This window comes from Coptis chinensis, chromosome 3, assembly GCF_015680905.1.
Source record: "Coptis chinensis isolate HL-2020 chromosome 3, ASM1568090v1, whole genome shotgun sequence".
NCBI classification, from domain to species: domain Eukaryota; kingdom Viridiplantae; phylum Streptophyta; class Magnoliopsida; order Ranunculales; family Ranunculaceae; genus Coptis; species Coptis chinensis.
In genome coordinates this window covers 85,174,515-85,243,272 of record NC_141458.1, presented here as the reverse complement: position 1 = coordinate 85,243,272, position 68,758 = coordinate 85,174,515, and the positions used below count along the sequence as shown (strand labels likewise).

Genomic DNA, 68,758 nt, shown 5'->3' with positions numbered 1-68,758 from the left:
CTGTTGCAAACAGAAATTTCCAATGCTTTTTTATAACTCTCGTACACAAATTTAAAACATTTGCAACGGTTTTTTGATTTCACAAACGCTTTTTAAGTGTTAGTAATTTGTTAAAAATATTACCAATGGTTCTTAACTGTTGCAAATTTGTTAGTTAATTTAAAAAAAAAATTTAAAATCGTTTGTAACGGTTATAAACCGTTGCTGATGGGTTGTTGATAAAAAAAAAAATCTCATATTTTGTAGCGAGACTAGCTAAACCTACAAAAAATGAATGGCATCCACAAACCAAGCATCTCTCTTTCTTCAAGCACAAGCTCAGTCAAAGAGCTGATGCATCGCCATTGCACATCCATCCATACGCATTACATCGCCCTGTGTGCTAAAAGAGCCATGTGTTTTTTGGTGTAAAAGAGCTGATACATTGGCAATCTAGGTGTTGCTTCAACAGTTCAAATTGACTAAAAGTTAAACATCTCTACATTTTCTGCAAGCCATTGTCTGTGTAAGTTTTTCACCTTATGATTAAACCATATATATTGGCAAACAATCACGCAATGTTTGTAAAAAAATTGACTAAAGGTAGAGACAATCCATTTCCTACGTAAAAACAAACAGATAGAGGTTCAAATGCTATCATCAATTGGAATGAGTTTTTAAACTTACATAGTTTAAGGAAAGACAACCCTAAACTCAAAGAGAACAAGTGACTAAAAGCTTGTTAGCCTCAAATACCCATATCGCGGCATCGTCTTTGTGAAGAGATCCGCACAACCTAGTCGATTTAATTTAACGATCAAATGAAATAATTGATATCATTATGTATAATCAACTCAAACAGTGAAGTGGACTAATCTAGATATCGATTTGTTACCTCTACTTGCTACATTTGATAGCTCGCCTTCCTTGCCCCTTCTTGGGTGGTCTTTTCCCACGACGTTTCAACATTTCCAGCTTAGATAAGATAAGCGCCTGACACGTATAACAACATAACAAAATAGTAAAATTACCAAAGAAACATTTGATCAAACAAATAGTAAGCAGACAAAAAAAAAAATAAAATTGAAGGTTAAAAGATAATACGTTCTTTTATTGACCTACATAATCACTTGACACAAAATAATGAATTGTTCTAGGTGCAATCTCTGCTAGTCGTAATTAATTCATTAAAATTGATACATCCTTACTCACCATTCCAAAAAATGACACAACCATCAGCTATTCCAGTATATGGTCCATGACCAAAAAGACGATAATGTCAAAAAGACCCAATAGATAAGCCAACATGATGCCAAGCGTGACAGAGAGCTACAAAACACAAAAAGATCTAATCAACCTAATTGATCCTTAACTTACTAATTAATGACAATCAACACTATCACGATTGAGAGTAAAAACATAAAAGGCAAACTTACTTGGTTAATAGATCCTAGACTTCCTCTCTTTTCTTGTTCGATGTTCTGCCATGTAAAATTTATACATACATAAGAATCAAAACTGTGAAGACTCTAATAAAGTATTAAAGAGTACAAGTTCTTATATTCAAATGAGGAATTAAGCATGCTGGATCAGATAGGGATTCGGCTATCAAGATAATATATCATCTATAAATTACAAAAAAATTGAGCCAAAGAAAAAGCACAATATCTTTTGTTGCATGCTTACTGCTAGGCAGAAAAACCACATGTGTCGCCACATTTCAGGGACACAACAAAGTTTGAAGGGGAAATTTAACAAGAGAATAACATATAAGGTCCATTTGAAGTGGCATGTAACTCCTTTTTAAGTTGTATCATATGTTCTGGAATCTAGTGGGCATGTGACTCATGTTAATAAATAAATATCTGTTTTACTTGCAAACTATTTTTAGGAATTTAGAATTGACCTCTGTTGCTTACAAGTTCTGCCCATATCCCACCAGCTCCCGCATGATTGATCTCCTGCATGAAGCATATCATGAACCAAAGTGTGTAAGGTAGGAATGAGTCAGGGTTAAGAATTTATCAATAAGCCATGAAATAGAGTCTACACTACACCTTTACACCCTTTATGGCACGTTAAATTAAATCAAACTCAAGAAACCCTTGAAGAGATAAGAAATTTCACTCTGCCACAAGTACTCAGCAGATGAAAAATCAGTTCAAAGCACCATTGTGAGAAAACAAATAAAATTTAATGCGATAAAATAAGGCTGAAAAAAAGTCAATCCCCCCGCCCCCAACCGTTTAGAACTATCCATGTTAAGTTCAAGGAATCCTCACTATAAAGCAACTCCTACTAGAAACGAAAGGCCTTTCAACCAACCTGACCATCGTCTTGTACCCTTTCCAGAGCCTTCCCATAAACCTTGTACCTAAAAGGAGTGATGAGGTTGCAGTTAAATTTTAATCCATAATCAACTCCTTGACGCCCAAAATTTAGACAAAAGATATTTCAAGGGAAAGGAATACAATACACTCACTATTTCAGTTGGAAGATAAACTCTTTAAAAACAGCATATCCTGCGACAAAGAAACACAAGCCAAGCCCAGGTATGATAAGATCTGTATGAGGCTCCTTACAGAAATGTCACCGGCTTCTGGGAATATTGTCCGTCAGAGCATCAAAGGGATTATCAACTGTAGAGATGTCTTTTCTTTGTTTCTACAGGATAAACAAGAGAAGAAAATAGGTTTATTAGTTCTAACTATGCAAACACCGTGTCAAATGGAAAGAAAAAGAATAAAATACAATTTTCATAGAATCATCGATCGGACTTCGTTGCAATAGACTTCGAGGAGGACAAAGATTAGAGAACCCAAGTCACATATTACGTAACTCGAACTTTAGATTATTACTTGTATCATTAGGCGGTAATACTTTGCAAATATAATTACAAAAACAATGTATAACGAGAGGTAGCAAGCATTCTAGCTGAATGATTTAAACTGAAAGCAAAGACAAGTACAACCGTGAACAAAAATTAGACCCTATCCATGCGTTAAGTTGAGTTTCATACCTGTTGTTTGGTTCGCCTAGATGATTGGGAATCTGAACTGGATGCGAGAGATTTGGTGAGACAAGGATGTCTGGGGATGCCTCCATAACATTTATTTAATTGATTTGGAGTCAGCAAACTAAGTACACTCACTTTCATGTGCCTTCCTCTAACAACAATATGGGTTCCTGCTGAGCAATTACTATCAATATGAGATAAACAAGATGAGATAATTCCCTTGCTAATTTTGAGCTCTAAAATAGAAAGGTGGAACTCACTCTCTAGCCCTTTGGAACTGCTCATCTAACCCCATAATGTATAGTGTATCAAGAGAGTCTATCAAAGTTGCTCCAAGGCCGCCAAAGCTATTAACACCATTCTTCATCTGTGGCTGCAAACAAGAAGATTGAACGTGATGAATAAGTAGTAGTCTAAGTAATTGGAAATAAAGAAAAACAAACCTAAAGTTCATCCTATCCCCAAGCATAGTTTTCATAACAAGTCCATGCATGAAGCATAGCTTCTTTGACTTTCCCTCTCTGTTGAACATCAACCGGATCATCCTTAAGAACATTCGTAATCATAGTTTCACGAAAGCGATTTAAATTCTTGCGGTGATTCTGCAAGAAGCCGGAAGCAAGTCTTGAGATAATTTGGTCATCTCTGCCTGCCAATCAATAATCATGTTAATTAGTTAAAAGTATAATAATAATAAGGAAGAAGAAGAATAAAGCGTTACCTCGTGTTCTCTGATGAGAGATTGTCGATCCCAAACGAAGAAAGTGAGGAAAACGAATGAAATGAAAAGGAAAGCTAATCGTTTAGGACGTTTCAGATAATAAGATGAGTGAATATATCTCCAACGATTATTGGATGATGAGGAAGAAATTGATGATTTTTTAGCCATTGATTGATTTATTATTATTAGCTTCGAGCTCTGTCAAGATTTTTTTTTTTTTTAAGAAGACAGGATGGATTGGTTTCAACACAATCCATTTGTTGGGAATTAGAAAAGAAAGACGAAGGTTGGAAGTGATTGTTCTGGGGAAGAGGAGGAGGGGTTGAAGGAGAGAAAGATAAGAAAACCCTAACCTAGCGGCTGTGAGAGAGAAAGAGAGGTTTTCTATTTTTACATACCGAGCGCGATTTCTTTTTTTGAAATTTTGATGTTGTTTTGGTTTTTTGAATTTGTAACACTTCCCAAACGATTTTCAAGCGTTAGCAATTAATTCCAGAAATTCAAAAAAATAAAGTAACGCTTTACAACATTGCTAACGCTTATATAGCGTTGGTAACTTACTAACGGGAAATAACCGTTGCAAAGCAAAAAAGGTGCGTGTTGCAAATATCCTATTATGGTGTAGTGACATAGGGCACATACCTTCATAATATGGTAAAACTGTTTATGATAACTTTTTTTTACCAATAAACTGTCCGATATTATGAAGCAGGGATGTAGCTTCAAGATATTCGAGATCCTTTGCACCTAATGAGGGCATACACAAATTTGGGTGATCGGCAACCTCATCATATTTTCTTAAACCTGCAAAAATTTCCTGTTTGGAATCATAATTGGTGAAATGATAATGGAACTCTTCAGTGTTCACCCACTACTAATATACTTGCTTGCAAAACAACTTAATAAAAATTTCTGTAGTTCATATTAAAGATGGATGATATTTCCTTGTTACTACTACTTAGAGTTTTGAACTCTCTAAATTGATGCAAAAGCAATCAATGTTCCTTACTCACGATCTTCGTTTCGTAGAGTTTGAATAAGGATTCGAACTAACCTAAAGCTTAGAACAACTAAAAATTAGATGTTACAATAAAGGGAAATTAAAGAGTAAGGTCATAATATAAATGCTATATTTTTCCTTCCTACTTAAACATTAAGAAAACATTAACGTTGAAAACATTCACTTAATACCGAAATAGAGATTTGAAAAAGAAGGTGGAGAGTTAATCCTCCTCATGTGAAACTATCATTAGCGTTGATTTGAAAAAGGTTTTGATTCTTCCTAGACTCATAGACAAGTCCCTAATGGAAAAATAGATTTGATCCCTAGCATGCATGGCTCACTAAAAGAGCTCATACATGCTAGCAAGTGAAACCAAACAATGACTTATCTCTAAGCTCATTGCTTGATTCCTAACTAAACTCTACACCAACTACCATTTTGGGATAGGATGTAGAGTTAGTTGTTCTTCCTAAACCTACCAAACCAACAACAATTTGTTTACCCTCACATGAGTTGGATTAACTCCCCAAAAGGGAAGTTAGCTCATGATCCTTGGGACAAGGATTTATGAACTAAGAAAAACACAAAAGAGAGAGAGAGAGAGAGAGAGAGAGAGAAAGAAGAAAGATGAACAACCAAACTCACTTCTATTATTTTCTAGAAGAACAAGTGTTCCTCCATTAAAACTATTACAAGCTTTTTAATCAAATCTAAAAACTAACTTCTCATTTTCACTAAGGAACTAAAATAATGTCGTGTGAGGAAAATAAGTCAAGGGAGTAAATGGAGTGTCCCCCACCCTTGTCTAATTTCTTCTCCATTTAAGAGAAATCTCATTTCCTCCCACGTGAATTATCAAACCACATTAATTCATTTTTATCCACCACATTAAAACAAAGTGACACCTTGCCTTTTTTTTTTTTTTATTAACACCTAATCTAATTTATTACATGCAAGGTGTCAACTTTGCACCAATAATTTGTTATCTTTGTCTTGACATGCTCCATGATTGATGACTCATCCAATCTTGTGGCCCCGCATAGTGGGTCCATGTGTAGTCCAATGGCAGTCCGGTATTTTGGGCAGTTTTACAACTTCCGCCTATCGTAGAGTTCATCATACGATTGTCACGAGCAGCTCTCTTGTCGCATTCGAGTCCCCGGTTTGAGAGGTAGGAGCTTTGGAAGTTTGATGCTTCTACGTGGATTTGGGAGAATTCATATATCGCCCGTTCCTCGTGCTTTATTGCGAGGTTTTAACCAATATTTCCATGTTTACTGCAAATACCTGCAAAAGTATGAAAACATATTTATTTCATGATTATTAAACACATAATGAACCAAATTTATATGTCTCAATGGGGTTTCATAATACACTTTTGGGTGCTTATCAATGGATACCTTTGCAATGGCTACAGCCTGTGAAGCAGACTTCATCCACTTATCACTGTTGAACCTCGTGGCAAGCCTTACAACCAATCTCCACCTCGCATTAGCATTGACATCGTAATCCCTACAACACCTAGCCAGTGTTTCCGCAATTACCCCTTCCCCTAAAGCAAATCTAGAAACCTCCATTTCATCAATCTTCAAAATCTCAAATATTTCTGACAACAAAACAGTGTCAGCAAGAATACACTCCGACCGCCGTTTAAAAAACTCATTTCTCCTCACATCGTCCCCTCCTTTCCGATCCGACTCACACAAATTATCAAGAACATTATTCAAATCATTCCTACTAAACTTCCAATTCCTTCTAAACTCACCATGTGAGAAAACACTAGTGATCAAATCCTGTGCATACCCCATCCAAATCGCTCTCTCAATTGCTCTAATCGTCCCCAATGATCCAACAACAACCTCAAAGCCAATATCACCAACTTTCTTAACCAACCCAGACTGAAAAACAACTGATCTAATATACTCCCTCATTTTTCCAACTTCCCCACACTTCCCAAACATCTCAGTCAATGAAACATGTCCTAACTTCAACGAAACCGCAAACACCGCCACTCCTTTCTTCCCAACAACAAACTCAGTAGAACCACCACCAATATCAACAATCAAAAACTAAAGAACCCCAAGAAAGCCTACCCTCTGCTTCCCCAGATAAAAAATCAACTTTAACATTTACTTCTTCACTAACTTTATCCAAAAACTCGCCTTTATTGACTGCTTCTCTAACAGCAGAAGTAGCAACAAACTTAGGATCAATAACAACATGTTGGGCATTATTCAACAAATGAGTAAACTTATGTAAAGTTGTTATTGCTCTTTGTTGGGTTTCAAGTGTGATAGTGGGCTTGTTTTGGTTCATTCCACGTCCAAGTACTACTTTTTCTTTATGACAATTAATGGAAAGGAACTTTCCAGTTGGGTTTGTTCGTATTAGTATCATTTTGAATGAATTTGTTCCCATGTCTATTGTTGCAAAATGGTTTGAAAGTTCAAAGGCCATTAACGGAAAGCTTTTCTTTTTTCTAGTTTTGAGTGAGAATAGAGAAATCTGATTTAATTGAAGAAGATTTGAGAGTTTTTGGGAGGAAGAGTTTTCTTTTAGGGAGTTTGGTTTTTTTCCGATTTTTTTGTCCTGATTTCTCGTAATCCCCCTATCGACGTGGACACCTTTAGAAGGCTTAAAAAGGGACTGCTATATATATATATATATATATATAGCAAGTCCAATGGGGGGTTATATGGACTGCTAAAGGCAAATATAGCACCCCAACCACAAAAACATCATTCCAATGGGGTTGCTAAAAGGGTCTTAAATTTGGAAGGAGCCAAAAACCCAGCCAAAGTTAAAACCTTAGCTAGCAGCTGCTATAATAAGTTTCGGGATACGCACGATATAGTTTCTACCGTCTGTTGGTTATTTATGTACAGACGGCAGAATCTATGCCGTCCGTATCCCATTTTAATTAAATGGACGGATGACAGAAACTCTTCCGTCTGTACCTGGTAGACCTAAGAAACCAAGAAATTTATTTTCCACTAAAATTTATGAACAGATAACCATTAAGTTTCATTGTTTTCTTGCTAATCACTATTAAATTTCCTTGTTTTCTTGCTAATCACCATTAAGTTTTCTTGTTTTCTTGCTAATAATTATTAAATTTCATCGTTTTCTTGCTAATCACCATTAAGTTTCATCATTTGTACAACTTTTTTGTTTATATAAATTGTCACACCCCAAATTTCTAGAAAATTAAAAATAGGGAATTATCCACACCCTATTCCATCTTCTGAAAATCCAGAATGAAACAAAACCCTAATAACCCATTAACAACCACGATATTAAAATATGAGATCAAATTAAAACCAAACGAACAACTCTTAATGTACAAATTCAAGAATTTACTAAACCACTCTATTACATCTGTTTCAAATCAAGACTTTATACTTCATAAAACTTATACCAGTAAGACTCCAAGAACGAATCCCAATCAAGCGTCTTCATCCGCTGCATTCCACCATCTATGTTCCCAAGAACACACCCACGTTGCAAAACAAAGCAAACATGGGTCAGCAAATTGAATTTGCTAGTATGAGTAGACTAACAACAAAATATATATAATAATCTTTCAAATTAATAAATTAACATTACCAACCATTTCAACTTGGAAGACAATATAATTCCATTTTCTAAAACGGCGTGTAGTTTCTTCCCAAGTAAGATTTCAATCCCAATATACATTTCCAAGATTACTCACAACAGAAATACCACTTATTACATACACATATAATAACTTAATTAAACATGAGTTTAGTATACCTTACCTTTAAGCCAACACGTCGTCTTAGGGTAGGATATTTACGTCCCTGTAGAAAAGATTAATAGATCCTACCCTCCTGCAAAACAGATCGAGTTAGACATCACAATAAAATGATTTATCTCAGCCAATCAAATTTCCATTCATAACCAAACCTCATTTAAGACATTTAAGTCTAATTGATATAACCTGGTTCGTCCCGCATATTCGGGGAATGTTACTTATCATACCACCTATATCAAGGATAGTCATTCACATGACATCATTACGTCATAAAGTTTCCAAGTACATAACTATATATCTCCGACTATTACAAGTTATTAATACTTTCATAATAACATATCATTTTAGAGTCATTCCACAATCACAGAAAAGATCATAAGCATTCAATAATATTATTCCCAGTCACACTACACATCCATAACCTCACACAAACCACCTCTATATTTCTTTGTAAGAAAGCATATACATCATAATACATAAATATTCATAGGCAATAACTCACTCATATGTAAAATCAATATTTCACTTTGCTTATTAATTATCTTGTTGACTCATTTATAAACAGACTCAACCCAACCTTTAGTTCCTACTCCACGATTTGCACTCCACACATTTGTCAAATCACACATACATGTGTGCCTCTCTCCCACCGAGTATCATTATATCACAGCCATCTCTGGACTTTCCATACACATAATCACAGCCTCTTTGGCCATAAAATCTCAGGTCATTCATGGCACATTCAATGAATACCTTGGGTCATTCCCGCCACATTCAAGGAATACCCATCATAACACTAACGGGCCATTCATGGCACATTCAATGAATGCCCTTAGTCATTCCCGCCACATTCAAGGAATACCCAAACCTACATTCCCGTACATTCAAGGAATACGACCAACCCGCAAGGCGAATACCTTAGTTCCTCTCTAGGGCAGTCCAAACTATTGGGTCATTCATGGTACATTCAATGAATACCTGGGTCATTCATGACATATTCAATGAATACCCATCTATCACATGACATCACAAGTCATAATATCTCATTACCAAATCCTGAGGCGTGGAGAGTTCTAAAGATGTGGGCGACACATTAAAACATTATTATCATTTATAATTATACTAGCATTACTCATGTCAAAACAGACCATACATGCAGAGAGTCATTTTCGCACGTCAAGGCAAATCAAGCACTTAAATATCATTGAATGTAAACAGATTTATAATCAAACAAATACAATTTACATAACCACACTCATATACACAATATCATAAACAAATAGTTCATTAGCCCAAATTCAAGTCCACACACACTAATGTCCAAAACAGATCCACATATACTAAAGTCTATATTCATATACAACTTCTATCTCACACATATATATTTATGTAGTCTCAAAACAACAGTAATTTCTAACACAATCACATAGTTATCACACAAACTAATATATATATTATAGATATAGTGTAGTGTAGTGTAGTGGCTGCACTTTTGCTCAAAGCTGCCTATGTATCCAAATCTTTCAAAATTGGAATCAAGCATTCGTAGTTCTTACCAGCCACATAGTCAATGCTATAGTTTTTCCTACATTCATCCAAATGACATGTAACTTAAATATTTAGAAACTAGGGTATGTAGACATATTTTTTTATGTAGAACTCGAAGGCCCAACCTCAGCCCATCTAGAAGAAAACTTAGGTTGAAAACGGTAAAAATCCTAATTTTTCATCAAACTAGATTTCTGACGGACTATCTTCCGAATAACACAACTCTTTCCACAGGCGTCTAAATGCATCGAGGCTTTTTGCGTTGAAAATCTCATACACAGAACTTACTTTCTTATGTTTTACAAAAAAAACCCAATTTCATTCTAAATGTGCCAAAACTAGGCTCGAACACAGTGCGAAGAAACTAATTTCTGACGCACTGCTTTCTGCCAGTCAAACGTCCAAACACCAAAATAAATTCCACGGGCCTCAGAATGTGATGAGGCCAATTGGAATAGAAAGCAGACTTCCAAATCTTACTCTTTTATGTTTTATAAGAATTCTAAATCTCACCCTAACTATTTTAAAACTGGACTTGACCACAATGCGAAGAAACTGATTTTTGACGCACTGTTTTCTGTCAACCAAACTTCCAGATATTATATCTATCTCCACATACCTCGGAATACGTCGAGGCCAATTGGGTTGGAAAGAAGACTCAGAAAACTTATTTTTTCATGTTTTGATGAGAGTTTGAATCTGACTCTAACTATGTGAAAACTCGATTTCAAACCAGGTATAGACCGGATTTCTGAAATCAGAAAATTTTGACGTGCCAACTTCCGAAGACCGTAACCATATCGACAAACCTTGGAATGCAACGAGGGTGATTGGGTTGGAAAGTAGACTTCCAGACCTTACTGTTTCATGTTTTAAAATAAAACTAGTTCAAACTCTAACTAAACCAAAATTGAGCTCAAAATCAGACTAGCGCTTAACCTTTCTTAAAATTTCAGCAAATCTATTCTTACCTTCAATAATGTTTTCACATCAGCTATAGCTATACCGAACTTTTATATACTCATAAGAATCAAAGATTCAAATATATATTAAGGGTTTCCAAATAATCAATGCCCTACAGACCACCAACGACAATACAAGCAAACCCATATATACCAGAGTGTAGAGAGAATCCATGTCAGACCATAAGTAAAACTATACTCATATGTAATCAATTCCTTGGATCTATACGGACACACTTTTTCTTGGATTTTATAACTATTTTGTTCTTTTGTAGAATCTATATTATGACAGTCCATTTATGTCAGAGAGCATTTAAACTATAGCCAAAAATAGTAACTCCACGAAGAAGAAATTGAATTGCTTAATAAAACTTTCAAGTCTGTAAACACATAACTTAAATAAACAATTATTGTCAATCAACTGTATATATAAAGTTAGTCTACTCCCTCGTGATACGTTCTTGTTGCCAGCAAATCCCTCAGCAAGAAACCTCCATTTCTTCTTTGAGTAAAACTTTCTCTCTCCACTCTAACACTCTCCCCAGTCAGCACTCCTTCCCTTTTTTCTCTTGTATGTTTCTCTCTGTTTTTCTTTTGTATTTCAAAAGTCCAGAAAAACCCAACAAAAAGAGAGTTCGGTTGTAACCAAACCCCTCTAACTCTCCCACGTTTTTATCTTATCTTATTTTATCTTTATCCTTTTCTTTTCTTTTTAATATTATTATATTTTTTTAAATCCTAATAAATAGGAAAAACAAAGAAAATAAACGAGGTGTTATATAAATCATCCTCAAACTATATGAGATTAACTAAAAAAACAATGTCTCCTCTCACATATTTCTTCATTTCTTTAGTTGCTTTCATGGATATCCCCAAATGGCCTCACTGGTCGAATTGCCCTACCAGTGAATATTTAGACGAAGACGAAGAAGAAGAAGAAGAAGAAGATTATGATGAATGGCTTCGAGACCCATACTATTATGAAAAGGGTAATGATGAAGCAAATGAAGATGAAGATGAAGATGATGATGATGAAGATGATGAGGATGAAGGATGAAGATGAAGATGATGAGGATGAAGATTGATGCTCTGTTTTAATGTTCTATTTTAGTTTCCTAATATTAATATTCTATTTACTTTTAAAAAGTTTGAATAATAAAACAATGTTAATGTCTGTTAATGTTCCTAATGTTATGTTAATGTTAATGCTCTGTTTTAATGTTCTATTTTATTTTCCTAATATATGCTAATGTTAATATTTTGTTCTATTTTATTTTCCTAATGTTATGTTATATTTTATTTTCCTAATATGGTGAGAGATTAAGGAATTGAAGGAGTGATGAATTGAGAAGAGATTCGTACGTTATAGCGTCTGGAGTGTACATACGGCAGAGTTTATGCCGTTTGTTGCAATTTAACGTACAGACAACAGAAACTCCGCCGTCTGTCTCCCGAACTTAACAGCTGTTAAAAAGTGTGATTGGAATGATTTTTTTGTTTTGGGCTGCTAAATATGGCTGGGCCTGCTAAAAAGCCTATGTGGCACCTTTTAGCAGCCCTCCATTGGACTTGCTCTAAAGAGGGGTTGTTACCAAAATATAGCAGCTGGTAAGTTAGATGGGCTTTTTTGTGTGGGCTTTACTAATAAGACAAATATATTTTGCTTTTAACTTGATGGGGTTTGCTAAAAAGGTCCTAGGCTTTCAAGGTCGGGCCTTTTTCTAAAAAAGAGGGTCGAACTGTAAGGTACGACGTTTGGTTGAATGTCCAAATGTACTTCCACACCCTTAGGCTTTACAAAAAATCAAGTAATTGAGCTGAGAGTCCAATTTTCTTTTTTCTTTTTTTCTTGTCTAAGGTCCACCCTGAATTTTAATTATGGATTTAAGGCAAAAACACGGGTTGATGTCAACAATGTAAATTTATATTTACACAAGACAACTATGTAAATATAATTTTACAGACTTCTTCAATTGCGAAAAATATTGTGTAAATTTAAGTTTCCACATGTAAATGTACATACAAATGTGCATATATAAAATAATGTGTAAATTTATATGAAAATTTAAATGTACATAGGTAAAGAAAAATGTATTTACATGTGATGACGTCAGACTGAAATTATTAATGAAGATTGCTAACGTCAACCTAGTTTTGTCTTTGAGCCGAAATTCAATTCAGTCTTAGACTTATTGCGAAACTATTATTGGACTTTATCCTTGGGCTATAATCCTTGTAACAAAATATAATCCATTTCAAAATAAATAGACCAAAATTCTTGTTGCTGTCTTTTTCTTAATCTATCATTATTATCTTTACTATTTGTAAAATTGCATGCCCATCTACAATTATAGAATAGAATAGTGATTTATTATTTGAGTTAATGACATTTTAGTACCCTGTACTTTCCAAAATTTTACTAAATGGTACCTCTATTTTTTTTTTTTTTTTTGGCTTATTAGTACCCCAAACTTTCGATTTGTATAAATTGAGTACCTTTTGCTATTTGGGGTTTTCTGCCGTCTAATTTGTCTAACGACAATGGTACATGATGTACCTATTTTTATTTTTTTATTCCAGATTGCTGATCGTAGCCAACTAAACTTAACCCCATTCAACTAAACTTAACCCCATTTATCATCTCATTACGAGCTTTCTTCCTCAATGCAACTAATATTTCATTAATAAACCAAGCAGAGCAGGAATCCTAAATGCAAAATACTGACATAATCCACTTTCATTAATTCCAAAATAATTTCTTAATGTAACCTACTGACATAATTTCAAAATATTCTAAAGAGTACTTTCACTACAATATTCCAACTCCAATTTCTTAAATATAATCCCTAACCACAAAACAAAATAGAGTACACAACAAAATACCACAAAATTACAAAGCATTCATGTACTACATGATCCTATCTCTGACTTGCATTGCAGGTTCGCCTGACTTCGACCTTCTGCTTATCTTCATTGGAGTTAGCTTCTTTTGAAATGATTTCTTACTTTTTTTTACTAACTTGAGTTGTTGGTGTTGTCCCTTGTGTCTGAGGAGATGGTACTTTGACAGTTTCAGGGGCAACCATTGAAGGCATGTTAGGAACTGGTGCTTCCATAGATGTAGGATTGCTTGTTGATGCTAGATCAAACAAAGCAGCAATCCACCTTCCCCTCTTCTGATCAGGAAGCTAAGTGAAACACCCACAAAACAACATCAAGACAAACACATGCTCAAATAATAAAACCGTCCAATGTAAACTTACACACCATTACCTTTGTGTATATGGCACCGTCTGGCCATACTAATTCAATACACCTTTTGGTACTTTTCGGTACTTTGGCTTTGTCACCTGTGAACACTTACAATATAGAAAAATTTACAACATTTTAAATTGTAATAATACGTAAAACACTTTAAAATTTGCAACACTTATATAATGATGACTTACATGAGGTTTTAGAGGCAACTCATCTTGGGCTTTTTGCATGCCTTTCCTCTGTGAAGCAGTCTCAGGTTGCCTTTAATTTGATCCTTTTTGACATAGATGATGTCACTCATTTGGACCTGAATGGAAGTTACACTCACTTGCTCATCCGTGGAAGTGTCACTCATGTGTGTTTCTTGTATTGTAAAATGAATTAGTTCTAAGTGACAATCAAAAACAAAAAATTAGTTTTATTTGAAAAGAAAAAATAACTCGATCGATAAAATACTTACAGGTGCATGTAGTATCTCTTTACAACATTTCCTGTTATGACCAACTTTCTTGCATCTTTGACAAATAAGTCATCATTCTACCATTTCTACTAACACTTACTTTTTCCTTTTTACTTGGTGATTCTTGAAAACCCTTCCTCCTTAGTTTCTTTGGCCTGCCTAGCCTGACATTCTTCTCTTCTTAGGTGGCAAAAACTTTTCAAACTTTGTTTTGATCCAAAGATTCTCACACCATTCATGGGTTTTAGAAAATGTGAATATGTTTTCTTATTGCTCTCAACAGTATAACAGGATGCAACACACTTCTCAGGTGCATCATTCACTTTAAAAATTGCTGCTATGGCATGACAACATGGGATTCCAGTGAGTTTCCACATCCTACAATAACATATCTTCTGTCTCAGATTCAATGTATAACCTTTCTGTTTATATTGACACTCAAATTCTTGATTCCCAGTGTAATAATGTATGTACCCTCCAATGCCTATATTCAAACTTGTTTTCTTCTAACCTAGCTCTAGCCCGGGGACATATTGCATTGTATCCTCCCATCCTCCCATCCTCTCATCATATCTACTCTCTTAATTATTATTCTTTCCATCAGCTTCAACCTTATCCCCTCAAACATAGAGATAATTGGTTTTCCTCTAGCTAGAACAATTGTGCCATTAAACACTTCAATACACACATATATATTGTTCTCAACAGCTTCACAAGTTGAGAAAGTACTAAAGAAGGCCCTTGACCATGCAATTGGATTTTTATCCAGAAGGTATACATGTGCATCTTTGTTCACAACCTTTATTTCATCCATTACAACATCAAATTCTTGAGGTGTACTAGCTTTGCATGTATTCCAAAACAAAAGTTTGAGTTGCAAACCAGTAAACTTTTTCTTAAAGTTTGCATATATGTGCCTAACATATGCCATATGCTCAGCCAATGGTAGACACAAATGTAGAGCTTCAACAAGTCCTTTCTGCTGATATGAGATGATTGTCCACCCTTGCCCATCTATAATGTCCAAATCAGTGAACAAAATATTTAGAAACCAACACCAAGAGTCTTTGTTCTCACCCTCTACTTGTGCCCATGCAATAGGAAACATTTGGTTATTCCTATCTCATTCTACTATACTGTAGTTAGCAACTCACCCTTCACAAATCCCTTCAAAAAATAGTCATCTAGACCTATTACAGGTCTACATCCTTCCAACCAACCCCTTTTCAAACCACTAAAGCATACATAGATCCTCTAGAAGTAAGGCATCTCTAATTGGTTTGGTACATCCACTTCAAGTTGTATTGGGTTCGGTCTTTCCACTTCTATTTTTATTGTACTACCTGGGTTAGACCTTAAGATTTCATAGGCGTAGTTAGTAACTTTGGCATAATGAACCTCTAAACCCCTTTCAACATCATTCAAAGCTTTCTTTTTGGCTCTATAACATTGTGTAGGTGTTACTTCCAATGCATAAGTCTTTAAAATGACTTCTTGAAAGTCTGTAAGCTTCCAATTTGGATTAACAATTATCTTGTTGTAATACCTCCTAGCAAGCCACTTAGAGTTCCCAAATCTAACACTAAATTCTCTAAGACACTTATGATGATTTTTGTATGACTTGATCTGAAAAGTATTTTCCCCTTGCATATATATAGCTTGCATGCAACTGCATGGACAACAATTTATATCACAAAGAGCTAGCACAATTCTCTCCATATTCTTTTTATACCAAATGGGATAACCATTTGCCACATAATAGCTACTCAAGCAATCTTTCAGTACTGCTGGGGACTAGTGAATTTCATACCAAGTACAGGCTTAAATGTAAATATGTCCTCTTGAGGATTGCAAATTGGATAATCAGTTTTTTTTGTTGTTTACCCTCTCAATTGCAACATCATCATCTGATGATTCTAACTTCGGAGTATCATAGTTATTGCTTGCAACATACTCAAACTCATAACCATCATCAACCCATTCATGCATTAACACCATAAATAGGTACATCACAATGTTCATTTAATGGTTCAAGATGTGGTGCATTACTTATTTCAGCAGGTGTTTCATAAAGTGGTTCACGTACTAGGTGCCTCATGAAGTGGTTCATTACCTGTTTCAGTAGGAGTTTCAGTAGGTGATTCATTAGGTATTTCATCAATTGTTTTAGTAGTTGGTAAAATAGGTGGTTTAATAGCTAGGTTTTCTACTATAACTTAACTTCTTAGCCTTTTTCTATGCATGTAAGACCCTAACCTCTATCAATTCTTCATCATCAGTTACAAAGTCTAGACTTCCAGCCTCATTTATGTCATCCTCAAAATCTTCCTCCTCCTCCAAATTAGGTTCATCAGTTTGAACTCTTTCATGGCCAACATACAAATCAAGGCATCCATTCTCACCAACTTGTTTTAACATGTTAGAGATAGCATTTTCACTACTTATTAACCTAAGACCTTGTGCTAGAGGCAACCCAGGACAAGCATAACACAACTTGAAATAATAATGTTCATTAACCCGAACATTAACCACGTAACCCAACTTAGCAACCTTAGCATGAAGCTCAGACAAAGACATGGTAGTAGGATCAACATCAAAGTGCACATTTTCAAACCCACAAAAATAATGCAGACAAGGTGAATCAAAGAACAGTCCACCATGGTGTCTTATTAAAGTGAAATTGTCCACTACACATAAAATAAAATAAAATAGACATTAAAAAACAAGTACAAATGTAAAGACCTTTACATAATATTTTAATAGTAAAGTAATCAAATTATTATTTTACTCAAACTAATCCAAAACATAATCATAGAATCCACACAAATTCCCAAATTCCTACGACGATAAAACATAATATATTATGAATCCACAATTACCAAATGAAAAAAAAAATTCTAGTCAAGGTGAAGGGGACCAAAATACTTACTTGAAAATCTCAAGTGGAGAAGAATTAATGGGGTTTCCATGAGTTGTTGTCATGAGAGAAGTGAATGGGTCATGCAAACATAATCATAAACCCAAACCCGTCTCTTCTCCCACAAACCCAAATTAAAAAAAAAAAAAAAATGATTTACAAACTAACAATTTCGTTTGCATTAATTTCACTCCTCATTTTCCATTTCCAATCTCCACTCCCAAACTCACAACAAAACCAAACCAAAGCCACAAATTACATAATACGCTTTCTTCAATACAAGAAACCCCAAGATCACAAAACGTATCTCGAGAACAATCTTAAATCAACCAACGGTTGGAAATGGATTGACAGAAACAATCCAGCTACTTTTTACCCAACTGATTTTGGGCTTGTCTCAATTGATGATTTCAGTTCGGGTTTCGTTAGTGATGAGTTTAGGAAACTAGGTCTTGTTAAAGATGTTTGGATTGATTCTACTTATTCTAGAACCTTAAATCAGGAGAGAATTGGGTCTTTTTCTGATGGGAACAAAAGGCCAGGGAAGATTTTTAGTTCCATGTCATTTACTGATGAGATTACTAATTTTACGTTGCGCAAGCTCAATATGGAGGTTACTTTTAGTTTCAATATTAATTACTTGACTAGTTTTTTTATATATATGTTGTCTGATTTTTCATTGTATATATATATGTAGAAATCACAAGTTACATCACTTTTTGGAGCTGAGACATTATGGGCCAAAGGGTATACGGGTGCCAAAGTTAAAATGGCGATATTTGATACTGGCATTCGTAAGGATCATCCTCATTTCCGTAATATTAAGGTATACGTTATTATAAATGGTTTGCTGTATTGTTTTGTGATCGAATGGATTTATGTAAAGAGAGTGTTTTAACAGGAGAGGACAAATTGGACTAATGAGGATACTTTGAATGATAATCTTGGGCATGGGACATTTGTAGCTGGTGTAATTGCGGGTGAAGATGCGGAATGTCTTGGTTTTGCACCGGATACGGAGATATATGCTTATCGTGTGTTTACTGATGCCCAGGTAATGCATATTGTGCCTTAGGAAAGAATTAGTAGAGATCTAAGTTTGTGTAAAATAACTGATGAGCATGTGACTACCAGGTCTCTAGTTTTTAACTTATTTGGGGTTCCAGTCATACTACCTAGGGACCGTAGAAGGAAGAAGTCTCAATTATCACACGCCTATGTAGGGAAAGACTTTAATGTCATAGTCAGTCATCAACACACTGACCACTAACCAGGCTTTGAACACACCAACATGGCTTCTCAATAGGAAGAGCATGAATTTCAAACATGAGTGGCGGAATGAATAAGACCGACTTTGCTGCAGATTTCAAACTCACAATGGTTCTCTCTACTTCACCATCTCGAGTTTGAGGGAGCTATTAGTTATTAGAATTATGTCAATACTCAATACTAATAGTGTAATACTATGGAACCCAAAAGTGCATTTGTGTATTTCTCTCTCTGTGTTATCTTTGGCCTTATAATGTGGAGTTGGCCCCTCATCTGTTATGATCTCATTATGTTGAAGACCCTAGTTCCGTTATCTTGTTATTGTTTTGCCTTTGCAATGACTGTTTCAAAGCATGAGAAGGGTAAAACAAGAAGCAAATTTGCACATGTGATGAATATAGAAAAACTTGTCGCTAGCTGAGATTTTTGATCCCATGATCTAAACCAAATTCTCTAGCAGTAATTTTCCAAAGGAGCGTGACACAAAAAACTTCACCACCGTACTTGTTGGTGGAGGTGCAATGTTTTGAAGTAGTCAAAATACCTTCTTTTAGACAATAATTTTGAATGTGAAGCTTGGGTTTGTTGGATAAAGTTAAGAAGCGCGTGGATTTTCGGAAAAGAATTCAAAGTGTGCTCATAGTTGTACGTCTTTGTTTCAAATCGTCGCCATTTTTTTCTTCAGAAACTTGTACTAAACGAGCACATTTTTTTTTTTATAAAATGAAGTGTGCAGATAAGTTGGATTTAACTCATAAGAAAAAGATTCAATTGTAAATCATAGGGTCTTCATCCCTGTAAAGGTCAGAGATATTCTACTATGAAACAATATTAACACAAATGGATGAAAGAAAGAAAAAATTAAGATGCCACTTTCGACTTTTACCACATTTATTGTCCAGTACAAAGCCTGTGAGGTCAAGTTGGAACTGTCCTGTGATTGGTGACCACACCACTTGATATGCTACTCAGAAGCCATTGTTTGTTGATACTCATTCTTCAACTAATGTAAGTATGTAACTGCTTTATTGTTAGGAGATCACTAGCTATTATGTGTAACTTTATTAGTTTCACTTTCAGGTGCCAAACCTTCATGTATACTAAATATTTTCTCAACTTCTGAACAATATATTCTTAACATTGAGTTTTGTTGTTATTGCATTTGAAAGATTATGAGAATCTTTTATTCAGCCTATTGCAGGTATCTTACACATCATGGTTCCTTGATGCGTTCAATTATGCTATTGCAATGGAAATGGATGTGCTCAATCTGAGTATTGGCGGACCTGATTACTTGGATCTTCCATTTGTAGAAAAGGTAGATAACCTTTTGTCTGCTGAGTTTTACTTAGTTCTTATCCGGAACGAGCAAATTCTTTAACCCATGGAACTGAAGTCGCTTTTGTTACAAAATATCAGGGTTAAAACAGTTTTGTACTTACCCACCTCGATTTCTCTGAGTTGGAGGTAGTCAGAACTAATGATTTATGAGTTACTCAATAATGATTGCCTTGGAAGATTACTGTTTTTGATGATAAACTGAAAATGCCAATCATATTCAAAATCTTATATCATCTCTTCCAAGCGTACTTGTGGCTCCTTTATACTTAATATCATCTCTTGAAAGAGAATTGCTAGCGTCCTGCCCTCATAAGGGGTAGGACTGTTCTACCCCACTTAAAAACAGCAAACCTTAACTGCTAAATTATTTATCCGGTTGAACTCAGAATGATTTAATAGGTCAACAAAAGACAAATAACAAGAGAACTTAGAGAAGTAAACACCATACAAAAGTATTTGAAAGAAGAGAGCAAACCAAGCTTATTCAAACATTATCATCATCAGTTACCAAAAAAAAAAACATCATCATCTTTACATGAAAGTTTCTTTCTAGAAGATGATGGATTTTGAGTGTGAATACGGACGGACGGTAATGAAATCTACAAACTATGGACTTGCCATTTATAGAACAATTTTTTTGCTTTCCTTTATTCTCTTTTATTTTTCAAACTTTGAATCTACAAACCAAAACTAAACATTTTACTTTGGATTGATGATGAAACTTTTGAGTTCGACATTGGGTAGCTCTCTTTCGATCTTAATTTGTAGATTTGTACCAATTAATTAACATGACTGATTTCTAGTCAAACCAAACAACAAAATGTAGAAAATGGAGACTGGTTTATCTTGACTATCAGTTATAAACAAGAAATAACCTAGAGTTTTCAAGAAGATGAGGCCATGAGAGTGAGATGAGGAGAGAGAGAGACAAGAGAATGAAAAAGGAGAAATTTAAAGGTTCAGAGGATTCTAAGGTTGGAGGTGGCTTTTCTTGTCTTTATTGGTGGGAACCGGTGGATGGAGGAGTAATAAAGAACTGGTCGGCAGTGTGGTGGGAGAAGATGAAATAACTTTTTTATTTATTTGTTTTCCCAATAAAAGAGAGACTGGTTGATAAAGTCATTAGGTAGTTTTTCTTGTCTTGAACTGGATTAGGACGGTCCTACCCCTTTAAAGGGGCAGGATGCTAGCAATCCTCCTCTTGAAAACACTTAGTTATTTTATCTAGATTGAAAAACAAAAAAAAGTAATTATTTTATCTACTGGATAAGGAAATGTGTAGTAAAATATAGTATAGAAGTTTTGTGTTTGAGGGAAACAAAAAGTTTGGGAGGAATGCCCTGTGGGTTATTGACATATCAAGAGGTTTTTTTTTACCTTGTTGTTAATTGTTTTCTTGGAAAGCATTTTCTAAAAATTTGTTATGGATGTATCATGTTTTTTTTTCTCCACACAATAGACCAAAAATTATCATTTATCTTAGCAGATTCTACTATATTTTCATCTGATTAAAATTGTTTTTCAGGTTTGGGAGCTGACAGCTAATAATATTATTATGGTTTCTGCAATTGGAAATGATGGACCTCTATATGGGACCCTAAATAATCCAGCAGACCAAAGTGATGTTATTGGTGTTGGTGGCATTGATTATGCAGATCACATAGCTTCATTTTCCTCTCGTGGCATGAGTACATGGGAAATTCCTCATGGGTAACTATCTTCTTCATCTTCTACTATAGACTCCATCCTCTCTCCATACTCTTATTTCTGAATTTTTCTGATGTAGTGGTTCAATGATGCAACAACTTGATTCTTGGGCTATTACCCTATTATGTGTTAATGTAGAGCAACTAGTAAGTTATGCAGATTTTGTACGGATAAACTATCACCTGCTCCAATTTGAAACTTAAAGAATATATGTGTATATACTTCTGTAAACATTGCCTGCTCATTCTAGAATTCACTTTTTATTTTGTTTTGTTTTAGCCTTTAGTTGCTATTTCATTTTCTATATATCTTTCCTGTTTGTTGTTTCCCTTTAAAACTATATTAGTTAAACTATTTGTTGACATCTCTACGAGTACCTAGAGAGTTGGTGAGCAGGCATCAAAGTAGAAACTAAGACACTCCAATTTAGTAGCTCATTTATCAATTTTTATTTCACCTTGTATGACAATAAGAATATGCCTACCAACCACCCATCAAGTGGCACTGTGGCAGTCCATTTTGCAAGTTCGAAATTTTGCAATTTTGTAAAATGATTTTCCTGCAGTGCTGCATTGGCATATTGAGCTTTTGGGGACTACAAAGGGAAAATATGCATGGGAGGCGTATACTTTGTCTGGATTCTGAGGTGGTACAAGGGAATCAATTTTAAAGAGTTTGAGGAAATTGTAAGTAGAGAGCCTGACATCCTTATCATCAATAACCATTTAGGGACAAAAATGATTTTGAAATTTTGTCGTTATGTATGTTGTTAGATGAGGAGTTTGATTGGGATTTTATATAGATCAAGGGGCCTGTTTTATTGGGCTGCAGGAACATCTACTTTGTGGGTATGAAATATGGAAATTGTCTACCAATAGGGAAATCGTGTATTTTTTGTGTGTGCGTGTGAGAGAGAGCCCAGGGGGGTTGGTCTTGTTCTTTGGAAATTATGGGTGAGGGAGAAATTGTGTGGAGACCCCAAATTCCAAGAGGGTCATATGGCATCACTTTGTGGAGGAGATAACTAGCGGGTAGGACAAATTTAGTTTTCAACGGGAGATGGTACTATCATATCATTAAGGTAAGATGTTTGGGTAGGGAATAGGACGCTTTGCGACCAATTCCTAAGTATCTTTGCCTAAGTATCTTTGCTTGAGCATTTAACAAGAGTGCTAGAATAGCGTATTATATGATTTGAGGTGTGGAAGGGGTGGTTTGGGAGGAGGATGGGAGAATTTGGAAATGAGAGGGAAGAATAGCGTAGTATATTTTCTCAGTTAAGTCTCCATATGGGGTGTTCGCCGAGGAGAATCCCGAGAGGAGTTAGAGGTGCACAAAGTGTCTCAGACCGATCCAAACAGGGTATGGATATCGACAGTGTTCCTTCACTTTGTGGGGAGGTGTAGGAGGATGTAAACCATCTACTAGCTCTTTGGCTAAGCGCGTATTTGGAGTTGTTCTTTTCATCTTTCAAACCATGGTTACATCGGAGTGATATTGGGGAGGCTCTTTCTCCAAGAGCCAAGTGGATAGCGGAGCATCTTTCCAAGGCTTTTAGTATGGAGGATATGGAATGAACACTATAGAAGAATATTGGGGAACGAGGAGAGCATTGCATAAGATTTTGGAGAAAATCATGGAGCTCCTGTACGATTGGTTAAGGAGAGCAACTGTTTTCAGGAAGTTGAGATTTCAAGACTTTACTTGTAATTGGGATATGATGGTCTTGTATATCTTGTAATTTTGCTTTGAGGGATTTTCTAAATAGCTATTCTTACCAACTTGCCTAGAGCTGCTCTCTTTGTTTACTTGTAACAAGTTTATTTGGAATGAAACTTATGTTACCGATGAAGAAAAATAAATAAATAAATAAAGGACTCGTTTTCCTTTGGTCAAAGATATGGCAGATTCTCTTTGTGTTTGTGTTAGCGACAGTCAGCAGATATTTACCACCATACTTTTTCCTTTGTTATACCTTGTTTCATTTGTGTTGTAGGATACATCAACTCTCATTCTGATTGGCATAACCTTATTGATAAAAAAAGTGAAATGAATGTAGGGTTCAAAAGAGTTAGATGCAAATATACTTTGGTTAGTTTGGTGTTTATTAATGTAGGCTTGATATATCTGCCCCAAAGAAAAAGAAAACGTTTGTAGTACCAGATGTTTTCCCCTTTCATTGGAGACGAAGTGATGCAGGAGCATCGATGACATCATGATGGCCGCCTCCTATTTCTTATTTACTTATTAGCTTAAGAATTAGTAACTAGTTTCTATTTTTTATTAGTTTCTTATTTGTTTTTGGTAATAGGTTATTTAGGAGGTTTCCTATTTGGATTTCCAAATAGAATTAGGAACAAGGTTTATTATATAAAGCTATGTTACATGGACGCGCCATATTTTAAAAATAATTTGTGTTGGATACATATCCGCGTGTCTGTGGCACATTGTATGAGATACACCTCAGTTTTCAATATTTTGCCATGTCAGACATTTCGTATCCGTGTGCATGCTAGGTTGTCATAGGTGCCACCGCGGTACCAATGAGTTTTCAAGACTTACAGCTATGACATTTGGTTTACGAGGTGCCAAATGCATCACTTAAGAAGCCCTAGTGCCTCCCCTTTCCCCTGACAACATAGAATGTCTGCATGTTTATTTTTGTTTTTATTATTTTTGTTTTCGTTAATTATTGTTCTTTTTTAACATACATTGAACGTCTGGAACTCGACTCAACTGCATCATATATACTGGTCGAAGCGTTTATGCTTACTTATCTTGTTACCAATGCAGTTATGGACGTGTGAAACCAGATATTGTTGCATATGGGCGTGAAATAATGGGATCCAAGATCAGCACAGGTTGCAAAAGTCTCTCAGGAACTAGTGTCGCAAGTCCTGTGGTTGCAGGTGTTGTGTGTCTTCTTGTCAGCATCATCCCTGAAAGAAATCGCAAGAGCATCCTAAATCCAGCAAGCATGAAGCAGGCACTGGTTGAGGGGGCTGCAAAGCTTTCTGGTCCAAATATGTATGAGCAGGGTGCAGGCAGACTGGACCTGTAAGTTCCCTTGGATCCAGGCCCCCTTCCTTTTCTATTTGAAGGATCATCCATCATTTTCTGGTACTTTATGGAGATTGTTAACACTCCCTATTTCTTTCAGCTTAGAGTCATATGAAATACTGAAGAACTACAAATCACGGGCGAGCATTTTCCCTAGCATACTTGATTACACAGACCATCCTTATTCCTGGCCTTTCTCTCGGCAGCCACTCTATGCTGGTGCCATGCCAGTCATCTTTAATGCCACCATTCTCAATGGGATGGCTGTTATTGGTTATGTGGAATCGCCACCAACATGGCACCCTGCAGATGATGTGGGCAATCTGCTCAGTGTTCACTTCACTTACTCCGAAGTGATATGGCCTTGGACTGGGTATCTGGCTCTGCATATGCAGATCAAGGAAGAAGGGGCTCAGTTTTTGGGACTGATTGAAGGTAATGTTACAGTCAAGATATATAGTTTTCGGGACTCAGGAGAGCGAAGGAGTAGTACATGCGTGCTTCAGCTGAAACTAAAAGTGGTTCCAACTCCTTTAAGATCTAAACGGGTTTTGTGGGATCAATATCATAGTATCAAATACCCACCGGGTTATATTCCTAGAGACTCCTTGGATGTTCGCAATGACATCCTTGACTGGCATGGGGATCACCTGCATACGAATTTTCACATCATGTTCAACATGTTGAGAGATGCTGGGTACTATGTAGAGACACTTGGTTCGCCTCTCACATGCTTTGATGCTCGCCAATATGGGACACTCTTGATGGTGGACCTTGAAGATGAGTACCATGAAGAAGAAATTGAAAAGCTGAAGGATGATGTTATTAATAATGGATTAGGCCTAGCGGTGTTTGGTGAGTGGTACAATATGGACACAATGGTAAAAATGAGGTTTTATGATGATAACACGCGAAGCTGGTGGACTCCCGTTACTGGTGGTGCAAATATTCCTGCATTAAATGATCTGTTGGCACCATTTGGAATTGCATTTGGGGGTAAGATTCTAAATGGCGATTTCTTTATAGATGGCGAGCAAAGTCGTTATGCTTCAGGAACAGATATAGTAAAGTTTCCAGGAGGTGGTTATGTGCATAGCTTCCCTTTCCTTGATAGCTCAGAGAGTGGGGCCACTCAGAACGTACTGCAAACTGGTATGACAAAGGTAAGCAAATGAGAATGGATGAACTTTTACTTGACTGGAAAATGCCTGAAAAACCTTTTTCTTATTGGTATCTTAGTAAATTCCAGGTCTGAAGAAGATGAAAACAATTGAGTAACTGAATGTTGTAAAAAAGTTGAGGAAAAAAGAGCATACGCACATTGTCCTCTTCGTTTTATATTGTGTTTTATTTTTACTTTTTTACTTTTATTTTTTACTCTTTTTTAGCCGTAAAAGTTTTAAACATTCCTGATAAATTGTTACAAACAAGATAGCTAGCACTTAGCAAGGTACTAAGAATAGCTAATTACAATTCCACGTGATCCTGAAATAGAAAGAAAATTCAAAATTAGAAAGATGGGGACGGTCCTTGACTAATCATATGATGTGTCTCGTTTAGTTCCTGGAAAACGTAAAACCACAAATTTGTTATTTTTCTGGACCACCTTTTATATGAAATGTTGTCAATCTTTGTTCAGTCTATACAATGTGAATTTCTGATGCATTACTCAGGCGGACTCTTCAATTCTTGGCCTCGTGGAGGCTGGTGGCGGACGTATTGCAGTCTATGGCGATTCCAACTGTCTTGACAGCAGTCATATGGTAACCAACTGCTATTGGCTTCTGAGCAAAATACTGGATTTTACTAGTCAAAATGTCAGAGATTCTTTGCTCTTCTCGGATTCAGTTAAACGAGATGAACCCCTATATGAGGATGACAACCAATTACCAACTCGTCGAACCGATGTGAATTTCTCTATGTATTCTGCAGTTGTAGGCAAGGAATTGCTTTGTGGGAAAGATTCTAGGTTTGAGATATGGGGCACAAAAGGTTATGGTCTACAGTTGATGGGAAGGACCCGCAGATTGCCAGGTTATCCATCTGTTGATATGGGAAAAGGCTTGAATTTAACCTCGGAGAGCTCTGGTCGAAGAAAACCTTATTCTGACATTACTGGAAACAAGTACAAGAATGGAGTCGACTTTTTGGGGTTGCTTAAAAGGGATGAGGTAAGGAACTCAAAATTCAGTAGCATGAATCTCTCTTCTTGGTCTGTTTTGAGCAGTTTGTATTACTCTTCTCCTGATTCTTAAATGCAGATCCATATCTTTATCTTTTGACTGGTGTTCTTTGCAGCTTTATATGACGGAGCTTGTTGCAAGCCAGTGGTTTGTACCCATCATCGTTGCAGTTTTTGGTAAGAACTAATCCTGTTTATGCTCTGAACCGTCAAACACTTATCTACAATTGTGTGACATGAGTTCCCGACTACTATTCTCAGGTCTTCTGCTTTTCTTGAGCTTTTGGCGAATTCGGAAGAAGCGTCGATGGCGAAGGAGAGGGTCCAGTAATCAATTTGCTTCTCCATAGTCTCCTGACTTAGTCCATTCATGTCCACCACTCTTGAAGGCTTTGGGAGCTCCTTTCTCTGCCCAGCCTCGGTGAAAATTTTGTACTCATCATATCTAAGCACCATGTTTTGGGCTTGCGAGGAATCTAACGGCATCCGTTGCATATAAGTATGAGAAGTCAGTCATATAGTTCTGCTTCTGCTCATCTGACGATTGAAAAGTGAGAATTGTCAGTATAAAAAGTTTGGTTAACTAGTATTACCCCCCTCCAAATACACTTTAAAAAAACACACATTCAACTCAATTTGATTTTTTTATTATTGTGTATTTGAGGGGGGCAAGAATTTGAAAAGTGTAGATACTATGACATTGATTCAATCAATATAAGTAGGATTTACTTTCCTTCGCATTTGACTTCTATTAGGTATGAGGAGGGATAGTCACATTCACTGTAGCCATATTATAAATGAATCCAAATAAAATCGTGGATTTAAAAGTTGAATTAAAGGCTGAATTTTTGTAGATATGATCTTCCCACTATGGAGAACGTGTTTACAAAAATTCAGCTCATTCAAAGAAGTTTGACTTTAGAATATACTCACAAAATTTTTAGACTATTAGATGAAAAATTCAAAAATGAACACTAATTTTTGCATGATTAGACATATTCAAATATTATAATTTTTTGTGATAATAATTTTCATAGTAGAGATATCATCTCCATAAAAAACCAAACTTTAATTCATTTGTATGTCGAAAATGTGGATATAATGTGCACATAAGAATGTGGCTATATCCCTCTCCCATTATATATACTCTATATATTGAAAAAAATTAGGGTATACTCTAACATCTAAATCAATTCTATGTGGTAAGACAAAAAAAAGTATATTTATAACGAAGTATAACATAACACTTGACAATTTGATCGTCCGTATCAACTTTTCTCAAATCTGCTACTCTTTAAGAGATGTGTTTGTCAGGATATGTGTTCGTCAGTGTCAACTTTATCAAATCTACTGCAAGATGCAGGATGGAATTCACACTTAATTGCTTATATGCAGAATTAACAGCTTCGTCTGTCTATCCGTACACAAGAGCTTCTAGCTTAATTGGTTGTGTACCCCTCTCTTTATGGGAGAGGTTACAAGTTTGAATCCGGATTTATTTCTTGTGTAATTATATGATGGGCTTTTGGGCAAAGTGAGCTTGCGGGCTAGAGACAAGGTACTGTTATGATAGGTAGCGAGAGCCTTCGGGCTAGGTTCCTTCGAGGTCTGCCTTAACCCTCTAAATATTTCAAAATATTTCAAAAATATAAAGAGCGCATTCACCAAGAAAGTCTCTTTATTTTTGTATGTTTAACCATCGACTACAGTACAGACAACTTGGCTAGTGCTGGCCTTGAGACATTGTTTTCGCTTATGGTCATCAACTTCAACATTTCTAAGATTTCCTGTTAGAAGTTTCTGGGAAAAGAATATTAAAATGAACTGTACAATTCTGCTTTATAACCAAAAAGGAGATGGAGACTACACGTCTTGGTTTGTAGCACCCTCTTGTGCTCTGTGATAAGGATGTCACCATTGTTTGTCTGCACGGTATCCCTGGGCCAGCTGCGTGCCTCAAGCTTCAGAAGAGCATGCCTGGTTTTGGTGATGAAGCGGAAATCCAACTTTTTGCTTCTTATCTATATGAAGATGCCAAACGAAAGAAGCATTAGGTATTCAGTTCTGGTATTGAGTATATACAAGATTTTACTTGGACCTTACTGACGAAAATCATTATACAATTCTTTGTTTATTAAAACCAATCTCAAGGAATGAACCTTGTTACATCGACTTCCTCAGAGGCCCTGACAACAATCTTATAAACGAAGTATTATGACTATTATCTACTGTTACCAGTTTACCTTTATGAACAGCAAAATATCTGTGTACCAAAAGGGACCGTGTTAACAACATCTCTACTAAAAGAAAGATGATTGAAAAAAATTAGAAGAAGAATATGTCAACTCATCAAGCCTCTGGTACACACGACAAATCTTGTTTAAAGCAAAACGTCATCAGAAGATCAGTCATCAGTAGAACGGCATCATCTAGCTATAACTGAACCACAAGCAGACACATTCTCATCAGCATTATAGATTTCTTAGAGCATTGTGGACCTTGGTCCTGGGTAACCGCCCATATCAATCTCGGCATCATTCTGGTAACTCGAAACCCATTCAAAGCCTGAGAATCGGGCTTGGGCTGGCCAGGTGCCAAATGGATATTCTAGTTACTTGTTGTTCTCTTGTTCCCTTCTAGTGAAAGAACACATTATTTTCCAATAATGTTGCAGGTTGCTCAAACGATTGGCAGAAACACATTGCTCATGCCATTGCACCAAGGAGCAACTCGAAATCTGAGGAAGACGGCAGATTACCTGTATCATTAATCTGTTCCGTTATCTTTAAGCATTGTACAGAGAGAGAGAGGTAACATGGGAAAAAATAGGTTACTAAAGACTTGTATCATGCGGTCTTTCAATTCAAAAGACCATAACTGATCTCTTCTAAATAAATAAACTCACAGCCAAAGCAGATTGTGATCAAACTCATCAAAGTATTAAGGCCTTGTGTACCAAACTCGCGAAAGCCACTTCTAGTGTCTGACACTCTGACAATGAGGTCTATCCAGAATCTATTGGGTATATGAAGTGGAGCAAAACTGCAAAGCTGTACATTCTAATTTGCACCATTGTGTTAAGAATATATTAAACATCGCAGGGTAAGACTCAATATATTAAACATCACAGGGTAAGACTCAATAGACATACAACATAATTTCATGAGCAAAGAAAAATAAAATCCTATGGAGTTGCTACAGCAATACCATCGAAACAGCACAATTTCAGAATACTCGTCAAGTAATCCAAGTCTTCAATTCACCATCAAAAAGAAAAAAATTCAAGTCTTCAATCATTTAAATGTGCAACATGTCGTCTTTATCAAATCAGGAAATGTGTTTTCATGTACATTTTCAGAGCATTTTTACATGCTAAACTAGTCATAGAGGGACTTTGACATCACCTTTGGTCAAAGGCAGGAGGTGGAAAAGCTAGAGATTCATTTATGCTTTAAGCCATATATATATATATATATATATATATATATATATATATATATATATATATATATATATATATATATATATATATTATTTTTATGTAGATTCTAGTTATCGTTAACTTCGGCGTCAATTTTCATTTAGGAGACATCCATGACTTTAAAATTGAACGTAAAATATATATATATATATATATATATATATATATATATATATATATATATATATATATATATATTTACCGCGTTCAATTTTAAAGTCATCCATAAAAGGTTAATGTCTCCTAAATGAAAGTTATTGACGTCGAGTTAACGTATAACTAGAATCTACATAAAACAAGAAATCTCAGAGCCACAAAATGATCAAAACGTACTTCTCCAAACTCCCTGCAGTTTCCGATTTAATTGGTCTCGTCAAAACCAAAATGAGGTTTCTCATTGCCTTAGCAATTACAAAAAGCGCCAAGGACGGTTAGGTTTACAGTTGGTGTAAGCAAAAAAGAACAGTCATGAAAGGGCTTCTCATTATCATACTCTGCTAAAAGCTTATCTTGGGTGAATGTACATTAAGCGTTGCTACGATTACGAAAGTGAACAACAAGAAGAATGAATGATGTGGTAAAAAAGGGATCACAATGATAGCTTTGCCAACGAAAGTCCAACTCGTGTCCTAACTGGAGACAAACACTAGGGAAACAAGAAAGAAGGACAATAAGAGGGTTAACGACGGAAGGCAAGAGCTTATTTTCGCACCAAGTACAAGCTCAGGACAATCATGGCATGATTCAAACTACTCACAAAGTCACAAGTAAGAAAGAGTTTATTGATAATAGTGAGAAGATGAGATGCCAAGATACAAGTCCAGGTTGAAACTGAGGACCAGAGCTCGAACAGTTTTCAGTGGTCAGAGAGGCGACCAGTTCGAGCCACATGGCATCTACTAGCATATTGTACAATGAGATTCTCATAGATACTAATGAGGTAGCATAATACTAATGAGGTTTGGACTCTATTAGAAGGACGGTGGCTGTTAAGTATTAACTCATTCTTCATTGATTCCAAGATAGAGGTATGGTCAAACTCAAAAATCTTGGTTCTAAGCTCAATCGATTATGCAATGTAGTAACTGAGAAATCACAGATAAATTGCACAAAAAGGGAGTAAACTCAACTCACTACATTCATATTTTCATAGTAAACTAATACAACAACATTAACTTACATGAAGGAGAAGAAAAAACAAAAAAAAACCAATCTAGAGACTTACATAATTCATATAAAAGCTTCAACTAAAATGGCTTCTTCTTTCCCTTCCTTGTCATCATCTTCATTTATCTTCAACCCTTGTAAACCATCAACACACGCTTTCTTTCCATCCAAACCCACTAACTTATCAAACCCATTCTCCCCATCCTCATTTCCTCCAGCTTTCACACCTAGTAAACCAACTTCTCCTTTCTGATTCCCACATGAACCAGGGTTTCCAGCCGAAGCATTTGTTGTTTGTTCGCGGAGGGAGTTAGCTGCTTTGAAGAAAGCTTGTTTGATGGAGTTGGGTGAGAGTGCAGAGTCCTCTAAACCTGCGTCTTCTAGCCTTGGTGCACGGATGCTTCCTAGAATTGACTTTTCTTCTTTTGCTGCTGCTGCCTCCATACTCTAAATACCAATTTATTAGTGCTGGTGCCTTTGGATCGGGCAGATAATTATGGCTCAAGGACAGATCCCATATCCATGTACATATATACATATGCATAATGATGTTTGTATGTGTGTTATACACATACATATACAGTGTATATCATACATACATAGTGGTGTTTGTATATATATCAGAAAAGGTCATAATTAGTATTAATAAAAAATAACTTGCTGACCTCAACCGAAAAATATAGAAAATATCCTTATAGCAAAATTATTAATGATAGATGCTGATATCAGTCCGTTTTTGTCTTAAAACTGTAATTATTGGTCAATTTACGAAGGAAAAGTTAACTTTTACAACAAAGATAACTTTCAAGGTCCATGATCCTTCATGTAGTTGAAGTCATCCTCAATAATTTAATCAAGGTTTTTCACTTTTCTCTAGTATATGCATCTGAATGACGATGGCAATGCTCCTGAACGCAGTCAATTCCAATTTCTGGGCGCTCCAATTTCCTTCTTGTCGGATATATACTGCTGTTAGTCTTTCGACCGCATTCAGCCTTTCACTACTTGATACACCTCTTTAGCAGAAGTCATCAGCAATATCAAACAATCTTACAAATTTTTAGCAGACAACATGCGTGCTATAAATGCTAATTTTGGATACATGCATCCCATTCATTGTTCAGACGAAATTTATTGGAGATTTGGAGGATACCTCTAATCAATTTGCCATGAGCAAATCCGAAGATTATGATAAACATCCTCAAGTAGTATTGATAACAAACAGTTTCAGAAGTAAATAATGAGCAGCTAAACAAAGGTTCAAATTTTGATATAATTTAGACCAACCCTACATCATACAGAGGGATTCTGACACGACTACAAACACAATACCAACAGAAATGAAATAACAAAAAAAGACCGACAACAAAACACCAATAGGTTTTCAAAAACTGAAAAATGACACATAAGTGTAGAGAGATGGGAATAAATACAACTTCAGTCCCTCTCTAATATACATACATAATCTAAATAAACAATCTCCACGAATGTATCAGGACATAATGAATAGGGAAGGCATATATGCAGTGTTCCTTGCCTTCCTAAAACAAAGTTGGCCTGCCCAATCAATTCAGCATTCACAACCTGTAGATCTCTGTTGCCGGCCTCCACCATCAGCGACGTCAATGGTGTCAGGGAGGTACCTTCATCATCACCAATAAACAGGTTACTTGAGAAAAAAAAAATCATAAAGCTTGCTTACAGATCAACTTTGCATGGTTCCAGCGAGAACTCAAATAGTATTGTCACAAAATACCAGTAATTCACTATGAGATCAATCAATCTAAAGAAAGTTTCAACACAAGTTTCCTGGCTTTTAATGGGTGCCTCTGATAAACATCATCATCTTATCGAGTATCCTAAGCAATTATAACTGAACAACTAAACTGAATTCTAGTCGAGCCATGTTTTCAACATCCTAAGTCTAAAATGTTTGACAACATTCAGCATTAGTTGTCAGCTGGGCAGTCCTCATCTGTCTACTCTCATGGGCCATCATACAAGAAAAAGATTTCGATACGCAGCATATATATTGGTACAAAAAAGTAATGGGACTAAGCTGGTAGGCAGTCATGCAGTAATAGTACGACAAGGCGGTCAAACAAAATGAAGTATCAGACTATAAGAGCAAGAATGTAAAGGGATTTTGGGACTCACATTTCTTCTTCAGGTTCATTCTTTAGCGCATTCTTTGCTATACACTGAAAAGCTGCTTCCACATTGAATCCCTCTTTTGCAGATGTCTCAAAGTAAGGAATGTTCCCCTTGGAAGCACACCATGCTTTGGCCTTCTTCTCAGACACCTATGAGTGAAAAGAAAGACCCAATATTTTAAAGCACATTACATAGCGAAATTTGGTAAGCATAAACACAAGCAGGAAAAGAGTTAACTGGTTTGGTCATATACAGTGTTTCAGTAAAAAGACATGGAGCAAGGCACAAGAAATTAAGAACCACTTGGGCCAAATTTTCCTCCAATCAATCAGAACGAAACGTAATTTGGAATTTGCAAAATATAAAAAAGTTAACAAAACTAGTCGCATTTATCTTTATTTGGTAATTGGCAAGACATTGGCAGGCTCTACTTCAGAGTAAAGGAACCAAGAAACCAAGTGCTTTTAGCTTTTCAAGATTAGCATTGTGACGCTAGTCATCAATAAAATCTTATAACTGTATTAGGATTTTGAAACTTCCTATATTAATAATTCCTCCTTATAAGAAAAATGTTCCCCCTCATGACATTGATTTCAAGTAAAATTTGCACAATTAAGCAAATGATATTCATTAAAATGCCTTTCAGAATTGATTGTATCCATGCTTTGCAGGTTTCACATTTCACTTTCCCATCTATGCATTTTTTTCACGTGGATATTTAAAAATTGTGATACTTGCTACTCTAAAAGCATTAAACGCGTGACTTGATGCACAGTTAAAAACACACTAACATACTAATTTGATGTTGGTTAATGAATACTGGTAAAATGTTATGTAATAATGCATTACTCAGGCCAAAGGTATGGGCACATATATCCATCTTGGCGACTCCGTATATATAAAGGAGTATGTTTTTTTCTGGGCTTTAGTGCCTGGAGTAAGGCATGACTTAAACCTATAACTGTATTTATCATATATCATTTTATAAGACCTGCTATATTTTCCATTAAAAAATAAGAACACAGAAAAGATAAGGGAGAAAAGCATACCACGCGACTATTGCCACCATCAACATCTATCTTGTTCCCAAGGACCACAAATGGGAAGTTCTCAGGGTCTGAAGGACTTGCCTGGATATTACATTAAAAAAAAAAAAAAACGAATTAACATTCAATTCCGTAACATTCAGACGCTTTGGAGTGTAAAAAATTACAAAAACCCACCTGAATCAGAAACTCCTCCCGCCAATTGTTGAGGTTCTCAAATGACTTTGCAACATTTACATCATACACAAGAACACAGCAGTCTGCACCACGGTAAAATGCCACACCTAGGCTTTGAAACCTTTCTTGGCCAGCTGTATCCCATATCTGACCATTAAGACAAGAAGTCAATTCAGTACCAAAATAAGGTCTTAACATCAATCTCTTCACGCATAGTCCACCTCTCATCCACACAGTCAAAAGGCGCCTAGAGACAATTCAAACTCCCCTCTTTGAATACTGCATCGTCACCTGGGCACAAATGCAGACAACCCAGAGCCTACACCTATTACTGCATAGGATGTCTTACTGATCATCAAGGTTTTCTATTCTTAGCATACTGCTTAGATTCTCTTACCACTCAAAAATGGAAGAACCCATCATCTGGGATCCCATATATTATGAAGCTATGTAAGATTGAGAAAAATGGGAAAAGTACAAGGCTATTGTAAAAGAGGGTTCACACAACCTTCTTACCATCATAGTGACAAATTTCTACTAATTATAATAACTGGTGAAGAAAGGATAAGAAAAGAATAATATTGTTATGAATAATGAATTAGAATGAAAATGATGCAAAGACCCATTGAATGGGTACTTTAGAAGAGAGCCGCACTTGTGTCCGACATTCCAATCCTTAACTAAACCCAGCTGTACGTATGTAACACCAAATGCAAGCTATGAAATTCAACTTTTCATATTTGTTTTTAAGGCGCGTCTATTTCAACAATTCACATGTTATTAATACACTTGTATATTTCATCATATTAATACACACTTTTAAATTTACATATATTCATTACTTAACAAAATTCTCTGAATTTGCTCACATTTTATAAATTTTCTAAATATTAGAATGGATTATCACAATCTCACCCTACAATTTCATCATTAACTATATAACAAGCTCCACTAAAAACCGTGATCCTAGTAATCTGAAAAATCTAACACAACTGAACCAATCAGTTCAATCACTTGGGCACTGGTTGATTTCCTGAGTAGCTAAAACCGTGGCAGGAATGACTTGAAACAGACATAGATCCCTCACTTCACTAATCACAGAGGCCAAAGAAGGCGGAATATTCCGTGGATGGGTCAACTAAATCCAAACAGTTCACAGGTGTACATAATTTGTAGAGTCCAAACATCTTGCATTGTAGTTATCATACTCTCGGTTGTTAAAATAATTAAATGAACAAAATTGAAAAACAAAAAAAAAAAAAAAAAAAAAAAATTGTACAGGCTGTAATTCACATGGTCACTAACCAATGCATACAATTAATTTGGTCTCTCTCAACTAACAAAGAAACGTGTACTTCAACCTATCAATTGAACATAATTTATCGAAACAAGTAACAGTTGCATAAATTTCACTTAATTTATCGAAATTTCAAAATCACCTGCAATGTGAAGAGCCTATCCTCAAATTGAACTTCTTTAGTCAAAAAATCAGCTCCAATAGTTGCTTTATACTGATTACTAAACTTCCGATTTACATATCTAAAAAAAAACACTTGATTTAAGGCAGGCAAATCAAATCAAAATTGAAAAAAAAAAAAAAAAAGAAAAGGATACTGATTCATCAAAGATGTCTTTCCAACTCTGTCAAAAACACAAAACAGATTGAAAATTAGTCATAAATTTATAATAATAAATATAAAAGTAGGATACCACTTACCCACTGTCACCGAGAATTATGACCTTTAATAACATACGTCTTCTTGACGCCATCGATTCAGAGAATTTCTAGACCCTTCAAAGTTTTGTCAGAGAGAAAGTTGAAGACGGTTTTATTATTATTATTATAACTTCTTTTTTAAATTCCCGAATATACCCCCCCTGTAACGTAATTGGGTTTTTCTTAGCTGATTGTCGCTGGGACCCACTAGTTTCCACGTGGCAATACTACCTCTTATGCTTATCAACTTGTTTTTGCCTATTATTCCAAAAATAAGAAAATAGGAATTCCTCATGTGCTCTTCAGTGAGGTGAGTCTAATAAAATCGACCCAACTCTATATATCAAAAACAAAAAAAATTTGTTCTCCAAACTTGTTCCCTAGTTCAAATCTAAGCTTCAAATATATCCTTGTTCTAAATTGTTTTACCTATTTTGTGTGGTTTTGTTTCTATATATTGAAACAATGTCTTCGCAATCAATCAATTTGTCGGCTTTGTGTGAGTGTGTAGTTGAATTTCCTCTTTGAACATCTTGGACTGAAGAGAACTATAGAATGAAGGAAGTTTTGGGGGTGTATAAATTGGAACAATAATAAAAAATGCAAGTACTTCAATTGGGTTGATCCACGCAAACTTCCTCCTGCATATATATTGGAAAATTTGGCGCTTAAGAAAACAGTGGAAGAGTTGAAGAAGAAAAATTCCCAGCTGAAGAAGAATAACGAAATGAAAAAATGGTTTATAGTTATTCTTCTTTTTGTGATTGTATTTAGTTGGTTTTATTGATTAGCGAAAAAAAATTTAGTTGGTTTCATTGAAGTGAATTACACTTCTATGTAGCAGTTATTTCTATGTGTGGTTGTTTGTCTTTTTCTCCGTCATTGTAATCGAATTTAGTTTAATTTGTATCAAAGAATGGTTGTTTTCTCCAATAATTATACTCTGACCACAGGAAATTGACATATTCATCCATTACAGTGATGTGGCGGATGACACATGTCATGTATCATCATGATAATACCCTTTTATACAATGACACATGACATGTATCACGAAGATACATGACGTGTAGCACGATGCTACAAGACATGTATCATCTGCTACATCACTGTGTCGGATAAATGTGTCAATATTCTGTGTCGGATCACATGCGGAGCATGTGAGGGAGGATGAGGTGTATTATTTGCTTATGTAATTTTTATTTTCTTATTTTTAGAATAATAAACAAAAAACACGTAGGCGTAAAATAAGACACATCAGCAATCCGGTGCCTGAAATGGGTCGGATAGGTAAAATAGAACTTCATTACAAGTTTAAGGTGGTTTGCACGCTCTAAAAAAGAGTATATGGGGTAAAGTGAAATATTTTAGCAAGTTCATAGGCTTAAGTGGTAGTATTTCCTTTTCCACGGACTGTTTTAAACGTGGTATTTTCTTTTTTTTTCGATAACGACTACCATATATTACTTTAAATAGGAAAACCAGTTCATTACAATCAGAGAAAAGGTTTGGTAATGGGCCTAGGCTGTCATGCAATGCCCATCTTGCCAAATCTTGTGCTACAAAATTTTCCAACCTACTGATCCACAGGAAATGACATATACTTCTAGATAGGATATCTAAAATAAAGTCTCTAATGGGTGACATACCCCATCAGAAATCCTCCAACGATTCCTTCAATGCTTGCATGACTTGTTTGTTGTCTCCACAAAACTCCATTCTTGCCACTCCAAGTCTGGTTACCAGCAAAGCTGCAACTTCTGCTACTTTAGTCTCAGCTTCCATCACATCCTTAGCTTTGAAACTTCTGTAAGCTGCTCCCAAAATCTGCCCCTGCTCATTCCTAAGAACTGCTCCAGCTGCTTCTCCACTATCCTTGTTAAAGGCATATTATAACTTTCATCAGTTCTACTGCTACTAGTACCCCCTCTATTTGATAGATTTCTAGTGTTGGTATCTTGTGCAGTTCTATTTTCAACATTGCCATAGTGAGAAACCAAAGACGAAGTGTTCAGAGATACTGCCTGACTGCCTTGGTGACTGTCTCTTTGACTAACACCAAAGGCCTCATTGCTTCTTGCCCAGGTACACACTGTTGCTCTGAGTATGGTTTCTCTATTAGCTTTCCCTTCCCCAAACTTAATCTCATTCCTTTGTTTCCAGATGTGTTACATGAGGGTGCAAGCATATAGAGTCCCAATCTTTCCACATTCTCCTCCTTGCTATCACACTAGTGCATGATCTCATTAATCCAGTTCATAAGGTTTCAGTGTTTGTATACATCAGTTTTGATGGCAATAATAGAGGAAACCATACACCCCTTATCCATTCACAACTGAAGAGAATATGCTGAGTTGTTTATGCTTTTTCCCAATAGAAAGGGCATGTAAGGTTTAAGTCCTTGCCACCAAACTTTAGAGTATCTCCTCTTAATGGTGAGGTTACTGAAGCTAGAGCATTGTGCTTGGCCTTTGTTTTCAGTAAGAGCTTTGTAGGCATCTTTAACTAAGAACTTGCCTTTGTCAGAATTGAACCATATCAACTTATCCTTTCTTGCAGTAGGTCTCACATTTGTGGGGAGAATGACATTTACCAAAGGTATAGGGAAAATCTCATTAATCATGGGCAAGTTCCCAATCAAGCCTATCATATCATTAGTTCTCAACTCAGAAACTCTGAGATTGAAACTCTAGAGATTTTGAAAGACCTTTCCAAAAGAAAGAAGCATCAGGTGGAACATGCCTAATACCATCTTTAGGCCACCAGTTATGGTATATGGCTTTAAAAGATCTAGTCCAGAGGGAATCAGGGTCATGAAAAGTTCTCCAGCCATATTTGGCTTAACAAGGCCTTATTCATATCCGCAGCTTTCTTAAACCCTAACCCCCTCTAGATTTTGGTGTACATAACTTGTCCCAATTTATAATATGTATAGCATTGGATTCATCAAAACCATTCCACCAAAAATCCCTACACACCTTATCCAACTTGTCACAAGTGCTCATGGGTAGAGCATATGTTGACATAGTGTACAAGGGTATGGCTTGAGCTACAGCCTTAATTAAGATTGTTCAACCAGCTTGAGAGAGCACTTTTGCTCTCCAACTTTTGATCTTAGAGTGAACTTTATCTACAATATAGTCAAAGTCCTCACCTTTTTTGCTTGAAAGCAAAATAGGCACACCAAGGTATTTTTCCTTAGTATTGAACATTCGAACCTTCCAAAACCTTTTGAGTGACTTCTGGTGAATGTTGTGAACATTTTTACTAAAAAAGATGTTTGACTTATCAAAGTTTACTTTTTGCCCGGAAGAGTCACAATACTTGTTGAGAATACTTTAAAGATTACCAGCCTCATTAAGGGAAGCTTTGCAAAACAAGATTAAGTCATCTGGATAAAGCAAATGAGATATGGATGGGGAGTTTCTTCTGATTTTAATGCCACTAATCAAATGGTCATCCTCACCTCTAACCACTAACCTTAAGAGGGCTTCAGAAGCTATAATGAACAAGTAAGGGGACAGTAGATCCCCTTGCCTAAGCCCTCTCTGAGGAAAGATGTGTTGTGAAGGCGAGCCATTAAGCAAAACCCTGAAGGATATTGTAAACAAGCAAGCATTAACCACGGCTCTCCATTTACTGGAGAAACCTAGTTTCTCAAAAATCTTATCCAAGAAACCCCATTCATTATGATCGTATGCCTTAGCCATGTCAACTTTCAAACCCATACACTTTTGCTTATGTTTCACCATCTTATTCATCCTATGACACACTTCACTTGCCTGTCCCACATTGTCTCCAATACTTCTCCCTTTCACAAAAGCACTGTGAGGGAGTGATATTCTCATTCAGGAATATCAAGCATGTGTCCAGCATAGTGGAAATACCATATCGACCTTTTACTTCGTTCCCTGAACTGCCTTCAGAGCGACCTACATCATTATCTTACACCCGAGCTATGAGATCGCTCCAGAACAGATCAACTCGCACATCCTCATGCAGAGCGTTCTATTTCGTGACACCACCTATCTTCTAAAAGCAATCATTGCCAAAGCCGTAATTACACATTCCATTACCGCAAATTACGAACCACTGTAACCACTCCCCATCATTACAGAATTCCTACCCACACCATTCCAACACTCCTTCTCAATCTCAGTTATACATTTGTGGTTGTCAGTACACATGTTGGATAGATCTCCACGTTCACCAGTTATAAATACCCCCTACATGAACTACGCCAGACCTGATTCTACTCTCCCCCCAGAAGTGAGAGATAGATACGTAGGCAATTCGCTCAACAACGAACTCGGTCTTTCCCATTTCCAAATCCATTCTTCCCCTAATTACATTTGTTTGGTGAAACTAAATCACACCTTTACATTGGCGCCGTCTGTGGTCTCGATTTCTTGAGAAACCACTTTACAAAAACAAAAATACTCAAGCCCACGAAGCATGGCAAGTCTCAAAGCTCAAATCCAGGGCATAGCAAGTCAATTAGGTACAATGAATGAGCACATCACCCTGCTCAGGCAGGAGAATGTTGCTTTGAAAGCACAAGTGAACGCGCAAACTCCACCTGGTGCTTTAGCAGAGGACGATATCAACGAAGTCAATCAGCAGATTAACGAGCTGTGACAAAGAATAGATCAGAGTGTAGTCAAGAAGGACACCACCCAGATCGTTCAGAAGATGTTAAAGACGTACCAAGCATCCCCTTTCACTGCTGAGGTACTTAGTAAACCTTCCCTTCCAGATTTCGTCCAACCAAACTTCGCAATGTACTATGGCAGCACGTGTCCAGTTCAACACGTAGCTCGCTACATTCAGAGCTTTGCGCTCTATAGTGCCCAGGAGTTCGATCATCTCCACTGCCGTCTATTTCCCGCTAGCCTGCAGGATGGCGCTCTCGATTGGTTCTTTTCACTTGAGCCGGACTCGATAAAGAACTTCAAAAATCTCACCGATTTATTCACTAGCCACCCATCCACAACAGGCGTAAAAAAGCAGATCTAGATTCACTATTCTAGCTTTCACTAGGCGAAGATGAAACCATCTGCGCCTTCTTAGGTAGGTTCAAAACCGAACTACTTGGCATTGAAAGTGGCCTTAAGAGTCATTTGCAATATTGGCATTCTCCAACGCTTTGCCGAAAAGCAACCAACGCCTCCGGATCACTCATGAAAGAACGCGTCCGAAACTTTGTCCGAAGTTATGCGGCTCGAGGTAGACAAGTACATCAAATTGCAAAAAGACCTGAAACGTCATGGATTAACAGAAGAACAAGAAGTGGCAGCGATCTCTAATGACGCCCCACCTTCAAAAAAGCGACCCGCATAAAGATAGATAAAGATCGGAAACGGACCAAAAAATAGCCGCGAAGTTCGGCCGTACTCACCCGATCTCTCAATTACATACTGGACAAGATCAAGAAAGCTGCATATTACCGACTTGACGTACGTCAACCAGAAGATCGACCTGGCAAGCCTTATTGTTCCTTCCATAGAGCAAAGTGTCATGACACCGATGAGTGCTGGGGGATCAAACACTACCTCCAGGGCCTCGTCGAGTTGGGACATATCAAGCATTATACCAATATCACTGATGGCGACCTGCGCCATCAGCTCATGGCTCGCAGAGAGCGTAGTAGATCTCCAGCTCGCCATAATCGCCATAGTGTACAAGCTCACTCCCATAGCAGAGGACGCCTCAGCGACCGTTCCCGTCATGAACGCCGTCATCACTCGTCAGACAGATATAACGACAGAACGGTACACATGATCACATTCCAGGATGATTCTATTACATCTTCTAGAGAAAAAAGGAGGGGCGTAGGCGCTCTCCAAGAAGTCTACCAGTTCTCTTCGCAGGCCGCACCTGTCCCACGCAGTTCAGGTAATATAACTTTCATAGAGGCCGACCTCAACAAGGTTTGCCTCCCTCATAATGATGCCCTAGTTGTCCATGTCAAAATCAGCGACCGGATAAATAAACGGTCCCCGATAGATCCCGGTAGTTAGGTGGTGACATCTTGTTCTATCATACCATCAAAGAGATGAACTTGTCCAAATCGGTCTTCATAGATCCAATAGCCCCTCTCTATAGATTCAATGCCTCCCGAGCCGACCGAATTGGTGACATCATAATCCCGGTCTCCGTTGGATCCAGGGAGGACAAAGTCAGCTTCAACACGCATTTCAGTGTTCTAGACATCCACTCGTCCTACAATGCCATCCTAGGACATCGCTGGATCCATCAAATGCAAGCTATACCATCAACACTACATCAGGTACTCCGCTTTCCAGGCCCTAGGGGTATGATGGAGCTTCGCAGCAATCAGCTCGAGGCTTATCACTGCAACCAGATCCTCTCAGCGAGCAAGTCCGCTGGCCCTTCTATCAGCACTAAGTGCGAGCCCACCAGCTACACGATGGCCAAAGATTTAATCGCTGAGGTCAAATCCAAAACACCAAAGCAGAACGCTAGGGGCTTTATAAAAGAAGTCAGTCCGCCAGTCAGGACCCCAGAGGTCTCCCAAGCTCCTGTCAATCCGCCAGTCAGGACCCCAAAGGTCGCCCAAGATTTTTTCAATCCACCAGTCAAGATCCCAGAGGTCGTCCCAGCTCCTGTTAGTCCACCAGTCAAGATCCCAAAGGTCGCACTAGCTCCTGTTGTCATGACCACAAAGGTCATATCAGCCCCTATTGTCGTTACCACAGAGACCAACTCCACGGAGGCCACCTCAGCTTCAAACGCAGCAGTTCAAACTAAAGAAAAAGAACGAGTGAATCTGGGAACAGAAGACGATCCCAAGTTTGTTTATGTAGGGGCTAACCTTGACCCCACCCTCAAAGCACACCTTGTAAACTTTTTGTCATTGAATAAATAGGTTTTCGCTTTGTCGTACATCGATGTACCCGGTATAGATCCTAGTGTTGCATGTTATAAGTTAAATGCCAACCCTAACGCTAGGCCAGTTCGACAACGACCTAGGAAGTTATCCCTGAGATTTCAAAAAGCAATCAATAATGAGGTCGACAAACTCAAGCAAGTCAGCTTCATCCGGAAGGTCGATTACCCATACTGGATTGCTAACATAGTAGCAGTCCCAAAAAAGAACGACATAGTTTGCCTCTGCGTCAACTTCACTAATGTCAACCAAGAAACGCCTAAAGATAGCTTCCCTTTACCTAGAATCGATGGACTTGTGGACCAGACCTATGGCCATGAACTCTTATCATTTATGGATGCATACAGTGGGTACAACCAGATCCCACTTGCTGAAGAAGATCAAGAGAAAACTTTATTCATTACAGAATAGGGAATCTACTGCTACAACGTCCTCCCGTTCGGCTTCAAGAGCGCAGGAGCGACCTACCAACGGCTCTTCACTAACATGTTCCAGGACATGTTGGGGGACACCATGAAAGTCTATATCGATGACATGGTGGTCAAGAGCAAAAGAGCGGTTGACCAACTCATTCACCTTGAGCAGGCGTTCTCCAGATTATGCCGAACTCAGATGAAGCTAAATCCTGAAAAATGCCTTTTTGGAGTGTCTTCCGAAAAGTTTCTTTGGTATCATCAGGTATCACAACGAGGGATCGAGGCCAATCCAGACCAGATCCGAGCGTTCTTGGAAATGCCCAATCCAAAGACAAAGAAGCAAATATAGAAACTATCAGGAATGGTTGTAGCACTCAACTGATTCATATCAAGGGCGTTAGACAAATGTCGACCTTTCCTGCAACTTCTCAAAAAAGGGGAACAATTATCATGGAGTGACCAGTGCCACCAAGCGTTCTCTACTCTCAAAGAATACTTGACAACACCACTTTTCCTAGCAAAACCAACAGATGGTAAAACGTTGGGGCTCTACCTTGCAGTGTCAGACTTTGCTATCAGTTCGGTTCTCTTCAAGGAGGACAACAACTCAGAGAAGTCGATCTACTTCACAAGTAAGACATTAACACCAGCTGAAAAGAACTACTCTTACATTGAAAGAGCAGTACTCGCATTGCTATACTCTGCAAGGAAGTTCAGGCCTTATTTTCAAGCACACCCAATCAAAGTACTCACCGACCTCTCATTGAAAAATATCCTTCTTAAAGAAAACAAAACAACTAGCATATATGGCTGTATAGGCAGAAGAACTTGGGGAGCATCACATCGAGTTCGTCCCACGTACTTCTCAGAAAGGACAGGTCGTTGTAGATTTTCTAGCAGACTTTCCTGTCGATGACCTGAATTGGGAATCATAAACAGACATCCCATCCATCAACAAAAAATAGGACAAGTCCATCTGGTCACTCTTTGTGGATGCCCGGAGGAAGTGGAATCGGAGTCGTATTAGTATCCCCAGATGGAACTATATATGGTTGAGAAATTAGTTCGTATAGACTTTGTGACCTCTAACAACGAAGTGGAGTATGAGGCATTAATCATGGGACTCAGAATGGCACTACAGCTCGGTGTACAGGAACTTCAAGTCTTTAGTGACTCGCAACTGGTTGTTCACCAAATTGTTAAAGAGTACACTACCCATAAAAGTAACTTTTCTAAATACCTTCAAGTTGTTTATCAGTTACTTTCTTCTTTTAAGAAAGCCACCATACACCACTTCTTGCGTGACGAGAACTGTCACGCGGACAGTTTAGTTTATCTGGCTACTCAAACACCGAACTGCATCCGTAGACAATTACTCATTGAAGTAATTGACCGACCTACTTACCAAACTGAACACATCCTGGAAATCAGTGACATGCGCCCACTCTCTGATAATCAGATAAATCAAACATGGATGTAGCCCATCATAGAGTACATCCAACATGGTACAATCCCAGAAGAACTTACCAAAGCCAGACAAGTTCAATATCAGGCACGTCGTTACTACCTAATCAACAACAAACTATTCAGAAAGTCTGCTGGCGGACCTCACTTGAGGTGCATAAGCCCAGAACAAGGTCAGTTGATTTTTGCAGAAATCCATGAGGGTGAATGCGAGAACCATGCTGGAGGTCACTCCTTGGCTCACAAAGCGATCTCCCAGGGGTACTTCTGGCCAGGAATGCATCAAATGCTAGACTTTTGGCCACAATATCATCCAGCCAGCTCATGAGTTAATTAACATCGCCAGCCCTTGGCCATTTCACATGTGGGGCTTAGATATCATGGGACCATTCATCCCACAAAAAAGCATTGACTTTCGGTTCGTCTTGTCCACAACTGATTACTTTACTAAGTGGGTTGAAGCAATTCCTTTAGCTCATGTCAAAGAGTCACACGACAGAAACTTCATCTGAACACATATCATCGCCAGATTTGGCTTGCCACACACACTGGTGATGGACAACGGTTCCCAGTTCAAGAGAAAAACAGTCAAGGAGTTTCTGGCCAAGTGGAAGATCGTTCATGCATTTTCCACTCCCCAGTACGCCCAGAGCAATGGCCAAGCAGAGGCTAGCAACAAAGCAATTCTAGAAAATTTGAAGAAGAAGATTGAAAAGAACAAAAGCCAATGGCTGAATCAGTTGGAAAACATCTTATGGGCTCACCGAACAACATCTCGCTCTAGCACAGGCGAGTCGCCATTTTCACTATGTTATGGCACGAAGGCCGTTATTCCTATTGAACTGATAGTCACAACGACCCGGTCAGAACTCGTCGAATCTGGGCAGAATGACTCCGCCTAGCCCGAGAGGTTGACTTACTGGAAAAACGCCGCAACCTAGCAGCCATCAGAGTAGCAGTTTATCATCAGACTCTAAAAAAGTCATACAATAAGCGAGTCAATCCTCGATCCTTTCACCCTGGTGACCTAGTTCTGAAAAAGACTCAAGATGACTCTAAGCTAGCACCAATATGGGAGGTTCCGTACATAGTGGAACGCGTCGTCGGTAATGGAGCGTACTGGATCAAGACCAAAGAGAGGAAGCCATTACCACGTCCTTGGAACACTTATTTGTTAAAGAAATTTTATCAATAAAAGTGTAATGTGTTGCAATCTATATTTCTATTTACCACAAAACTAGGTATACTTTACTTATGTTTCTTATCACAACCCACTCCGTTCAAGTTCACCAACAGACATGACACTCACATTGAAAGAGCCACCAGCAAAAGCGAGCCACAAACACTCTCATGAGTTCAAACGTGCCGTACGTAACACGCTCTTCGCGAGCAACACGTTTTCTTAAGCTAACATGCTCTCCACGAGCAACACGCTTTCTTAAGCTAACACACTCTCCGCGAGCAACAAGCTTTCTTAAGCTAACACGCTCTCCGTGAGCAACACACTTTCTTAACTTAACACGCTCTCCGCGAGCAACAAGCTTTCTTAAGCTAACACGCTCTCCGCGAGCAACACTCTTTCTTAAGCTAACACACTTTCTTCGAGCAACAAGCTTTCTTAAGCTAAAACGCTCTCCGCGAGCAACACACTTTCTTAAGCTAACACGCTCTCCGCGAGCAACATGTTTTCTTAAGCTACCACGCTCACTCGAGCTACCAGGCTCCATAGCCTCTACAGTTCTTACTAGTTGACGACCTACAACTCTAGGCTCTACTCAATTCTCACTAGTTGAGAACCTACAATTCTAGAATTAACTCAGTGAGAACGCTCTCTACGAACAGAATGCTTCCTTAAGCTAACTCTTAGGCTTCTTAGCTTCTACATGCCTCATTTATTGTAGACCTACAACCCTAGGCTGCAACGAGGAAATGACAAACCATATGTACAAGCAGATGGACATAAGTAAACTACATGCATTCCATAACATCCATAAGTTAAACTGCCTGAACAAACTCAGGAAACCAGTTCATAAATCTACCGATCTGCTGGGTTTACCCATAAATCTAGATTGGTCTGCGTACAACTTTTGAAAATATGGAACTGCCACTTACGTGGAAACCAATTCATTCTGTAGCAATGTAACCGTAAAACAAGGCGAACTGCCCAGGCAAGCCTGAGAAACCAATTCTATAGTTTAACTCTCTTACAAAGATGAGAACAACCAAAACATTCAAAATATTTCACAACTTACTTCCAAGAAGACAAATCCAGCACTCATAGTTAAGCATCAGCAATAATGTGTTTATCAGTAGGAGCGGCACTGGTTGAAGGAGCATTACTCGCATCTCTTGGTACGACAAGTGCAGCTGTACCCACAACCCCATGATCTTGCTCCTCCTTTAGCTCAAAGTACGTCTCCTCTAGCATAACATATTCTTCACATACTCGGTCATATACTTTCTGCGCTTTTTGTGCAATGCCTTGACAATGCTTGGCGTACTCAGCCACGTACTACAGCCAACTTCTCCCGCAGGTCAATCATGGAGCTGACTAGAACCGACCTCTCATCTAACGCGTCCTGATGCTTTTTCGTCACTGCCTTTAGCTTCTTCTTGTCAGCCTCCATGCAGCTCGTATCCTCACCAGCTCTTCCTTAGCCTTGCTCACATCGCTTTCGCCATTGTCAGTACATTGGACGGTATTCTTTAACCTATCATACCCAGCAAGGAACTACAAATAGAACATCAATGTTTTATTCGACAACAAGGCAACAAGAAACCAGTACAAATAAAGAGCTCACCAAACAACATGCCATGTCCATGGTCTTCAGAGTCGTCTCCAGGTTTTCATCTTCAAGCTCTGCCTTATCGCCATCCAACACAATCCCTTCCAAAATGCAGGTCGCTATGGGTGCCAAGTGGAAGCTACAGTCAGAACATTTCACCATACGTTTCTTTCCTGTCTTCCCAGTGTAAAAGAGTTCGCTCCCTAGATCGCCAGTACGCCTCATAGAGCTCTCACCAGCTGCACTTTGTCCTCGACCCAACACGCTGCGGTCCTCCGTGTTCAGGTCATTACCATCTCCTCGACTGAAGGACCTGAACAATATACCTCCTGGTCGCTCGTGCGAACCAGCAGTACATCGACCCTCTACCTTGGACCGTTTGGCATTTCTCAAACCAGAAGCAATAGCCTTACATTTGCCATGGTCGCACCGGCGACGAGGCATGAACTCAATATCTTCCATCACAAGGGGAGAGGTTTCCCTCGCCCTTCCATCGTCAGCAGCACTTCCACATCACCTGGCCATAGTATATTCTACAAACAACCCAACGTTCAGCAAACTAACATAAAAGCAAAGCCTCTTATTCAAAAGGAAGGAAAAACAATGAAAGACACTTACCTGCAACAAGCAAAGGACTGAGACAAGTACCTTGCATAACAGCTTGAAGAAAAGGGAGAGCAAATACCCTTGAACTTCTAGCAACAGTTCTTCTTATGTTCAAGTAACGTACCTTCCCAAGGCACATCATAATTACATCGACACGCCAAACGTCAGGCCACCTGGCAACCATCATTTTGTATCTCCAACCGTTCATTTTCCCACACGTGCCACGCACACGCTAAATGGAGAACGCTTCATATGCAAAAGACGTCCCCCTCGACCTCCTAGGTTATATAGCCTTAATACTTGTTGCTATTTGGACCTGAAACGCTCAGATTGGTTAAAAAGCAGAACGTTCACTCAAACTCACAAGCTACGTAGCCTCACCTACTCTCACTAAGGATCGCATACACAGCCGGACAATTACAACAATATCAAGAATCGCACACTCAAACCATCAAGGAGCTAAACAAAACGAAGAAGCAAAAACAAGCATTTCATAAAGACAAAAGGACGAATTGCTCGACCAAACTCAAACCCCAGTTTGTCTACTAGCCGAGTTGCTGAGTCTACTCAGAAAATCCAGCTCGGTTAGCCACCATTCATCATTCCACGAGCTCCCCAGAACAATATAATCCGAGAAGCCAGTTCGTTCAGTATTTTAACAACCAAGAAAGAAAGGCGAACTACCCAGGTTACCCCGGGAAACTAGGTCTAATGTATCACAACATACAATATCAAGAAGAGACAAATCACTCACATCTCATGAATTCAAGAAAGAACAGACAAATTTTCAGTAGACAGGGGATCCAGTTCAACCTCTGCAGCGTTCCCATCACCTGCAACAATAGAGAGACCAGCAGCATCTACATCCACAAGCACGTCAGCAGCAACCTCGTCAGTTTGAGACTCAATGACCTCCAAAGCAGTTCCAGGCAAGATAGGAGCATCACATGCATCTCCCAGTACATTTAACACCGGTGTACTGGAAGCCCTGCGTTCATGCTCCTCTTTGAAAGCCTTATATTCTGCCTCTAGCTCGAGGAAATCCGCGTCCAGGGTGTCGTATGCTTTAGTAGCCTGCTAAGCAACGCCTTTACAGTGCTGGGCATAGCCAGTCACCCTGACAATCTCTGTCTTCGCAGCATCAAGTTCTTCCCTCGTGGCATGAAGTTTCAGCTTTGTTTCGTCCAACTCGATGCTCATCAAGATCTTTGTCAAGCAAACATCCTGATATGCTTTCTTCAGGTCCTCGAGCTCCTGGCGATCAATGCCATACACCTCCTGGACATTCTTCAATTCCTCCTTCATCTTTGACACAGACTCCCTATCCGACTCAGATATTTGAGCGATCTCCTTCAGCTTCTGATATCCGCTCACAAGCTTCATGAGCACGCAAATACAACAACAATCAATCCTTGAGGTTCCAATAAAGAATTAGAGAGCAAGATCTAGAGAACGTCACTTACCAGACAGTGAGCCAGATCCATTCGCCTCAGATTCTTAGCAAGGCCTTTGGAGTCCAGTTCCTTACGGTTGCCATCCAGAGACATGTAATCAATCATGCAAGACGCAATCTTACTCGACTTGAAGCTCACATCGGTTCGCTTAACCCCTTGGTCATCCACATACACCACCTAACGATCCAAATCATCATCAACCATAACAGATTTCCCACTCACCTTACTTGAGGCATTGGTGGTGGTGTATGTGGACGACCAAGGGGTGAGTGGGAAATCTGACCGACCACAAAGGTCTCTGAGTGGTGGACTCTCGAGGCATTGGTGGTGGACTCTAACCGACCCCAAAGGTCTCCAGATCCAAGAGACACAGGTCGGGAGCAGGCCTCGACCTGGTGCTACGAGTGGTTTTACCCCCAACTCGCTCACTACCACCAGCACCAGAGCTACCCCCAACAAGGAGCTCAGCAGCCCTTACAACCTTAGTAGCGCCCTAGGCTCAACCACATCAGCTTTTCTCTTCAACGAGCTGCTTTGCTCATGAGGCTTGAAGGCGATCTCCTCCAACTCAAGGGGAAAGCTACTATACCTCCCTCCCCCTTCAGGTCGCCTACCCGACCCACTAGCCCCCGAAGCTCCAGCACCTCCAACAGGTCACTTAGGACCAGAGCGGCTGCGGTTCCTATCCTCCTTCATCACCAAATCACTCTTATTCTTCTCCATCACTGCTTCACTAGAAGATTCACGAACAGTTTGGCCCCGTGCCCTTTCTTTCTTATTTCTTCTCTTCTCCCTAACCACGAGACTTCCTCGCTCCACAAAGTAGTGCGCAACCTCAGGCAGTTTCTCCCATTTCTGAGCTCGAGTTAACTTCACAAACTTCTCTATCACCCCCCGCTCAGTTCGCTTCTTTATAACGAGCTCTACAAAAACAACACAGAACCATGTTATTTACAATATCAACAATCCAAACATCAAAACAACGGAACAATACACTCCTACCCACCTGAAAAATTACAAACCCTAGTCTACAAACTATATCTTCTGGCACAGAAGTTCCCAACTAACAACAGTGGCCTCCTCTCCCAAGCATCATTGCTTACACCATCCAACACGCTAGATTTTCCTGTCACTGTTTGCAAGCTAAAGTTAAAAGCGCGAGATCGCTTTACTGAGTAATGCTCAATAATGTCAGTGACCCCTATGCGGTATTCACCACTCGTATTCAGCATATCAAACACCCCTAAGCAGCTGGCAGGTATTGCCCACAAACTGGCAGGGCATTTTCCAACAGAAGTTCAAAAATTCACAAGTCAGCTTTGAGAACGGTATCCTCATACCAGCCCTCAGCTGCCCCTCGCAGACTATTATCCCGTAGTTCGGTGGTGTATACTTCTCACTAAACACCTTTACGTTCTTTTCCAGTTTGTGTATCTCCAGGTCGCCCCCGTGGATACCATGCATAAACTTCCCTTAGATCAACGAAAGCTTTCGCCGCACGTTTATCTACAACCCTAGAGGATGACCCCTCATCACGACCTAAAGTACTAGCTACAATAGAGGATGACCCCTCATCACGACCTAAAGTACTAGCTACAATAGCAACAGACTCAGATCGTACTTCCTCCTCCACATCCTCACTCTCAAACTCTACTGATTCCTCCCTCTCCTCCTCCATTTCACCACAACTCAATGACACTTCTCGAATCTCTTCAGATCGAGTATCGTCAGAATCAGACATCTCCTTTTTTCTTAGTGATTACAAATCCTAAACAAGAAAAGCTAAAGCTGACCTAACAACCGAACGAAACAAGCAAGAACAGAAGAAAAATGAACAACAGCAATGGCGGAAGCACTAACCTGAAGAGTTCTAGTCTCTGCATTTCTGGAAAGGAAACAAAAGATGACTTTTCGGATCTCCAAAAGTTATTTTATACAACCGCCCCTCCAGTTCCCAACGCATCATGATTACAACCTAATCCCTAGCACACACGTCTACCAAAGACCTGTCTTTTCAAAATTTCGAAAAAAGCAGCGACATATTTTCCTCACCAACTGCTCAAATTCTCTCTCGTGCTAGCCACGTGCCAACTATCACCCTACATCAGTTCGTCATACAATACGAACCGACCTCCATAGCACAGTGGGTATTTCCATTCACATAAGTTCGCTTCTGCACCCATGCTCAACACGCGCCACCATTTTCTCTCAGTAGATCGCTTCAATGTACAACACGACCTACTGAGAGGGGGCTGTGTGAGGGAGTGATATTCTCGTTCAGGAATATCAAGCACGTGTCCAGCATAGTGGAAATACCATACCGACCTCTGACTTCGTTCCCCAAACTGCCTTCCAAATTGCCTTCAAAGCGACCTACATCATTAGCTCACACACCCGAGCTATGAAATCGCTCCAGAATAGATCAACTCACACATCCTCACGCAGAGCATTCTATTTCGTGACACAGCCTATTTTCTAGAAGCAATCATTGCCAAAGCCGTACTTACACATTCCATTATCGCAAATTACGAACCACTGTAACCACTCCCCATCATTACAAAATTCCTACCCACACCATTCCAACACTCCTTCTCAATCCCAGCCATATATTTGTGGTTGTCAGTACACGTGTTGGATAGATCTCCACGTTCACCAGCTATAAATACCCCCTAAATGAACTACGCCATACCTGATTCTACTCTCCCCCGGAAGTGACAGATAAATATGTAGGCAGTTCGCTCAACAACAAACTCAATCTTTTCCATTTCTAAACCCGTTCTCCCCTAATTACATTTGTTAGGTGAAACTAAATCACACATTTACATGCACCTTGGAAATGAGACACAATTTTGTGTAGATGCTTCATAACATGAAAATCTAGTCACATTGTATTTTCTTCAATGATAGGTGATTTGAATTCATTATTATCCACATAATATGAGAATCTAGACACAAATATGATTTGAAATTCAAAAACTGGTTCTTTTCCGAAAAAGCCTGATAGTCGACACAATCAAATATTGACGTCGCACATTCACACTGCCAAGATAAAATCAGTATATTCACTGTTCACACTGCCATATATCACATTTTCAGCCTTGAATTGTTGAATTAACCAGGGGAATGAGTTGTAAAGCTACAAGGGAGGAGTCATGCGTTCATGCCCGTCTATTTGTGCAGCCGTGCAGGGCATTTTGCAGTTGTTTGTCCCTGAAAGAACAAAACCATGTGCTAGACAAACCACGACATATTTAAGGTTTAAATCAGATTAAACAGAAAAACATATGCACTTATTAAGAAGCCTAAAATGGTCCGGTTGAAATTCCATATCAGCGACATTGATAAGGTCATCAACCTCTTTACAGTAGATTGTAATGTCGATATTAACCAGAACGGGGATATTCGTCAAAGACCCAGAGCAGCCAGAAACTGCAAAACTACAATGGATAATTGGATATCTAGTAAGGACCATTATATTGACCTATTATGCATTTACTAGTGAGCATGCAATATAAAAGTGAGCGAGATATATCAAAATCAATAAAAACATCTAGGAAGGCATATTCGGTATTTCAAATTTCAATTATGAGAGTTTTATAAAATTTAGGAATCAGTTCCGGTCCCATCGGTTTTTTATTATTCGGTTTTCGTTCGATTCTTAAAGACCTACTTTTTTAATTGGTCTAACATTTTTAGACCTATAACCGCTACAAACAGTTTCGGTTTCAGATAATCGGGTACCACCCTCCTTTCAATCATAATCTTCCATGTGCGAAAAATATAGAAGCAGTTGAAACTTCCTTATGATTAGTTTTTCTTTTTTCTGCCTCCATAGTTTCATGTAAACCACTTCTTCGGGAAAAAAAAACATTGACGAAAACTTTCGTAACTATGTTGCAAATCACTCTGAAGTGAGAAGTGAGAAGTTAAGTTTTTCACGGGTTCAAATGGTGTCTGTTCTGCTACTAGGACCGAGTCAAAATATTTGTGGAGGTTTGGTTGATTTATTAGGCTGATAAAAACTGTGTCAAATACTAGATAAATTTTCTAAAAGGCCGGAACTCTGGGAACTTCGGCAGTTGGGCACTTTGATGAGTTTGATCTGTTTTGAAACCTTCAGTCAGTAAGTAATGTCACTTGTTTCTCTAATCATTTATATCCGAAATGGTTCTCTGTGTTTGTCCGAGATATACCTTAAATCTTCAGTTCCTAAAGATTCCATAACATAATGTCGTGACTTTTATCATATTCCTCAGTCCGACTTCACATGCGACCTGCATAAAGACCATTCTTATTTACTACTTTCTGAAACTGTTCAAACATTCAAACATAGACAGCCTTATCCATTGGCGTGCTGTGGCAAACATATTGAACTTTTGTAAGAAACAGGAACCTGTATAAAATGAATAAATGATACTTAATATATCTTCCAGCTAAAGACAGCCCTCACGACTTTGTCATCCACTCTCCAAAAAAAAAATATAATCAAAGCCCAATGGTAAAAGTTAAGTCAAGCGCCACAAGAAAATATATATTTGAGAAATGAAAGTCAAGCCTCAACAAATCAACAGAACCAACATGAAAGCCAAATTGCCACCCTTGAAACAACTATTCAAAGAATTGATCAAGTCATCTCTATTTTTTTTTTTTTTTTGGTAATTGATCAAGTCATCTCTATTATTTTGTTGTATAAGCACTAATAAATACAATAAAATCAATAGAAAAAATAAAAAGGAAAAGGATAAAAACTGTATATTTATGTAAGTTGCCGACCTTAGCTTGATGTTAGAGCAACATACAAATGGTAAATTGGAAGAAGAGGTAGAACTTTACACCCAAACAAGCACCAGTTTTCAAGAGCCTTCAATGAAACCTTGACTATCTTTCTTTCTTTTCCCCATCTCCATCTCTTTTGTTTGCTGGCCTTCACTGCTGGATCCTGAAGGATACAAGCCGTATTCGCTAGTTGGTCTACTGTTCTCACTGCTTGCATACTCTTGGCTGGCCAATGCCATCTTTCTGAATTTTCGCATGTCTTCGTTGTACTGGCTGGTATCATAGTCAGAACTCCCATGTGAACTGTAGACTGTACTATGTCCAGGTCTGATGCCTTCATTTAGGTCAGAGAGAGACACATCGCCCTCCAAGGCTCGAACTATCTGTTATGTTCCAAATACAAGACCAGATATAAATATGCCAATGGGAAAGACTTTGTACTAAACAATGTCGTTTACAAATCGAAACAACTTATTTGAGTGCTAGATCTATTTACCTGGCTCATTCGTGGCCTACGCCTTGCAGAATGGCGAACACAAGCGGCAGCACAGGCAACCATGCATGCCATTTCATTGGGGTTGTAATCTTTCTGCAGTCGTCGGTCAATAAGAGTGTCGTAGTTGCCATCTTCCATAGCTCTTGTAAGCAAGGGCCTTGCCTTCAATAGCCAAATAGTAAAACATTTTAAGTTTTCAAGAAATAAAAGAAGTAAACGAATCTTTCACAAATTGTTTACATTTTGATGTATTGTTCGTTTGCTAGGTTACATTGACACGGATACGGAGTGTTTGACACGCGAAATATAAAAAACTAAGGTATATCACACAAAATGTGTGTCCATGTGTGTCCGACACGGACACGTGGATACGTATCCAACACAGATTATTTTTGAAATATGGTGTGTCCATGTAACATAGTTCGTTTGTGTTAAATAGAAATGGAGATTCAACTTTTGAGCTGCCATATCAGCTAACGATGAGTAGCAACACAATCAAACAGTCTTCATCCAGTGATTTATATACGAGAATCGTCGGGAAGGCATACTCTAGAAAAATATCTGAACACTTTCTAACTTTAACTTGTGACTAGAAAGTGTATGGGGAGATGGTCTTGTTTTGGACTTTTGGGGAACATCGTCGCTCACGATATCAGTATAATTCCAATGCTTTTATACATGTGAAGTAATTGGCTTAAAGAGAATATCTATAACCTCTACCGCATTTGTTTTTTCAGTTTTAGGTTGCAAATAAATTGAACCTAACACTAGATCAGTTGATTAAGAAAACATAGATACCAATTTAGACTAATTCCAATGGTATGGTCCACCACAGACAAAGTACTGGTGGGAAGACAAGGAATTACTTACCCAGTCCACTAAGCTATCATCCATATAGGAATCGGTAGTATCTACAGGTCTGCGTCCAGTAATCAGTTCTAGAAGCATCACTCCAAAAGAGAAAACATCTGACTTATCTGTGAGTTTTCCACTTGACGCATATTCTGGAGCTAGATACCTGTTGTAACAAGTGGATTAGTTTGTAGGAGAAACTTACAAATGATTGATACAGGAAACAAATATATTGTTTCTTTAAACATACAGTTAGGATAAAAGTTTTAACAAGTTATCCAAAAAATTGAGGTGATATCTGATTAAAAACTTTTACAAGAGAGAAAATGACGACAGATGGTGCAGATATCTTTAGAGACAAACTTACCCAAAAGTTCCCATTACACGAGTGGAGATATGAGTGTTAGTTTCGGAAGAAATCTTTGCTAGTCCAAAATCGGCAACCTGAACAAGAAATCATGTTCATGAAGTGAAACGTTTACATAAAATACAAGTAAATGGAGCACAGCTTCTGAATACTTAATGGTCAAAACAAACACAGAATGCATTTCTATGGCATACATAAAAGACAAGCTAAACGGGAAGAAGAGATACAACAATCTGACGTTACAACAGAATTCATATTTGTAACACAGAAAAAATCCTAACTGAACTTGTGCGTGGAGAAATCTTAACTAGTTGTGAGTGGTAGACTAAACAGACTTGTGCAAGAATTAATTTTGTAAAGACAAACATATTTTATCCCTCACACATATTGCCAAACAAACATGGAAATAAGTTGTACCTTAGCTTCAAACTTAAAATCAAGTAGAATATTCGACCCCTTGATATCACGGTGAATAATCTTAGGGTGACCTGGAAATAGAGACACTTAATCAAGATCAGATGTTCACTAGCAATTTGAAAGCTTTACATAGGAAAACTATTGTGTAATGGTAAAGAAAGTAAAAAAGTAAAATATATATATAAATATCGTCTAGGAACTCACAATCCTCGTGTAGATATGCAAGTCCTTTTGCAGACCCCAAAGCAATTTTCATTCTGCTGGCCCAGTCCATAACTGGTCGTCCTTTCCCTGCAAGATGTTTTTTTTAAATCATATGCAATTAACAAAACAGTGCTAGGAAGTCAGAAGAACTCAAAGTAAATAAGAAACTCGAAACATTTGGCAACAATGACGATCTTGAATCTGTGGCTAATGGAAGTAGAACAGTTGGAAAAGGGGAAATTTTAAAAGGAATTGAACCAAAATAATAGAAAATGACAACAACTTCTAGAACACATGCCTTTCAAGTTTCAACAAACCATAACCAGATATATTATGCTGCTATACAGTAATAAAGAGAAAGTAATCATTATATGAGATTTACCATGCAAGTGGAACTCTAATGTGTCATTTGGAACGAACTCATAAACTAGCATTCTCTGATCTCCAGTCATGCAGTATCCAACCAGTGACACAAGATGCTTATGATGTACTCGGCTAATTATCTCAACTTCTGCCTGAAACTCACGTTCTCCCTGACCACTTCCAACTTTCAATTGCTTGACTGCAACTTCTTTACCATTAGGAAGCATTCCCCTATGGACATACCCAAATCCACCTTGTCCTAGAAGGTTGGCATCTGAGAATCCATCTGTTGCCATTGATAATTCTTCATATGTGAATGTGCTCTTTGAGAAACCCAAAGAAAGTCCAGGGGATGGGGGTGGTTGTGGATTAGATGATCCTGAATAATTAGACCCAGAACCTCCACTACTGCTCATAAATGGTGGTGGAGGCGGCGGCGTGGGCATTGGACATACTGGTGACTGTGGTGGTCGTGATGCTAAACCTGGTGGAGGAGTAGGTTTCGGCAACATTGAGATAACATGGTCCTGTGGAGGGGGAGGAGCATTTTGCTGCCACTGTTGGTGTTGCATGCCATAAGGACCATCTATCGACAACAAAAACCAAAGAGAATAAAACCAAATTGATAAGACAAGGTAAGAACTGATGAGAACAAAATAACATCAGCTACTAACTATGTGTTCTACAGAATATGTCATCATTTGAATGTCTAAACACCTGCAATTATAAAATCTATAAGTCAGAGGGACTGTCTCTAATATTGAATCTGAAATTTCAACTATTAATTCATTTAATTATGTTGTAGCATGATCTAACTTTCCAAAACCTACAAGACCATAGCAGGGAGGCATGACAAGTTCTTGTAAACCAATTTAAAATTATAGAACGATGTCTAAACTTTAATAATACATAAACATTGCAAAAAAAAAAGTTAAGATTTTTATAATCAAGTGTGGAAATGACATAACTTCTGAATAAAGTTGTATTTTCTTAAATAGTAAGCATTGCTAGTTAGACAGAACCAACTTCGTAATTTGGTATAGTCAGTGACAGGCAATACCCCATACCATGTTTTCCTACCTAAACAAAAAGAGAAAGGAAACATATATATATATATATATATCTTATTTTATATATATATATATATATATATATCTATTAAAAAAATAAGGGGATATGGCTATACATTGTGTTAACTGGTAAGACAATGTTTCAATGTGATTAATTTGCACCACTTGACCATTCTACAGAGAATGCATATCATCAAAGGGATCATTATCAAATTAGTCAACACATTAGAAGCGAGAAAATGAAAGGCAGTAATTCATGTTTTCATGCCCCTTTGTACATAATTGCTTCGTGATACAAGACAACTTGGAAACTTTGCAAAAAAACTGAACACTTTCAAGTTTCAACCCCTAAACCAGCGTCAATCATACCCAAATCTTAACAGTGTGATGTTGTATTCAATACAAGCAAAAACAATAGAACATAAAAATTAGAACAAAGCTCATTTTTATAAACAATTTAAGCCATTTAGAATCAAATAAAAAAACCAGCATCCCAGCTACTAATCTTAAAATGACACCTAAATTTTCAATTGACCATATGATAAAGTCAACAATAAAGGATTTAGCAAGTAATCCAACGAACTGCAGATGGTCAATGAAGCTTGAAACACAAATTATGTTAAAGTTTGTGAATTCGCTATTAACATAACATATCAAAACAAGTAAAATAATCATAAAAAAAAAAAAAAAAAGATCTAACCTTTAGGTCCAGGAGGAGGAGCACCACCATAATAATCCAATGCTCCATTATCTCTTCTTCTCTTCTTCTTCTTACAACAAACAAACAACAAACTCAATACAACAAGCACTACTACTCCACCAATAGCAATCCCAACCACCGTTCCAATCGATATCCCATTCGAAGACGGAGATGGTGGTGACAGCCCCGACAATGGCGATGGCGGTGATCTTCCAGAAACCGGCGTGGGAGGAGATGGTCGACTGCTTGTATTTCTAGGAGGAGGTGGCGGTGGAGATTGCGAAGGCGGCGGAGAGCCTGCAGGCGTTGTAGGAGGTGGTGGGGAGGTGGTAGGAGGTGTTGGCGGCGGGGTGTTGGTGGGCGGTGGCGCCGCCGTAGGTGGTGTGGAGGTTGCATTAGGAGATGGGGCTGGTGGTGATGGTGGTGATGTTGTTGGAGCTGGTGAAGCTCCGGGTGGTGGTGTTGTTGACATTTTACAATTTGAGACTACCTCTCAAAATAAAATGTTTTTCTCTCTATCCTGTTAAATGTTTTTGGAGAGAAAAAGAAGGAAAGGAATAAAAATGATTTCAAGAGCTGAAGACTCTTCTTTCACATGGGGTAGACTGAATAGATTTGCTGGGACTTAAGTGGTCCCTACTACTACACGATTAGTCCGCGTTTTTCCCTTCGTTAATTATTCTATTTTCTCTTCTTTCTAATCTTATTTACACGTTAATTAATTATCTATTTTTGTTAATATGTTTCACGATTGTATAATTTCATCTGTTCATTTTAATTTCTAAAATCTGATCCATTCTTATGACACGTACGGAATCCAGTACAATGAAATTTCTCTACTGTGGTATACAGTATACTTCGATGGTTCAATCCAGTAAAAGAATGAACACTGAACATGTGCACACAGTAGACAAAAGGGATATAAAGGCTGTCCGTAAACAATAGCATGGGTGTGTAGTTTTCCACTTTAACAGCAATTTGCCTTGCTTTTGCAAGTGAGGGTGTAAATCATATCACTTCGGAACAAAAGAGATGAAAGGCGTCCCACGCGACGTCCCCAGTTTAAGTTTAATTAAGTTGGTCAGAGTCAAAACTGCAAAACAGATTTTATTATGGGATAAGTTACTGCAGGTATGCAACTACCATCGTTTCTATGTTTTGGGCTGATTAATCATGGTTTAGCCACTAATTAGTATGCCTTTCATATGTTTTTTCGTTGGTGGACCTCCACTGCTATATATGTGCAGGACCCATTCCCATAAAACTTGTGATGTGGAATCACACAATTTCTCAAATGTCTTAAGATCACACAATCTTATAAATGAATAAATGAATGAAGAAGATGAATTGAAACAAAATTTTATGAGTGTTGTATTGGGCGTCACTAAAATTAGATTGGGCAGCCTCCAGCCTCCAGCCCAAACAACAAAGCCCAGTACACCCCCCACCAAATCGCAAACCGGGAAAACATATTCGTTCAGTCATCTCTCTCACACAAAACCCTTCGAACCCCAACCAAAAAAATCCAAAATCAATTTCGTGAATTGAAGCAATCCAATCCATAATTATCACGAAACAATCCAATCCAACATTCGAGCCAATCAAATTTCGCCATTGAAGCTTTTGCAATTTTGCCATTGAAGCTTTTGCAAGTTGGAAGACAATCCAATTCAGTTTAGTGTTGTGAGACAATCCAATTTAGTTTAGTGTTGGGAGATAAGTTGGGAGCTAAAATTCAGGTTGGTTCTTCTTAATTTTCTGTACCTTATAAATTAATTTCTGGTCAGATTGGTGAATTGTGCTTCTTATATTTACATACCTGATAGAAAATTTTGGTTCTTACAATAAAAAATTTGAATGCTACAACATTTTATTTATAAGTATCCCACTCCAAAGAGTTCAACATTTTAAATTAATCATCCACTCGACATATAATCATCCAATGGATGTTGTAGCATCCCACTCAACATATAATCATCGCAGTATAAGGCATTGTCTACCTTTGGAGTGGATGATTAACTTTAGAGTGGGGTTTAACTTAGAGATTACAATAAAAAATTTGAATGCTACAACATTTGAACTCTTTGGAGTGGGGTTCGAATTTAATCATCCAGTAAGTTAATCATCCAATACAACCAGCATAATGCATTGTCTGCCTTTGGAGTGGGCCTATTGTTGATCTTGTCCTGTTTTTGTTTGTTGTTTCCTCTCAAAATTATTGAGAGCAGGGTCGGAGGCTTGGAGCTAAGATGCCCATTCATGTATAGTCCGCTACTAGTATGGTGCAATGTGGGATTTCTGCCCCCTAATTTTGACTATATAGTTTGTGTGCCATGTGATGATGACCTTAAAATCTTATCTAATTCATGCAAATTCAACTATCCAAGCGATTCAATAGTGCACACTTATTCTCTAACTTCTGCTAGATATTCACTCTATCAGCCTAAAGCCACCACAACTTTTGGACTGGTCCCCTTTCGCCAGCCACTTCATACCGGGCCCGAGGGCTAACATCACTCACCAAATCTTAAGGGTAAACTTATTATCATGGAGTCATCACCGGTTCTAGAGAAACTAGGCCTGAAAGTTATTGTCACTCAAACATGATTAATATTGCTGCCTAATGGTTGTGGAGAAATATTTTGCCCATAGGTATTAGCCCCCTATAGACCCCCTATAGTGCTCAAAGGCACACACTGCAAAAAACGCCAGCAAAAACATTACAATACCAAAAGAGTTTCCCTCCTCTTTTTACCCACGTTCCCTCCATGAACTACTCTAGGTGTACACAAGGCAGAAAAATGTTTTACGTGTTAGAAGAAAAATAAGAAAAAAAAGGGGTAATGGTTCTTCCTTTCCTATACACCGAGCCATGTAAATATGGAAGCACGAGAACTATGTAAAATTTGACAAAGGAATTAGTTCTCCTAAAGTTGTATGGAGAGCTGCTTCTAGTGCTTGGTCTAGCTGTCTGGAGGCTTTCAACCAAGATGATAGCTTAGAATTTGGTAATGTTGTACTTCCCTCAGTTGCCATGGAAATTCCTAATGCGTGGAATGTCTTTTCTTTTGATGTTGTATTTGACATACTTAGTAATAGAATAGCAGCAGGTGCCCAATGTAGTTCATAGAATAGAACTAGATTGTTTTAGCATGAAAGATTATAGCTACGTTCCAAAACTCTATATTCTGTTTCTTTGTTGACGTACACTTAAAAGAATCTTCTGATGTATATTATTCTAGGAAATGGTCATGGCAATTTTGTCTACACTTATTCATTTGAACTTTACAATGCTTCTTGTTTGTACTACTCGAGCTTGACATATGTGGATGAGATACGAATCAGGATGACTTTTCTAGCTTGAGATGTATACTCTTCACGAAGTATTTAGGAAACCTTGCTTTCATATTCATCAAAGAGTTCTATCCAAATTTCTAGTTGCTAATCTCTAAGTTCAAATGGAGTTACTTCTTGTCCGTAAAAGGCCTTTTTCTACTTGCGGCATGTCTGGCTGGTTGCCATTTTCACGATTGCAAATGCACCCTTAGTGTAACTCTTTGAGTTATCATGTTGAGTTTGAAATTTTGGGTATGTCAGCTTTGCGGTTGGCTTTGAGTTTTTGGGCAGGACTTTAGTTCTGCTGATTGATTAGTTGGCTTTTCCCACGACTCATTTGCGTGAGCCCTTTAAGGTTTAAGGATGTGAAGTGTGCCAGGGCTCGTTTTTGGTTCAACTTGATACTGATAGGTGCCAGGGCCCTTTAAGGTTTAATGTTTTGGCATTAGACGATAATACATGTTTGAAAGATTTATTATATACATTGTGTTCCGTATATACGAGTTGGGCTTTAGTGTAGGGAGTTTTGATAGAGGGGCTAATGAGGGTGTTAGAAATGATGGGATTTTTGAGAAATTGAATAAATGGAGTGTTATGGTTAGGGAAATTGGTTATGGTGGGAGTTTTTGGGACTTTCCTGAACATGAACAAGTTGTTGTGAATAATAAGCCGGTTACTGCCGTGTTTGCGTTGAGGAGAATGTGGGATTTAGTTGCTAATGATAGATGGGTTATTTATTATGCTTTTGCTGCATTAGTTCTTGCTGGTGTAAGTTTTGTTTTTTTTTATGTGAGTTATGATATACTTTTGTTTTTGATTCGTTCATTCGTTCATTTGTTAATAAGTTATGTGTGTTTTGTCCAGCTTTCGGAGATTAGTGTTTCTATACATTATGTTACTCACCTTTCATACTGCTTATGTTCTTGAGTCTTGACTAATGAGTAATGACCTTGATCACATGCAGCTTTTACAAGCACTTGCTTAAGGTCTGGATATCTAAGGGAACAAAACTGAAACGGTAAAGCATTATAGGTGAGAAGCTTTTCTTCGGTTATCAAACTTACTGAATGTATGTTATCAAGGTGGTTTTTTTGGGTGGTTTCCCCTATGCTTGACGAGGGATAGAGTCAAGTTCATTTTGTTGTAGAGAGAGTCAAGTTATTTTATTGTAATACTTGATGTACATAAATGACGGTTCATACAGAAACAGTCTTGTATATATATACTTTTTCACTATCGTGTAAAAGTTAGGTTATATGTACATATGGTTGTTGGAAGGATGTCATTATTGATTTCCGTTATATGACAGTTTAAGTATATCTAAACGTTGACCAAACAAAGGAAACTCTGCCCAAAATTCGATAGAATTTGGATAGCGTAACGCCTCATTCTATTTCTTCATATATACTTAGAGTTATCATAGCAAGCTTATAAGTATATTAGTTTTACGACTGGGATGATCTCTCTTTTCTAGTGTTTTTCTTTGTACATTGTTTATTTAAATATGGTTTACTAATACTTGTTTTATTTTTCTTTGTAGCGATGGGTCCTCAATCAAAGAATGTGAAGAATGTAGTGAAATATAAATTCAAGGGTATGAAAAAATTGTTTGGTGGCAGTTCCTCTAATGGTGACGCAGTTGGAAGAAAGAGACAAAAGGCAGAAGGCTTAACGACATCAGCGCGTAGAGGGGACCATTTGGAAAAAGAAGTTCTTAAGGTTTCTGAGGTTGATTCATCTAGTGAAGATAGTGTAGATAGTGTAGATAGTGATACTAATGTAGGTTTAGATGTAAATATGGACAAAGGGAAGAGTATAGTAGAATAGGAGAGTGAGGAGAGTGAGGAGGGTGAGGAGGAGGATGAGCAGGATGATAATGTGGAAGAATATGTGGTAGAAGACGTACCACCAGTAGAAGAAGCACTTCCGGTATTGGATTTCGTAAGAAAATCCAATGATGATTTGGAGTTTCAAAGAGGTGTGTATGGGGGAGGCCCGTATGAGTCAGAGTTGTTGTATGACTATGCGGTGCATGTCGCTTGTGATGTTTGGGAGAGAAGGGTAATATTTTGTTTTTCTTGAGTACTTTGATTTTCTTTTACATAATCTTTTGTTTCTGTTCATTTATATCTAATGCATGCTCGGTTGTTTCAGGAGGATCGTGGAACGTTGAAGTGTGTTTCGCACTTAACGAAGTTATCCCAATGGGATTTCAAGAATGAATGTGAAAGGTCTCCAAGATTCGCCCAACAGTTGAGAAAGACTGGGTTGTTTGATCTCGTGGAAGGTTATCACGAGCATATGGATCCACCATTAATCTCTGCGTTTGTGGAGAGATGGCATCCGGAGACCAACACCTTCCATATGCAAGTTGGGGAGATGACTGTGATTTTGGACGATGTTGTCCAAATCTGTGGAGTCACGGTTAGAGGAAGAGCGGTGTAAGGGGACAGTGAGCTGAACTTACAACAATCGATAAATCTCATACATATTGCTCTGGGGCTCCCTATTGATTTGATTAGGGTGGAGATGGAATCTAGCAGGTTCACTTCAAAAATAAGATTAGAATTCATCCGGAAGCATTTTGCGAATAAGGTTCATGATAGCCCCATATGTGACGCTGCTGGGAAGGTGGTGGAGAAGGCCTCGAGTTTCCAGGAAGTCCAACGGGCTATCTGAGCTTTTATCCTATTTTTCTTTGCATGTGCCATTTTTACTGACAAGTCTGGGACTGGAGTGCCTATATGTTATCTGAAGCCGTTGTTGAAATTCAGTGAGATAGAAGAGTATGCATGGGGTGCAGCAATTTTGGCGTTTTTGTATAGAGGTATTGGGGCTGCCACATGTGTGAAGGTGAAAGGGATTATAGGCTATATGACTCTTCTACAGGTAAAACTTGAGTATTTTAGAGTTTATTTTTTTTAATGTTAATTTTATTACTCTATCAATATGTTAACTATTTGTGTATATCTAGACGTGGATCTATGAGTATTTTCCGGTATTCAAAGCAGTCCCAAACTTCGACTATAGCTCGTCTCAGCTGCATGCTCATAGACACACCCCAGTCGCTCCACACTATTACGATACAACGCATGTATTGCAGTATTATCGAGCGATACTTGATGATTTGAATTATTTCAATGTAAGTGTTTAAGTTTGTTTATATATATTTTTTTAGTAATTGATCATTAGAGTTGTTAATGACACATTTGATTTTGTTTCAAGTTGATTGTCATCTCTACAAAAGTGTCAGAGATACAAAACCCAATCGATGACATTGCATTTTTTGAGGGATTGCTATGTTTTTTTAACATTGTCGAGCTTTACGCTGTCGCAAGGGTGCTGCGTCAGTTGGGTCACGTACAGCATGTACCTGTAGATCCTCCAATACCAAATTAGAGAACAAAAACTGTGGCAGGACACGGGTATGAGGTGAACTGGACCAATATTGGGCCACTTTACTGGGAGTCATGACAGAATCACGTGATCCAACCCTGCAATCGAGGACCTATCTCGTTTTATCCATGGGAGTGTCATCAAAACTACATATATAACTTGGTATGCGAGGAATTCTCATGTAGTTTTGGTGAACCCTGAGCGTCTTCCTATTCATCCATCCCTGGAGACACTGCCTAACTGTTCACCGATTGTAAGTATTATGATTTTTAATTGAGTTTCTATAACTGTGATTTTTTACATTCGATTGGTAACTTATCTTGATTTTTCTTTTTTCGACAGAACGACGTCATCGATGAAACCAGTCGTTTGCTAGAGAGAGGTCTGCAATTGGCTGTGAATGATATGTCAGCGGAAGCAAGGTCCTCCTTCGAACGGGCGTACAACTTGACTAGGTGCAAGTACATTGGTGGGCGTTATAGTTCATGATTTGTTTTAGTTTGTAACTTTGTAATTTGTTTGATGGATGGATTATTTGAAACTTTGTTAACTTTGTTTCAGTTTTAGTTTGATGGATGTAATTTGTTTCAGTTTAGGGTTTGTAACTTTGTTAACTTCGAATGGATGGATATGATGTTTGAATGAATGTTGGATGTTTGAATAGATGAATGATGTTTGATGTTTGAAATGGAATTTGATGAATATGAATGGATGAATTTAATGTTTGATGTTTGATGTTTGATGTTTGAATGGAATTAAGTGGAATTTGATGAATATGAAAGTGTTGTAAAAACGAAATGAATTTTCAAAAATTTTTTTGTCCAAACGACCCAGCCATGTCGTTTGGTATAAAGGCCAAACGACCTCGTCATATCATTTTCCCTTTATTCCAAACGACTTCGGCAGATCGTTTTCCTTTAAACCCAAACGACCCAACCATGTCGTTTGGTATAAAGGCCAAACAACTTCGTCAGATCGTTTACTTTTAAGCCCAAACGACCCAGCCACATCATTTGGTATAAAGGCCAAACAACTTGACCATGTCGTTTGCCTTTAAGCCCAAACGATGTGGCTGGGTCGTTTAGTATAAAAGCCAAACGACTTGACCATGTAGTTTTGGTCATTATTCACAACATACGAACATTATTTCAAATCACTTAATTGTCGTCCGAATCAACTAGTCGATCACACGATTACCATCCAAATCAACTTAGTCGATCACTCGATTTCCAAATCACTCGATTGCCGTCCGAATCAACCTAGTCGATCGAGCGATTTCCAAATCACTCGATTGTCGTTCGAATCAACTTAGTCGGTCGAGCGATTTCCAAATCACTTGATTGCCGTCCAAATCAACTTAGTCTATCACTCGATTTCCAAATCAAATCAAATAAAAGCCCTAACATTATTTTCAAATAATATAAAAATCAAATCAAATTACATTTGTTCCAAATTACATCAAAATATCACTTAGTCGATCGCTCAATTTCCAAATCACTCGATTGCCGTCCGAATCAACTTAGTCGATCACTCGATTTCCAAATCAAATCAAATAAAAGCCCTAACATAACAAATAACATAAAAATCAAATCAAATTACACTTGTTCCAAATTACATCAAAATATTATATCGACAACATACAAACAACTTAGTCAATAACATGTACTGTTGGGTCTTCAACGGGCTCATTTTCCCATATTAAATTGGGAATGTTCAATGCCATAAATTGCAATTGCCTTTCTGTCAAGGCCAAATTCCAACTTTCAGCAATATCATATCGAGCTTTAAGCCATTGGTGCATTACTGGAGGAGCCGGACAATCTTCTACAAGTTCAACATTGACAAAATGATTTCCACCAACATGTGCGTTACCCAACACTTGGGTCACTCTTTCAAGATTTTCTTGGGTTCTCAGCAGCATGATAAGAAAGCACTGATGAGCTCCTAAATGCAGGAGGACAACATTAAATCTTGAAGCAAATAGGTATCCAGCAAAGGGCATGCTCATCCATTTATTTAAGGGTGCGTAACCTTCTTCATGTAGGATTTCCTTCATCGCATAAACAACCTCATTTTAACTGTACAAAGTACAATAAAGGGGGAGGTTATCAATAAGCTCTTGGTACAAGTCCTTTCTCATCTGTGGCCATTCTTTTTGACTTCTTCCTAATGCAATGCAGAAAGCTCTATAACCTCAGTTGCCAT

The 68,758-nt window shown here is 37.9% G+C and overlaps 5 protein-coding genes and 2 long non-coding RNA genes across 11 annotated transcripts; 1 reads left to right on the top strand and 6 right to left on the bottom strand.

Moving 5' to 3' along the window:
- Positions 1-8,036: 8,036 nt before the first annotated feature.
- LOC147511255 (uncharacterized) lies at positions 8,037-10,237 on the bottom strand. The gene is made up of 2 exons (XR_015216966.1): positions 9,504-10,237; positions 8,037-9,472 (listed from the first exon to the last, which is right to left on the bottom strand). It is a non-coding gene; the product is annotated as an uncharacterized LOC147511255 (long non-coding RNA).
- A 3,504-nt stretch (positions 10,238-13,741) lies between these two features.
- On the bottom strand, positions 13,742-14,623 carry LOC147511254 (uncharacterized). The gene is made up of 3 exons (XR_015216965.1): positions 14,454-14,623; positions 14,278-14,363; positions 13,742-14,192 (listed from the first exon to the last, which is right to left on the bottom strand). It is a non-coding gene; the product is annotated as an uncharacterized LOC147511254 (long non-coding RNA).
- A 2,962-nt stretch (positions 14,624-17,585) lies between these two features.
- On the top strand, positions 17,586-27,931 carry S1P (SITE-1 protease). 2 transcript variants are annotated; one of them, XM_086602978.1, is made up of 10 exons: positions 17,586-18,252; positions 18,337-18,465; positions 18,541-18,693; positions 20,110-20,226; positions 21,775-21,959; positions 24,750-25,013; positions 25,117-26,179; positions 26,690-27,187; positions 27,315-27,375; positions 27,460-27,931. In XM_086602978.1, exons 1-10 carry the CDS (start codon positions 17,716-17,718, stop codon positions 27,546-27,548), a joined length of 3,096 nt encoding a protein of 1,031 aa, XP_086459104.1. In that variant the 5' UTR covers positions 17,586-17,715; the 3' UTR covers positions 27,549-27,931. The 2 variants fall into 2 exon arrangements, with proteins under 2 accessions (XP_086459104.1, XP_086459105.1); XM_086602979.1 differs by having other exon boundaries at positions 17,681-18,252; positions 20,100-20,226.
- Positions 27,932-28,858: 927 nt separating this feature from the next.
- On the bottom strand, positions 28,859-32,374 carry LOC147511252 (uncharacterized). 4 transcript variants are annotated; one of them, XR_015219299.1, is made up of 3 exons: positions 31,905-32,313; positions 29,442-29,956; positions 28,859-29,219 (listed from the first exon to the last, which is right to left on the bottom strand). XR_015219299.1 is itself a non-coding variant. In XM_086602977.1 (2 exons), exon 1 carries the CDS (start codon positions 32,288-32,290, stop codon positions 31,910-31,912), a length of 381 nt encoding a protein of 126 aa, XP_086459103.1. In that variant the 5' UTR covers positions 32,291-32,374; the 3' UTR covers positions 29,019-29,219; positions 31,905-31,909. The 4 variants fall into 4 exon arrangements, 3 of the variants coding, with proteins under 3 accessions (XP_086459103.1, XP_086459101.1, XP_086459100.1); XM_086602977.1 differs by lacking the exon at positions 29,442-29,956 and having other exon boundaries at positions 29,019-29,219; positions 31,905-32,374; XM_086602975.1 differs by lacking the exon at positions 28,859-29,219 and having other exon boundaries at positions 29,302-29,935; positions 31,905-32,374.
- Positions 32,375-33,095: 721 nt separating this feature from the next.
- LOC147511251 (ras-related protein Rab7-like) lies at positions 33,096-37,762 on the bottom strand. The gene is made up of 7 exons (XM_086602973.1): positions 36,941-37,762; positions 36,838-36,864; positions 36,663-36,762; positions 35,224-35,370; positions 35,050-35,130; positions 34,004-34,149; positions 33,096-33,489 (listed from the first exon to the last, which is right to left on the bottom strand). Exons 1-7 carry the CDS (start codon positions 36,991-36,993, stop codon positions 33,417-33,419), a joined length of 627 nt encoding a protein of 208 aa, XP_086459099.1. The 5' UTR covers positions 36,994-37,762; the 3' UTR covers positions 33,096-33,416.
- A 12,003-nt stretch (positions 37,763-49,765) lies between these two features.
- LOC147511250 (uncharacterized) lies at positions 49,766-54,942 on the bottom strand. Its single transcript, XM_086602972.1, has 2 exons — positions 50,586-54,942; positions 49,766-50,499 (listed from the first exon to the last, which is right to left on the bottom strand). Exons 1-2 carry the CDS (start codon positions 50,679-50,681, stop codon positions 50,200-50,202), a joined length of 396 nt encoding a protein of 131 aa, XP_086459098.1. The 5' UTR covers positions 50,682-54,942; the 3' UTR covers positions 49,766-50,199.
- A 147-nt stretch (positions 54,943-55,089) lies between these two features.
- Positions 55,090-60,440, bottom strand: PERK1 (proline extensin-like receptor kinase 1). Its single transcript, XM_086602971.1, has 8 exons — positions 59,822-60,440; positions 58,071-58,637; positions 57,689-57,775; positions 57,485-57,555; positions 57,068-57,144; positions 56,719-56,866; positions 55,849-56,010; positions 55,090-55,735 (listed from the first exon to the last, which is right to left on the bottom strand). The coding sequence occupies exons 1-8, from the start codon at positions 60,291-60,293 to the stop codon at positions 55,430-55,432; spliced, it is 1,890 nt and encodes a 629-aa protein (XP_086459097.1). The 5' UTR covers positions 60,294-60,440; the 3' UTR covers positions 55,090-55,429.
- Positions 60,441-68,758: the final 8,318 nt, after the last annotated feature.

Coding starts and splice junctions, on each gene's coding strand:
- S1P (XM_086602978.1), top strand. CDS start 17,716: ATGGGTCATGCAAACATAATCATAAACCCAAACCCGTCTCTTCTCCCA. Junction 18,466..18,540: donor CTCATTTCCGTAATATTAAG/GTATACGTTATT, acceptor GTGTTTTAACAG/GAGAGGACAAATTGGACTAA. Junction 21,960..24,749: donor ACATGGGAAATTCCTCATGG/GTAACTATCTTC, acceptor TTACCAATGCAG/TTATGGACGTGTGAAACCAG.
- LOC147511252 (XM_086602977.1), bottom strand. CDS start 32,290: ATGGAGGCAGCAGCAGCAAAAGAAGAAAAGTCAATTCTAGGAAGCATC.
- LOC147511251 (XM_086602973.1), bottom strand. CDS start 36,993: ATGGCGTCAAGAAGACGTATGTTATTAAAGGTCATAATTCTCGGTGAC. Junction 35,371..36,662: donor ATAGGCTCTTCACATTGCAG/GTGATTTTGAAA, acceptor CTTAATGGTCAG/ATATGGGATACAGCTGGCCA. Junction 35,131..35,223: donor GGGAGGAGTTTCTGATTCAG/GTGGGTTTTTGT, acceptor TGTAATATCCAG/GCAAGTCCTTCAGACCCTGA.
- LOC147511250 (XM_086602972.1), bottom strand. CDS start 50,681: ATGATTGATTACATGTCTCTGGATGGCAACCGTAAGGAACTGGACTCC. Junction 50,500..50,585: donor TGGATCTGGCTCACTGTCTG/GTAAGTGACGTT, acceptor GTGCTCATGAAG/CTTGTGAGCGGATATCAGAA.
- PERK1 (XM_086602971.1), bottom strand. CDS start 60,293: ATGTCAACAACACCACCACCCGGAGCTTCACCAGCTCCAACAACATCA. Junction 58,638..59,821: donor TCCTCCTCCTGGACCTAAAG/GTTAGATCTTTT, acceptor TGTTGTCGATAG/ATGGTCCTTATGGCATGCAA. Junction 57,556..57,688: donor TGCATATCTACACGAGGATT/GTGAGTTCCTAG, acceptor CTCTATTTCCAG/GTCACCCTAAGATTATTCAC.